Below are 72089 nucleotides of genomic sequence, written 5' to 3' on the forward strand. Positions count from 1 at the left end.
CAAATGTGCCCTGAACCTGTACCCGTCCATAACCTCATGTCTCACTGGAACGTCCCACTGCAGAACTACACACAAATTTGCCCTGAACCTGTACCCGTCCAAAACCTCCCTGTCTCACTGGAACGTACCAATGCAGAGCTCCACACAAATATACCCTGAACCTGTACCCCTCCATAACCTCCCTGTCTCACTGGAATGTACCAATGCAGAACTCCACACAAATGTGCCCTGAACCTGTACCCCTCCATAACCTCCCAGTCAGACTGGAACGTACCAACGCAGAACTCCACACAAATATACCCTGAACCTGTACCCCTCCATAACCTCCCTGTCTCACTGGAACGTACCAATGCAGAACTCCACACAAATATGCCCTGAACCTGTACCCTCCATAACCTCCCTGTCTCACTGGAATGTACCAATGCAGAACTCCACACAAATTTGCCCTGAACCTGTAGCCCTCCATAACCTCCCGGTCTCACTGGAAAGTGCCAATGCAGAACTACACTCAAATTTGCCCTGAACCTGTACCCTCCGTAACCTCCCTGTCTCACTGGAAGGTACCAATGCAGAACCCCACACAAATATGCCCTGAACCTGTACCCCTCCATAAACTCCCTGTCTCACAGGAACGTACCAATGCAGAAATCCACACAAATATGCCCTGAACCTGTACCCTCCATAACCTCCCTGTCTCACTGGAACGTACCAATGCAGAACTCCACACAAATGTGCCCTGAAACTGTACCCGTCCATAACCTCCCTGTCTCACTGGAACGTCCCACTGCAGAACTCCACACAAATATGCCCCGAACCTGTAGCCCTCCAAAACCTCCACGTCTCACTGGAACGTACCAATGCAGAATTCCACACAAATATGCCCTTAACCCGTACACGTCCATAAACTCCCAGTCTCACTGGAACGTCCCACTGTAGAATTCCACACAAATATGCCATGTACCGGTACCCTCCATAACCTCCCAGTCCCACTGGAAAGTACCAATGCAGAACGCCACACAAATATGCCCTAAACCTGTACACATCCATAACCTCCCTGTCTCACTGGAACGTACCAATGCAGAACTCCACACAAATATGCCCTGAACTTGTACCCTCCATAACCTCCCTGTTTCACTGGAACGTACCAATGCAAAACTGCACACAAATTTGCCCTGAACCTGTACCCCTCCATAACCTCCCTGTCTCACTGGAACGTACCAATGCAGAACTCCACACAAATATGCCCTGAACCTGTACCCCTCCATAACCTCCCGGTCTCACTGGAACGTACCAATGCAGAAGTCCACACAAATGTGCCCTGAACCTGTTCCCGTCCATAACCTCATGTATCACTGGAATGTCCCACTGCAGAACTCCAAACAAATATGCCCTGAACCGGTACCCCTCCATAACCTCCCAGTCACACTGGAACGTACCAATGCAGAACTCCACACAAATATACCCTGAACCTGTACCCCTCCATTACCTCCCTATCTCACTGGAACGTACCAATGCAGAACTCCACTCAAATATGCCCTGAACCTGTACCTTCCATAACCTCCCTGTCTCACTGGAACGTACCAATGCAGAATTCCACACAAATATGCCCTGAACCTGTACCCACCCATAACATCCCTGTCTCACTGGAAAGTACCACTGCAGAAGTCCACACAAATGTGCCCTGAACCTGTACCCGTCGATTACCTCATGTCTCACTGGAACGTCCCACTGCAGAACTACACACAAATTTGCCCTGAACCTGTACCCCTCCATAACCTCCCTGTCTCACTGGAACGTACCAATGCAGAGCTCCACACAAATATGCCCTGAACCTTTACCCCTCCATAACCTCCCTGTCTCACTGGAATGTACCAATGGAGAACTCCACACAAATGTGCCCTGTACCTGTACCTGTCCATAACCTCATGTCTCACTGGAACGTCCCACTGCAGAACTCCACACAAATATGCCCTGAACCTGTACCCTCCATAACTTCCCTGTCTCACTGGAACGTACTAATGCAGAACTCCAAACAAATATGCCCTGAACCTGTACCCCTCCATAACCTCCCTGTCTCACTGGAACGTACCAATGCAGAACTCCACACAAATATGCCTTGAACCTGTACACGTCCATAAACTCCCTGTCTCACTGGAACGTCCCACTGCAGAACTCCACACAAATATGCCCTGAACCTGTACCCTCCATAACTTCCCTGTCTCACTGGAACGTACCAATGCAGAAGTCCACACAAATATGCCCTGAACCTGTACCCCTCCATAAACTCCTAGTCAGACTGGAACGTACCAACGCAGAACTCCACACAAATATACCCTGAACCTGTACTCCTCCATAACCTCCCTGTCTCACTGGAACGTACCAATGCAGAACTCCACACAAATATGCCCTGAACCTGTACCCTCCGTAACCTCCCTGTCTCACTGGAACGTACCAATGCAGAACTCCACACAAATATGCCCTGAACCTGTACCCCTGCATGACCTCCCTGTCTCACAGGAACGTACCAATGCAGAACTCCACACAAATTTGCCCTGAACCTGTACCCCTCCATAACCTCCCTGTCTCACTGGAACGTACCAATGCGGAACTCCACACAAATGTGCCCTGAAACTGTACCCGTCCATAACCTCCCTGTCTCACTGGAACGTCCCACTGCAGAACTCCACACAAATATGCCCTGAACCTGTAGCCCTCCAAAACCTCCACGTCTCACTGGAACGTACCAATGCAGAATTCCACACAAATATGCCCTTTACCCGTACACGTCCATAAACTCCCAGTCTCACTGGAACGTCCCACTGTAGAATTCCACACAAATATGCCATGTACCGGTACCCTCCATAACATCCCAGTCCCACTGGAAAGTACCAATGCAGAACTCCACACAAATATGCCCTAAAGCTGTACACATCCATAACCTCCCTGTCTCACTGGAACGTACCAATGCAGAACTCCACACAAATATGCCCTGAACTTGTACCCTCCATAACCTCCCTGTTTCACTGGAACGTACCAATGCAGAACTCCACAGAAATTTGCCCTGAACCTGTACCCCTCCATAACCTCCCTGTCTCACTGGAACGTACCAATGCAGAACTCCACACAAATATGCCCTGAACCTGTACCCCTCCATAACCTCCCGGTCTCACTGGAACGTACCAATGCAGAAGTGCACACAAATGTGCCCTGAACCTGTACCCGTCCATAACCTCATGTATCACTGGAATGTCCCACTGCAGAACTCCAAACAAATATGCCCTGAACCTGTACCCCTCCATAACCTCCCAGTCACACTGGAACGTACCAACGCAGAACTCCACACAAATATACCCTGAACCTGTACCCCTCCATTACCTCCCTATCTCACTGGAACGTACCAATGCAGAACTCCACTCAAATATGCCCTGAACCTGTACCTTCCATAACCTCCCTGTCTCACTGGAACGTACCAATGCAGAATTCCACACAAATATGCCCTGAACCTGTACCCACCCATAACCTCCCTGTCTCACTGGAACGTACCAATGCAGAAGTCCACACAAATGTGCCCTGAACCTGTACCCGTCGATTACCTCATGTCTCACTGGAACGTCCCACTGCAGAACTACACACAAATTTGCCCTGAACCTGTACCCCTCCATAAGCTCCCTGTCTCACTGGAACGTACCAATGCAGAGCTCCACACAAATATGCCCTGAACCTTTACCCCTCCATAACCTCCCTGTCTCACTGGAATGTACCAATGGAGAACTCCACACAAATGTGCCCTGTACCTGTACCTGTCCATAACCTCATGTCTCACTGGAACGTCCCACTGCAGAACTCCACACAAATATGCCCTGAACCTGTACCCTCCATAACTTCCCTGTCTCACTGGAACGTACTAATGCAGAACTCCAAACAAATATGCCCTGAACCTGTACCCCTCCATAACCTCCCTGTCTCACTGGAACGTACCAATGCAGAACTCCACACAAATATGCCTTGAACCTGTACACGTCCATAACCTCCCAGTCAGACTGGAACGTACCAACGCAGAACTCCACACAAATATACCCTGAACCTGTACCCCTCCATAACCTCACTGTCTCACTGGAACGTACCAATGCAGAACTCCACACAAATATGCCCTGAACCTGTACCCTCCATAACCTCCCTGTCTCACTGGAATGTACCAATGCAGAACTCCACACAAATTTGCCCTGAACCTGTACCTCTCCATAACCTCCCTGTCTCACTGGAAAGTGCCAATGCAGAACTACACTCAAATTTGCCCTGAGCCTGTACCCTCCGTAACCTCCCTGTCTCACTGGAAGGTACCAATGCAGAACTCCACACAAATATGCCCTGAACCTGTACCCCTCCATAACCTCCCTGTCTCACTGGAACGTACCAATGCAGAACTCCACACAAATATGCCCTGAACCTGTACCCTCCGTAACCTCCCTGTCTCACTGGAACGTACCAATGCAGAACTCCACACAAATATGCCCTGAACCTGTACCCCTCCGTAACCTCCCTGTCTCACAGGAACGTACCAATGCAGAACTCCACACAAATTTGCCCTGAACCTGTACCCCTCCATAACCTCCCTGTCTCACTGGAACGTACCAATGCAGAACTCCACACAAATGTGCCCTGAACCTGTACCCGTCCATAACCTCCCTGTCTCACTGGAACGTCCCACTGCAGAACTCCACACAAATATGCCCTGAACCTGTAGCCCTCCAAAACCTCCACGTCTCACTGGAACGTACCAATGCAGAATTCCACACAAATATGCCCTTAACCCGTACACGTCCATAAACTCCCAGTCTCACTGGAACGTCCCACTGTAGAATTCCACACAAATATGCCATGTACCGGTACCCTCCATAACCTCCCAGTCCCACTGGAAAGTACCAATGCAGACCTCCACACAAATATGCCCTAAACCTGTACACATCCATAACCTCCCTGTCTCACTGGAACGTACCAATGCAGAACTCCACACAAATATGCCCTGAACCTGTACCCGTCCATAAACTCCCTGTCTCACTGGAACGTACCACTGCAGAACTCCACAGAAATAGACCCTGAACCTGTACCCTCCATAACCTCCCTGTCTCACTGGAACGTACCAATGCAGAACTACACACAAATTTGCCCTGATCCGGTACCCCTCCATAACCTCCCTGTCTCACTGGAACTTACCAATGCAGAACTCCACACAAATATGCCCTGAACCTTTACCCCTCCATAACCTACCGGTCTCACTGGAACGTACCAATGCAGAAGTCCACACAAATGTGCCCTGAACCTGTACCCGTCTATAACCTCATGTCTCACTGGAACGTCCCACTGCAGAACTACACACAAATTTGCCCTGAACCTGTACCCCTCCATAACCTCCCTGTCTCACTGGAACGTACCAATGCAGAGCTCCACACAAATATGCCCTGAACATGTACCCCTCCATAACCTCCCTGTCTCACTGGAACGTACCAATGCAGAACTCCACACAAATGTGCCCTGAAACTATACCCGTCCATAACCTCATGTCTCACTGGAACGTCATACTGCAGAACTCCACACAAATTTGCCCTGAACCTGTACCCCTCCATAACCTCCCTGTCCCACTGGAACGTACCAATGCAGAACTCCACACAAATGTGCCCTGAACCTGTACCCGTCCATAACCTAATGTCTCACTGGAACGTCCCACTGCAGATCTCCACACAAATATGCCCTGAACCTGTACCCTCCATAACTTCCCTGTCTCACTGGAACGTACCAATGCAGAACTCCAAACAAATATGCCCTGAACCTGTACCCCTCCATAACATCCCAGTCACACTGGAACGTACCAATGCAGAACTCCACACAAATGTTCCCTTAACCTGTACCCATCCATAACCTCCCTGTCTCACTGGAAGGTCCCACTGCAGAACTCCACACAAATATGCCCTGAACGTGTACCCCTCCATAACCTCCCAGTCACACAGGAACGTACCAACGCAGAACTCCAAACAAATATACCCTGAACCTGTACCCCTCCATAACCTCCCTGTCTCACTGGAACGTACCAATGCAGAACTCCACACAAATATGCCCTGAACCTGTACCCTCCATAACCTCCCTGTCTCACTGGAATGTACCAATGCAGAACTCCACACAAATTTGCCCTGAACCTGTACCCCTCCATAACCTCCCTGTCTCACTGGAAAGTGCCAATGCAGAACTACACTCAAATTTGCCCTGAACCTGTACCCTCCGTAACCTCCCTGTCTCACTGGAAGGTACCAATCAGAACTCCACAAAAATATGCCCTGAACCTGTACCCCTCCATAACCTCCCTGTCTCACAGGAACGTACCAATGCAGAACTCCACACAAATATGCCCTGAACCTGTACCCTCCGTAACCTCCCTGTCTCACTGGAACGTACCAATGCAGAACTCCACACAAATATGCCCTGAACCTGTACCCCTCCATAACCTCCCTGTCTCACAGGAACGTACCAATGCAGAACTCCACACAAATATGCCCTGAACCTGTACCCCTCCATAACCTCCCTGTCTCACTGGAACGTACCAATGCAGAACTCCACACAAATGTGCCCTGAACCTGTACCCGTCCATAACCTCCCTGTCTCACTGGAACGTCCCACTGCAGAAATCCACACAAATATGCCCTGAACCTGTAGCCCTCCAAAACCTCCACGTCTCACTGGAACGTACCAATGCAGAATTCCACACAAATATGCCCTTAACCCGTACACGTCCATAAACTCCCAGTGTCACTGGAACGTCCCACTGTAGAATTCCACACAAATATGCCATGTACCGGTACCCTCCATAACCTCCCAGTCCCACTGGAAAGTAGCAATGCAGAACTCCACACAAATATGCCCTAAACCTGTACACATCCATAAACTCCCTGTCTCACTGGAACGTACCACTGCAGAACTCCACAGAAATAGACCCTGAACCTGTACCCTCCATAACCTCCCTGTCTCACTTGAACGTACCAATGCAGAACTACACACAAATTTGCGCTGAACCTGTACCCCTCCATAACCTCCCTGTCTCACTGGAACGTACCAATGCAGAACTCCACACAAATATGCCCTGAACCTCTATCCCTCCATAACCTCCCGGTCTCACTGGAACGTACCAATGCAGATGTCCACACAAATGTGCCCTGAACCTGTACCCGTCCATAACCTCATGTCTCACTGGAACGTCCCACTGCAGAACTACACACAAATTTGCCCTGAACCTGTACCCGTCCAAAACCTCCCTGTCTCACTGGAACGTACCAATGCAGAGCTCCACACAAATATACCCTGAACCTGTACCCCTCCATAACCTCCCTGTCTCACTGGAATGTACCAATGCAGAACTCCACACAAATGTGCCCTGAACCTGTACCCCTCCATAACCTCCCAGTCAGACTGGAACGTACCAACGCAGAACTCCACACAAATATACCCTGAACCTGTACCCCTCCATAACCTCCCTGTCTCACTGGAACGTACCAATGCAGAACTCCACACAAATATGCCCTGAACCTGTACCCTCCATAACCTCCCTGTCTCACTGGAATGTACCAATGCAGAACTCCACACAAATTTGCCCTGAACCTGTAGCCCTCCATAACCTCCCGGTCTCACTGGAAAGTGCCAATGCAGAACTACACTCAAATTTGCCCTGAACCTGTACCCTCCGTAACCTCCCTGTCTCACTGGAAGGTACCAATGCAGAACCCCACACAAATATGCCCTGAACCTGTACCCCTCCATAAACTCCCTGTCTCACAGGAACGTACCAATGCAGAAATCCACACAAATATGCCCTGAACCTGTACCCTCCATAACCTCCCTGTCTCACTGGAACGTACCAATGCAGAACTCCACACAAATGTGCCCTGAAACTGTACCCGTCCATAACCTCCCTGTCTCACTGGAACGTCCCACTGCAGAACTCCACACAAATATGCCCCGAACCTGTAGCCCTCCAAAACCTCCACGTCTCACTGGAACGTACCAATGCAGAATTCCACACAAATATGCCCTTAACCCGTACACGTCCATAAACTCCCAGTCTCACTGGAACGTCCCACTGTAGAATTCCACACAAATATGCCATGTACCGGTACCCTCCATAACCTCCCAGTCCCACTGGAAAGTACCAATGCAGAACGCCACACAAATATGCCCTAAACCTGTACACATCCATAACCTCCCTGTCTCACTGGAACGTACCAATGCAGAACTCCACACAAATATGCCCTGAACTTGTACCCTCCATAACCTCCCTGTTTCACTGGAACGTACCAATGCAAAACTCCACACAAATTTGCCCTGAACCTGTACCCCTCCATAACCTCCCTGTCTCACTGGAACGTACCAATGCAGAACTCCACACAAATATGCCCTGAACCAGTACCCCTCCATAACCTCCCGGTCTCACTGGAACGTACCAATGCAGAACGCCACACAAATATGCCCTAAACCTGTACACATCCATAACCTCCCTGTCTCACTGGAACGTACCAATGCAGAACTCCACACAAATATGCCCTGAACTTGTACCCTCCATAACCTCCCTGTTTCACTGGAACGTACCAATGCAAAACTCCACACAAATTTGTCCTGAACCTGTACCCCTCCATAACCTCCCTGTCTCACTGGAACGTACCAATGCAGAACTCCACACAAATATGCCCTGAACCTGTACCCCTCCATAACCTCCCAGTCACACTGGAACGTACCAATGCAGAACTCCACACAAATATACCCTGAACCTGTACCCCTCCATTACCTCCCTATCTCACTGGAACGTACCAATGCAGAACTCCACTCAAATATGCCCTGAACCTGTACCTTCCATAACCTCCCTGTCTCACTGGAACGTACCAATGCAGAATTCCACACAAATATGCCCTGAACCTGTACCCACCCATAACATCCCTGTCTCACTGGAAAGTACCACTGCAGAAGTCCACACAAATGTGCCCTGAACCTGTACCCGTCGATTACCTCATGTCTCACTGGAACGTCCCACTGCAGAACTACACACAAATTTGCCCTGAACCTGTACCCCTCCATAACCTCCCTGTCTCACTGGAACGTACCAATGCAGAGCTCCACACAAATATGCCCTGAACCTTTACCCCTCCATAACCTCCCTGTCTCACTGGAATGTACCAATGGAGAACTCCACACAAATGTGCCCTGTACCTGTACCTGTCCATAACCTCATGTCTCACTGGAACGTCCCACTGCAGAACTCCACACAAATATGCCCTGAACCTGTACCCTCCATAACTTCCCTGTCTCACTGGAACGTACTAATGCAGAACTCCAAACAAATATGCCCTGAACCTGTACCCCTCCATAACCTCCCTGTCTCACTGGAACGTACCAATGCAGAACTCCACACAAATATGCCTTGAACCTGTACACGTCCATAAACTCCCTGTCTCACTGGAACGTCCCACTGCAGAACTCCACACAAATATGCCCTGAACCTGTACCCTCCATAACTTCCCTGTCTCACTGGAACGTACCAATGCAGAAGTCCACACAAATATGCCCTGAACCTGTACCCCTCCATAAACTCCTAGTCAGACTGGAACGTACCAACGCAGAACTCCACACAAATATACCCTGAACCTGTACTCCTCCATAACCTCCCTGTCTCACTGGAACGTACCAATGCAGAACTCCACACAAATATGCCCTGAACCTGTACCCTCCGTAAACTCCCTGTCTCACTGGAACGTACCAATGCAGAACTCCACACAAATATGCCCTGAACCTGTACCCCTGCATAACCTCCCTGTATCACAGGAACGTACCAATGCAGAACTCCACACAAATTTGCCCTGAACCTGTACCCCTCCATAACCTCCCTGTCTCACTGGAACGTACCAATGCGGAACTCCACACAAATGTGCCCTGAAACTGTACCCGTCCATAACCTCCCTGTCTCACTGGAACGTCCCACTGCAGAACTCCACACAAATATGCCCTGAACCTGTAGCCCTCCAAAACCTCCACGTCTCACTGGAACGTACCAATGCAGAATTCCACACAAATATGCCCTTTACCCGTACACGTCCATAAACTCCCAGTCTCACTGGAACGTCCCACTGTAGAATTCCACACAAATATGCCATGTACCGGTACCCTCCATAACATCCCAGTCCCACTGGAAAGTACCAATGCAGAACTCCACACAAATATGCCCTAAAGCTGTACACATCCATAACCTCCCTGTCTCACTGGAACGTACCAATGCAGAACTCCACACAAATATGCCCTGAACTTGTACCCTCCATAACCTCCCTGTTTCACTGGAACGTACCAATGCAGAACTCCACACAAATTTGCCCTGAACCTGTACCCCTCCATAACCTCCCTGTCTCACTGGAACGTACCAATGCAGAACTCCACACAAATATGCCCTGAACCTGTACCCCTCCATAACCTCCCGGTCTCACTGGAACGTACCAATGCAGAAGTGCACACAAATGTGCCCTGAACCTGTACCCGTCCATAACCTCATGTATCACTGGAATGTCCCACTGCAGAACTCCAAACAAATATGCCCTGAACCTGTACCCCTCCATAACCTCCCAGTCACACTGGAACGTACCAACGCAGAACTCCACACAAATATACCCTGAACCTGTACCCCTCCATTAACTCCCTATCTCACTGGAACGTACCAATGCAGAACTCCACTCAAATATGCCCTGAACCTGTACCTTCCATAACCTCCCTGTCTCACTGGAACGTACCAAAGCAGAATTCCACACAAATATGCCCTGAACCTGTACCCACCCATAACCTCCCTGTCTCACTGGAACGTACCACTGCAGAAGTCCACACAAATGTGCCCTGAACCTGTACCCGTCGATTACCTCATGTCTCACTGGAACGTCCCACTGCAGAACTACACACAAATTTGCCCTGAACCTGTACCCCTCCATAAGCTCCCTGTCTCACTGGAACGTACCAATGCAGAGCTCCACACAAATATGCCCTGAACCTTTACCCCTCCATAACCTCCCTGTCTCACTGGAATGTACCAATGGAGAACTCCACACAAATGTGCCCTGTACCTGTACCTGTCCATAACCTCATGTCTCACTGGAACGTCCCACTGCAGAACTCCAAACAAATATGCCCTGAACCTGTACCCCTCCATAACCTCCCTGTCTCACTGGAACGTACCAATGCAGAACTCCACACAAATATGCCTTGAACCTGTACACGTCCATAACCTCCCAGTCAGACTGGAACGTACCAACGCAGAACTCCACACAAATATACCCTGAATCTGTACCCCTCCATAACCTCCCTGTCTCACTGGAATGTACCAATGGAGAACTCCACACAAATGTGCCCTGTACCTGTACCTGTCCATAACCTCATGTCTCACTGGAACGTCCCACTGCAGAACTCCAAACAAATATGCCCTGAACCTGTACCCCTCCATAACCTCCCTGTCTCACTGGAACGTACCAATGCAGAACTCCACACAAATATGCCTTGAACCTTTACCCCTCCATAACCTCCCTGTCTCACTGGAATGTACCAATGGAGAACTCCACACAAATGTGCCCTGTACCTGTACCTGTCCATAACCTCATGTCTCACTGGAACGTCCCACTGCAGAACTCCACACAAATATGCCCTGAACCTGTACCCTCCATAACTTCCCTGTCTCACTGGAACGTACTAATGCAGAACTCCAAACAAATATGCCCTGAACCTGTACCCCTCCATAACCTCCCTGTCTCACTGGAACGTACCAATGCAGAACTCCACACAAATATGCCTTGAACCTGTACACGTCCATAACCTCCCAGTCAGACTGGAACGTACCAACGCAGAACTCCACACAAATATACCCTGAATCTGTACCCCTCCATAACCTCCCTGTCTCACTGGAACGTACCAATGCAGAACTCCACACAAATATGCCCTGAACCTGTACCCTCCATAACCTCCCTGTCTCACTGGAATGAACCAATGCAGAACTCCACACAAATTTGCCCTGAACCTGTACCTCTCCATAACATCCCTGTCTCACTGGAAAGTGCCAATGCAGAACTACACTCAAATTTGCCCTGAACCTCTACACTCCGTAACCTCCCTGTCTCACTGGAAGGTACCAATGCAGAACTCCACACAAATATGCCCTGAACCTGTACCCCTCCATAACCTCCCTGTCTCACTGGAACGTACCAATGCAGAACTCCACACAAATATGCCCTGAACCTGTACCCTCCGTAACCTCCCTGTCTCACTGGAACGTACCAATGCAGAACTCCACACAAATATGCCCTGAACCTGTACCCCTCCATAACCTCCCTGTCTCACAGGAACGTACCAATGCAGAACTCCACACAAATTTGCCCTGAACCTGTACCCCTCCATAACCTCCCTGTCTCACTGGAACATAACAATGCAGAACTCCACACAAATGTGCCCTGAACCTGTACCCGTCCATAACCTCCCTGTCTCACTGGAACGTCCCACTGCAGAACTCCACACAAATATGCCCTGAACCTGTAGCCCTCCAAAACCTCCACGTCTCACTGGAACGTACCAATGCAGAATTCCACACAAATATGCCATGTACCGGTACCCTCCATAACCTCCCAGTCCCACTGGAAAGTACCAATGCAGAACTCCACACAAATATGCCCTAAACCTGTACACATCCATAACCTCCCTGTCTCACTGGAACGTACCAATGCAGAACTCCACACAAATATGCCCTGAACCTGTACCCGTCCATAAACTCCCTGTCTCACTGGAACGTACCACTGCAGAACTCCACAGAAATAGACCCTGAACCTGTACCCTCCATAACCTCCCTGTCTCACTGGAACGTACCAATGCAGAACTACACACAAATTTGCCCTGATCCGGTACCCCTCCATAACCTCCCTGTCTCACTGGAACTTACCAATGCAGAACTCCACACAAATATGCCCTGAACCTTTACCCCTCCATAACCTACCGGTCTCACTGGAACGTACCAATGCAGAAGTCCACACAAATGTGCCCTGAACCTGTACCCGTCTATAACCTTATGTCTCACTGGAACGTCCCACTGCAGAACTACACACAAATTTGCCCTGAACCTGTACCCCTCCATAACCTCCCTGTCTCACTGGAACGTACCAATGCAGAGCTCCACACAAATATGGCCTGAACCTGTACCCCTCCATAACCTCCCTGTCTCACTGGAACGTACCAATGCAGAACTCCACACAAATGTGCCCTGAACCTGTTCCCGTCCATAACCTCATGTCTCACTGGAACGTCATACTGCAGAACTCCACACAAATTTGCCCTGAACCTGTACCCCTCCATAACCTCCCTGTCCCACTGGAACGTACCAATGCAGAACTCCACACAAATGTGCCCTGAACCTGTACCCGTCCATAACCTCATGTCTCACTGGAACGTCGCACTGCAGATCTCCACACAAATATGCCCTGAACCTGTACCCTCCATAACTTCCCTGTCTCACTGGAACGTACCAATGCAGAACTCCAAACAAATATGCCCTGAACCTGTACCCCTCCATAACATCCCAGTCACACTGGAACGTACCAATGCAGAACTCCACACCAATGTTCCCTTAACCTGTACCCATCCATAACCTCCCTGTCTCACTGGAACGTCCCACTGCAGAACTCCACACAAATATGCCCTGAACGTGTACCCCTCCATAACCTCCCAGTCACACAGGAACGTACCAACGCAGAACTCCAAACAAATATACCCTGAACCTGTACCCCTCCATAACCTCCCTGTCTCACTGGAACGTACCAATGCAGAACTCCACACAAATATGCCTTGAACCTGTACACGTCCATAACCTCCCTGTCTCACTGGAACGTCCCACTGCAGAACTCCACACAAATATGCCCTGAACCTGTACCCTCCATAACTTCCCTGTCTCACTGGAACGTAACAATGCAGAAGTCCACACAAATATGCCCTGAACCTGTACCCCTCCATAACCTCCCAGTCAGACTGGAACGTACCAACGCAGAACTCCACACAAATATACCCTGAACCTGTACCCCTCCATAACCTCCCTGTCTCACTGGAACGTACCAATGCAGAACTCCACACAAATATGCCCTGAACCTGTACCCTCCGTAACCTCCCTGTCTCACTGGAAGGTACCAATGCAGAACTCCACAAAAATATGCCCTGAACCTGTACCCCTCCATAACCTCCCTGTCTCACAGGAACGTACCAATGCAGAACTCCACACAAATATGCCCTGAACCTGTACCCTCCGTAACCTCCCTGTCTCACTGGAACGTACCAATGCAGAACTCCACAGAAATATGCCCTGAACCTGTACCCCTCCATAACCTCCCTGTCTCACAGGAACGTACCAATGCAGAACTCCACACAAATATGCCCTGAACCTGTACCCCTCCATAACCTCCCTGTCTCACTGGAACGTACCAATGCAGAACTCCACACAAATGTGCCCTGAACCTGTACCCGTCCATAACCTCCCTGTCTCACTGGAACGTCCCACTGCAGAAATCCACACAAATATGCCCTGAACCTGTAGCCCTCCAAAACCTCCACGTCTCACTGGAACGTACCAATGCAGAACTCCACAGAAATATGCCCTGAACCTGTACCCCTCCATAACCTCCCGGTCTCACTGGAACGTACCAATGCAGAAGTCCACACAAATGTGCCCTGAACCTGTACCCGTCCATACCCTCATGTCTCACTGGAACGTCCCACTGCAGAACTACACACAAATTTACGCTGAACCTGTACCCCTCCATAACCTCCCTGTCTCACTGGAACGTACCAATGCAGATCTCCACACAAATATGCCCTGAACCTGTACCCCTCCATAACCTCCCTGTCTCACTGGAACGAACCAATGCAGAACTACACACAAATTTGCCCTGAACCTGTACCCCTCCATAACCTCCCTGTCTCACTGGAACGTACCAATGCAGAACTCCACACAAATATGCCCTGAACCAGTACCCCTCCATAACCTCCCTGTCTCACTGGAACATACCAATGCAGAAGTCCACACAAATATGCCCTGAACCTGTACCCCTCCATAACCTCCCTGTCCCACTGGAACGTACCGATGCAGAACTCCACACAAATGTGCCCTGAACCTGTACCCGTCCATAACCTCTTGTCTCACTGGAACGTCCCACTGCAGATCTCCACACAAATATGCCCTGAACCTCTACCCTCCATAACTTCCCTGTCTCACTAGAACGTACCAATGCAGAACTCCAAACAAATAAGCCCTGAACCTGTACCCCTCCATAACATCCCAGTCACACTGGAAAGTGCCAATGCAGAACTACACTCAAATTTGCCCTGAACCTGTACCCTCCGTAACCTCCCTGTCTCACTTGAAGGTACCAATGCAGAACTCCACAAAAATATGCCCTGAACCTGTACCCCTCCATAACCTCCCTGTCTCACAGGAACGTACCAATGCAGAACTCCACACAAATATGCCCTGAACCTGTACCCTCCGTAACCTCCCTGTCTCACTGGAACGTACCAATGCAGAACTCCACACAAATATGCCCTGAACCTGTACCCCTCCATAACCTCCCTGTCTCACAGGAACGTACCAATGCAGAACTCCACACAAATATGCCCTGAACCTGTACCCCTCCATAACCTCCCTGTCTCACTGGAACGTACCAATGCAGAACTCCACACAAATGTGCCCTGAACCTGTACCCGTCCATATCCTCCCTGTCTCACTGGAACGTCCCACTGCAGAACTCCACACAAATATGCCCTGAACCTGTAGCCCTCCAAAACCTCCACGTCTCACTGGAACGTACCAATGCAGAATTCCACACAAATATGCCCTTAACACGTACACGTCCATAAACTCCCAGTCTCACTGGAACGTCCCACTGTTGAATTCCACACAAATATGCCATATATCGGTACCCTCCATAACCTCCGAGTCCCACTGGAAAGTAGCAATGCAGAACTCCACACAAATATGCCCTAAACCTGTACACATCCATAAACTCCCTGTCTCACTGGAACGTACCACTGCAGAACTCCACAGAAATAGACCCTGAACCTGTACCCTCCATAACCTCCCTGTCTCACTGGAACGTACCAATGCAGAACTACACACAAATTTGCCCTGAACCTGTACCCCTCCATAACCTCCCTGTCTCACTGGAACGTACCAATGCAGAATTCCACACAAATATGCCCTGAACCTGTATCCCTCCATATCCTCCCGGTCTCACTGGAACGTACCAATGCAGATGTCCACACAAATGTGCCCTGAACCTGTACCCTCCATAACCTCCCTGTCTCACTGGAATGTACCAATGCAGAACTCCACACAAATGTGCCCTGAACCTGTACCCGTCCATAACCTCATGTCTCACTGGAACGTCCCACTGCAGAACTCCACACAAATATGCCCTGAACCTGTACCCTCCATAACTTCCCTGTCTCACTGGAACGTACCAATGCAGAAGTCCAGACAAATATGCCCTGAACCTGTACCCCTCCATAACCTCCCAGTCAGACTGGAACGTACCAACGCAGAACTCCACACAAATATACCCTGAACCTGTACCCCTCCATAACCTCCCTGTCTCACTGGAACGTACCAATGCAGAACTCCACACAAATATGCCCTGAACCTGTACCCTCCATAACCTCCCTGTCTCACTGGAATGTACCAATGCAGAACTCCACACAAATTTGCCCTGAACCTGTACCCCTCCATAACCTCCCTGTCTCACTGGAAAGTGCCAATGCAGAACTACACTCAAATTTGCCCTGAACCTGTACCCTCCGTAACCTCCCTGTCTCACTGGAAGGTACCAATGCAGAACTCCACTCAAATATGCCCTGAACCTGTACCCCTCCATAACCTCCCTGTCTCACAGGAACGTACCAATGCTGAACTCCACACAAATATGCCCTGAACCTGTACCCTCCGTAACCTCCCTGTCTCACTGGAACGTACCAATGCAGAACTCCACACAAATATGCCCTGAACCTGTACCCCTGCATAACCTCCCTGTCTCACAGGAACGTACCAATGCAGAACTCCACACAAATATGCCCTGAACCTGTACCCCTCCATAACCTCCCTGTCTCACTGGAACGTCCCACTGCAGAACTCCACACAAATATGCCCTGAACCGGTAGCCCTCCAAAACCTCCACGTCTCACTGGAACGTACCAATGCAGAATTCCACACAAATATGCCATGTACCGGTACCCTCCATAACCTCCCAGTCCCACTGGAAAGTACCAATGCAGAACTCCACACAAATATGCCCTAAACCTGTACACATCCATAACCTCCCTGTCTCACTGGAACGTACCAATGCAGAACTCCACACAAATATGCCCTGAACTTGTACCCTCCATAACCTCCCTGTTTCACTGGAACGTACCAATGCAGAACTCCACACAAATTTGCCCTGAACCTGTACCCCTCCATAACCTCCCTGTCTCACTGGAACGTACCAATGCAGAACTCCACACAAATATGCCCTGAACCTGTACCCCTCCATAACCTCCCGGTCTCACTGGAACGTACCAATGCAGAAGTGCACACAAATGTGCCCTGAACCTGTACCCGTCCATAACCTCATGTATCACTGGAATGTCCCACTGCAGAACTCCAAACAAATATGCCCTGAACCTGTACCCCTCCATAACCTCCCAGTCACACTGGAACGTACCAACGCAGAACTCCACACAAATATACCCTGAACCTGTACCCCTCCATTACCTCCCTATCTCACTGGAACGTACCAATGCAGAACTCCACTCAAATATGCCCTGAACCTGTACCTTCCATAACCTCCCTGTCTCACTGGAACGTACCAATGCAGAATTCCACACAAATATGCCCTGAACCTGTACCCACCCATAACCTCCCTGTCTCACTGGAACGTACCAATGCAGAAGTCCACACAAATGTGCCCTGAACCTGTACCCGTCGATTACCTCATGTCTCACTGGAACGTCCCACTGCAGAACTACACACAAATTTGCCCTGAACCTGTACCCCTCCATAAGCTCCCTGTCTCACTGGAACGTACCAATGCAGAGCTCCACACAAATATGCCCTGAACCTTTACCCCTCCATAACCTCCCTGTCTCACTGGAATGTACCAATGGAGAACTCCACACAAATGTGCCCTGTACCTGTACCTGTCCATAACCTCATGTCTCACTGGAACGTCCCACTGCAGAACTCCACACAAATATGCCCTGAACCTGTACCCTCCATAACTTCCCTGTCTCACTGGAACGTACTAATGCAGAACTCCAAACAAAAATGCCCTGAACCTGTACACCTCCATAACCTCCCTGTCTCACTGGAACGTACCAATGCAGAACTCCACACAAATATGCCTTGAACCTGTACACGTCCATAACCTCCCAGTCAGACTGGAACGTACCAACGCAGAACTCCACACAAATATACCCTGAACCTGTACCCCTCCATAACCTCACTGTCTCACTGGAACGTACCAATGCAGAACTCCACACAAATATGCCCTGAACCTGTACCCTCCATAACCTCCCTGTCTCACTGGAATGTACCAATGCAGAACTCCACACAAATTTGCCCTGAACCTGTACCTCTCCATAACCTCCCTGTCTCACTGGAAAGTGCCAATGCAGAACTACACTCAAATTTGCCCTGAGCCTGTACCCTCCGTAACCTCCCTGTCTCACTGGAAGGTACCAAAGCAGAACTCCACACAAATATGCCCTGAACCTGTACCCCTCCATAACCTCCCTGTCTCACTGGAACGTACCAATGCAGAACTCCACACAAATATGCCCTGAACCTGTACCCTCCGTAACCTCCCTGTCTCACTGGAACGTACCAATGCAGAACTCCACACAAATATGCCCTGAACCTGTACCCCTCCGTAACCTCCCTGTCTCACAGGAACGTACCAATGCAGAACTCCACACAAATTTGCCCTGAACCTGTACCCCTCCATAACCTCCCTGTCTCACTGGAACGTACCAATGCAGAACTCCACACAAATGTGCCCTGAACCTGTACCCGTCCATAACCTCCCTGTCTCACTGGAACGTCCCACTGCAGAACTCCACACAAATATGCCCTGAACCTGTAGCCCTCCAAAACCTCCACGTCTCACTGGAACGTACCAATGCAGAATTCCACACAAATATGCCCTTAACCCGTACACGTCCATAAACTCCCAGTCTCACTGGAACGTCCCACTGTAGAATTCCACACAAATATGCCATGTACCGGTACCCTCCATAACCTCCCAGTCCCACTGGAAAGTACCAATGCAGACCTCCACACAAATATGCCCTAAACCTGTACACATCCATAACCTCCCTGTCTCACTGGAACGTACCAATGCAGAACTCCACACAAATATGCCCTGAACCTGTACCCGTCCATAAACTCCCTGTCTCACTGGAACGTACCACTGCAGAACTCCACAGAAATAGACCCTGAACCTGTACCCTCCATAACCTCCCTGTCTCACTGGAACGTACCAATGCAGAACTACACACAAATTTGCCCTGATCCGGTACCCCTCCATAACCTCCCTGTCTCACTGGAACTTACCAATGCAGAACTCCACACAAATATGCCCTGAACCTTTACCCCTCCATAACCTACCGGTCTCACTGGAACGTACCAATGCAGAAGTCCACACAAATGTGCCCTGAACCTGTACCCGTCTATAACCTCATGTCTCACTGGAACGTCCCACTGCAGAACTACACACAAATTTGCCCTGAACCTGTACCCTCCATAACCTCCCTGTCTCACTGGAACGTACCAATGCAGAGCTCCACTCAAATATGCCCTGAACCTGTACCCCTCCATAACCTCCCTGTCTCACTGGAACGTACCAATGCAGAACTCCACACAAATGTGCCCTGAACCTATACCCGTCCATAACCTCATGTCTCACTGGAACGTCATACTGCAGAACTCCACACAAATTTGCCCTGAACCTGTACCCCTCCATAACCTCCCTATCCCACTGGAACGTACCAATGCAGAACTCCACACAAATGTGCCCTGAACCTGTACCCGTCCATAACCTAATGTCTCACTGGAACGTCCCACTGCAGATCTCCACACAAATATGCCCTGAACCTGTACCCTCCATAACTTCCCTGTCTCACTGGAACGTACCAATGCAGAACTCCAAACAAATATGCCCTGAACCTGTACCCCTCCATAACATCCCAGTCACACTGGAACGTACCAATGCAGAACTCCACACAAATGTTCCCTTAACCTGTACCCATCCATAACCTCCCTGTCTCACTGGAACGTCCCACTGCAGAACTCCACACAAATATGCCCTGAACGTGTACCCCTCCATAACCTCCCAGTCACACAGGAACGTACCAACGCAGAACTCCAAACAAATATACCCTGAACCTGTACCCCTCCATAACCTCCCTGTCTCACTGGAACGTACCAATGCAGAACTCCACACAAATATGCCCTGAACCTGTACCCTCCATAACCTCCCTGTCTCACTGGAATGTACCAATGCAGAACTCCACACAAATTTGCCCTGAACCTGTACCCCTCCATAACCTCCCTGTCTCACTGGAAAGTGCCAATGCAGAACTACACTCAAATTTGCCCTGAACCTGTACCCTCCGTAACCTCCCTGTCTCACTGGAAGGTACCAATCAGAACTCCACAAAAATATGCCCTGAACCTGTACCCCTCCATAACCTCCCTGTCTCACAGGAACGTACCAATGCAGAACTCCACACAAATATGCCCTGAACCTGTACCCTCCGTAACCTCCCTGTCTCACTGGAACGTACCAATGCAGAACTCCACACAAATATGCCCTGAACCTGTACCCCTCCATAACCTCCCTGTCTCACAGGAACGTACCAATGCAGAACTCCACACAAATATGCCCTGAACCTGTACCCCTCCATAACCTCCCTGTCTCACTGGAACGTACCAATGCAGAACTCCACACAAATGTGCCCTGAACCTGTACCCGTCCATAACCTCCCTGTCTCACTGGAACGTCCCACTGCAGAAATCCACACAAATATGCCCTGAACCTGTAGCCCTCCAAAACCTCCACGTCTCACTGGAACGCACCAATGCAGAATTCCACACAAATATGCCCTTAACCCGTACACGTCCATAAACTCCCAGTCTCACTGGAACGTCCCACTGTAGAATTCCACACAAATATGCCATGTACCGGTACCCTCCATAACCTCCCAGTCCCACTGGAAAGTAGCAATGCAGAACTCCACACAAATATGCCCTAAACCTGTACACATCCATAAACTCCCTGTCTCACTGGAACGTACCACTGCAGAACTCCACAGAAATAGACCCTGAACATGTACCCTCCATAACCTCCCTGTCTCACTTGAACGTACCAATGCAGAACTACACACAAATTTGCGCTGAACCTGTACCCCTCCATAACCTCCCTGTCTCACTGGAACGTACCAATGCAGAACTCCACACAAATATGCCCTGAACCTGTATCCCTCCATAACCTCCCGGTCTCACTGGAACGTACCAATGCAGATGTCCACACAAATGTGCCCTGAACCTGTACCCGTCCATAACCTCATGTCTCACTGGAAAGTCCCACTGCAGAACTACACACAAATTTGCCCTGAACCTGTACCCGTCCAAAACCTCCCTGTCTCACTGTAACGTACCAATGCAGAGCTCCACACAAATATACCCTGAACCTGTACCCCTCCATAACCTCCCTGTCTCACTGGAATGTACCAATGCAGAACTCCACACAAATGTGCCCTGAACCTGTACCCCTCCATAACCTCCCAGTCAGACTGGAACGTACCAACGCAGAACTCCACACAAATATACCCTGAACCTGTACCCCTCCATAACCTCCCTGTCTCACTGGAACGTACCAATGCAGAACTCCACACAAATATGCCCTGAACCTGTACCCTCCATAACCTCCCTGTCTCACTGGAATGTACCAATGCAGAACTCCACACAAATTTGCCCTGAACCTGTACCCCTCCATAACCTCCCTGTCCCACTGGAACGTACCAATGCAGAACTCCACACAAATGTGCCCTGAACCTGTACCCGTCCATAACCTAATGTCTCACTGGAACGTCCCACTGCAGATCTCCACACAAATATGCCCTGAACCTGTACCCTCCATAACTTCCCTGTCTCACTGGAACGTACCAATGCAGAACTCCAAACAAATATGCCCTGAACCTGTACCCCTCCATAACATCCCAGTCACACTGGAACGTACCAATGCAGAACTCCACACAAATGTTCCCTTAACCTGTACCCATCCATAACCTCCCTGTCTCACTGGAACGTCCCACTGCAGAACTCCACACAAATATGCCCTGAACGTGTACCCCTCAATAACCTCCCAGTCACACAGGAACGTACCAACGCAGAACTCCAAACAAATATACCCTGAACCTGTACCCCTCCATAACCTCCCTGTCTCACTGGAACGTACCAATGCAGAACTCCACACAAATATGCCCTGAACCTGTACCCTCCATAACCTCCCTGTCTCACTGGAATGTACCAATGCAGAACTCCACACAAATTTGCCCTGAACCTGTACCCCTCCATAACCTCCCTGTCTCACTGGAAAGTGCCAATGCAGAACTACACTCAAATTTGCCCTGAACCTGTACCCTCCGTAACCTCCCTGTCTCACTGGAAGGTACCAATCAGAACTCCACAAAAATATGCCCTGAACCTGTACCCCTCCATAACCTCCCTGTCTCACTGGAACGTACCACTGCAGAACTCCACAGAAATAGACCCTGAACATGTACCCTCCATAACCTCCCTGTCTCACTTGAACGTACCAATGCAGAACTACACACAAATTTGCGCTGAACCTGTACCCCTCCATAACCTCCCTGTCTCACTGGAACGTACCAATGCAGAACTCCACACAAATATGCCCTGAACCTGTATCCCTCCATAACCTCCCGGTCTCACTGGAACGTACCAATGCAGATGTCCACACAAATGTGCCCTGAACCTGTACCCGTCCATAACCTCATGTCTCACTGGAACGTCCCACTGCAGAACTACACACAAATTTGCCCTGAACCTGTACCCGTCCAAAACCTCCCTGTCTCACTGTAACGTACCAATGCAGAGCTCCACACAAATATACCCTGAACCTGTACCCCTCCATAACCTCCCTGTCTCACTGGAATGTACCAATGCAGAACTCCACACAAATGTGCCCTGAACCTGTACCCCTCCATAACCTCCCAGTCAGACTGGAACGTACCAACGCAGAACTCCACACAAATATACCCTGAACCTGTACCCCTCCATAACCTCCCTGTCTCACTGGAACGTACCAATGCAGAACTCCACACAAATATGCCCTGAACCTGTACCCTCCATAACCTCCCTGTCTCACTGGAATGTACCAATGCAGAACTCCACACAAATTTGCCCTGAACCTGTACCCCTCCATAACCTCCCTGTCCCACTGGAACGTACCAATGCAGAACTCCACACAAATGTGCCCTGAACCTGTACCCGTCCATAACCTAATGTCTCACTGGAACGTCCCACTGCAGATCTCCACACAAATATGCCCTGAACCTGTACCCTCCATAACTTCCCTGTCTCACTGGAACGTACCAATGCAGAACTCCAAACAAATATGCCCTGAACCTGTACCCCTCCATAACATCCCAGTCACACTGGAACGTACCAATGCAGAACTCCACACAAATGTTCCCTTAACCTGTACCCATCCATAACCTCCCTGTCTCACTGGAACGTCCCACTGCAGAACTCCACACAAATATGCCCTGAACGTGTACCCCTCCATAACCTCCCAGTCACACAGGAACGTACCAACGCAGAACTCCAAACAAATATACCCTGAACCTGTACCCCTCCATAACCTCCCTGTCTCACTGGAACGTACCAATGCAGAACTCCACACAAATATGCCCTGAACCTGTACCCTCCATAACCTCCCTGTCTCACTGGAATGTACCAATGCAGAACTCCACACAAATTTGCCCTGAACCTGTACCCCTCCATAACCTCCCTGTCTCACTGGAAAGTGCCAATGCAGAACTACACTCAAATTTGCCCTGAACCTGTACCCTCCGTAACCTCCCTGTCTCACTGGAAGGTACCAATCAGAACTCCACAAAAATATGCCCTGAACCTGTACCCCTCCATAACCTCCCTGTCTCACAGGAACGTACCAATGCAGAACTCCACACAAATATGCCCTGAACCTGTACCCTCCGTAACCTCCCTGTCTCACTGGAACGTACCAATGCAGAACTCCACACAAATATGCCCTGAACCTGTACCCCTCCATAACCTCCCTGTCTCACAGGAACGTACCAATGCAGAACTCCACACAAATATGCCCTGAACCTGTACCCCTCCATAACCTCCCTGTCTCACTGGAACGTACCAATGCAGAACTCCACACAAATGTGCCCTGAACCTGTACCCGTCCATAACCTCCCTGTCTCACTGGAACGTCCCACTGCAGAAATCCACACAAATATGCCCTGAACCTGTAGCCCTCCAAAACCTCCACGTCTCACTGGAACGTACCAATGCAGAATTCCACACAAATATGCCCTTAACCCGTACACGTCCATAAACTCCCAGTGTCACTGGAACGTCCCACTGTAGAATTCCACACAAATATGCCATGTACCGGTACCCTCCATAACCTCCCAGTCCCACTGGAAAGTAGCAATGCAGAACTCCACACAAATATGCCCTAAACCTGTACACATCCATAAACTCCCTGTCTCACTGGAACGTACCACTGCAGAACTCCACAGAAATAGACCCTGAACATGTACCCTCCATAACCTCCCTGTCTCACTTGAACGTACCAATGCAGAACTACACACAAATTTGCGCTGAACCTGTACCCCTCCATAACCTCCCTGTCTCACTGGAACGTACCAATGCAGAACTCCACACAAATATGCCCTGAACCTGTATCCCTCCATAACCTCCCGGTCTCACTGGAACGTACCAATGCAGATGTCCACACAAATGTGCCCTGAACCTGTACCCGTCCATAACCTCATGTCTCACTGGAACGTCCCACTGCAGAACTACACACAAATTTGCCCTGAACCTGTACCCGTCCAAAACCTCCCTGTCTCACTGGAACGTACCAATGCAGAGCTCCACACAAATATACCCTGAACCTGTACCCCTCCATAACCTCCCTGTCTCACTGGAATGTACCAATGCAGAACTCCACACAAATGTGCCCTGAACCTGTACCCCTCCATAACCTCCCAGTCAGACTGGAACGTACCAACGCAGAACTCCACACAAATATACCCTGAACCTGTACCCCTCCATAACCTCCCTGTCTCACTGGAACGTACCAATGCAGAACTCCACACAAATATGCCCTGAACCTGTACCCTCCATAACCTCCCTGTCTCACTGGAATGTACCAATGCAGAACTCCACACAAATTTGCCCTGAACCTGTAGCCCTCCATAACCTCCCGGTCTCACTGGAAAGTGCCAATGCAGAACTACACTCAAATTTGCCCTGAACCTGTACCCTCCGTAACCTCCCTGTCTCACTGGAAGGTACCAATGCAGAACCCCACACAAATATGCCCTGAACCTGTACCCCTCCATAAACTCCCTGTCTCACAGGAACGTACCAATGCAGAAATCCACACAAATATGCCCTGAACCTGTACCCTCCATAACCTCCCTGTCTCACTGGAACGTACCAATGCAGAACTCCACACAAATGTGCCCTGAAACTGTACCCGTCCATAACCTCCACGTCTCACTGGAACGTACCAATGCAGAATTCCACACAAATATGCCCTTAACCCGTACACGTCCATAAACTCTCAGTCTCACTGGAACGTCCCACTGTAGAATTCCACACAAATATGCCATGTACCGGTACCCTCCATAACCTCCCAGTCCCACTGGAAAGTACCAATGCAGAACGCCACACAAATATGCCCTAAACCTGTACACATCCATAACCTCCCTGTCTCACTGGAACGTACCAATGCAGAACTCCACACAAATATGCCCTGAACTTGTACCCTCCATAACCTCCCTGTTTCACTGGAACGTACCAATGCAAAACTCCACACAAATTTGCCCTGAACCTGTACCCTCCATAACCTCCCTGTCTCACTGGAATGTACCAATGCAGAACACCACACAAATTTGCCCTGAACCTGTAGCCCTCCATAACCTCCCGGTCTCACTGGAAATTGCCAATGCAGAACTACACTCAAATTTGCCCTGAACCTGTACCCTCCGTAACCTCCCTGTCTCACTGGAAGGTACCAATGCAGAACCCCACACAAATATGCCCTGAACCTGTACCCCTCCATAAACTCCCTGTCTCACAGGAACGTACCAATGCAGAAATCCACACAAATATGCCCTGAACCTGTACCCTCCATAACCTCCCTGTCTCACTGGAACGTACCAATGCAGAACTCCACACAAATGTGCCCTGAAACTGTACCCGTCCATAACCTCCACGTCTCACTGGAACGTACCAATGCAGAATTCCACACAAATATGCCCTTAACCCGTACACGTCCATAAACTCCCAGTCTCACTGGAACGTCCCACTGTAGAATTCCACACAAATATGCCATGTACCGGTACCCTCCATAACCTCCCAGTCCCACTGGAAAGTACCAATGCAGAACGCCACACAAATATGCCCTAAACCTGTACACATCCATAACCTCCCTGTCTCACTGGAACGTACCAATGCAGAACTCCACACAAATATGCCCTGAACTTGTACCCTCCATAACCTCCCTGTTTCACTGGAACGTACCAATGCAAAACTCCACACAAATTTGCCCTGAACCTGTACCCCTCCATAACCTCCCTGTCTCACTGGAACGTACCAATGCAGAACTCCACACAAATATGCCCTGAACCTGTACCCCTCCATAACCTCCCGGTCTCACTGGAACGTACCAATGCAGAAGTCCACACAAATGTTCCCTGAACCTGTTCCCGTCCATAACCTCATGTATCACTGGAATGTCCCACTGCAGAACTCCAAACAAATATGCCCTGAACCGGTACCCCTCCATAACCTCCCAGTCACACTGGAACGTACCAATGCAGAACTCCACACAAATATACCCTGAACCTGTACCCCTCCATTACCTCCCTATCTCACTGGAACGTACCAATGCAGAACTCCACTCAAATATGCCCTGAACCTGTACCTTCCATAACCTCCCTGTCTCACTGGAACGTACCAATGCAGAATTCCAAACAAATATGCCCTGAACCTGTACCCACCCATAACATCCCTGTCTCACTGGAAAGTACCACTGCAGAAGTCCACACAAATGTGCCCTGAACCTGTACCCGTCGATTACCTCATGTCTCACTGGAACGTCCCACTGCAGAACTACACACAAATTTGCCCTGAACCTGTACCCCTCCATAACCTGCCTGTCTCACTGGAACGTACCAATGCAGAGCTCCACACAAATATGCCCTGAACCTTTACCCCTCCATAACCTCCCTGTCTCACTGGAATGTACCAATGGAGAACTCCACACAAATGTGCCCTGTACCTGTACCTGTCCATAACCTCATGTCTCACTGGAACGTCCCACTGCAGAACTCCACACAAATATGCCCTGAACCTGTACCCTCCATAACTTCCCTGTCTCACTGGAACGTACTAATGCAGAACTCCAAACAAATATGCCCTGAACCTGTACCCCTCCATAACCTCCCTGTCTCACTGGAACGTACCAATGCAGAACTCCACACAAATATGCCTTGAACCTGTACACGTCCATAAACTCCCTGTCTCACTGGAACGTCCCACTGCAGAACTCCACACAAATATGCCCTGAACCTGTACCCTCCATAACTTCCCTGTCTCACTGGAACGTAACAATGCAGAAGTCCACACAAATATGCCCTGAACCTGTACCCCTCCATAAACTCCTAGTCAGACTGGAACGTACCAACGCAGAACTCCACACAAATATACCCTGAACCTGTACTCCTCCATAACCTCCCTGTCTCACTGGAACGTACCAATGCAGAACTCCACACAAATATGCCCTGAACCTGTACCCTCCGTAACCTCCCTGTCTCACTGGAACGTACCAATGCAGAACTCCACACAAATATGCCCTGAACCTGTACCCCTGCATAACCTCCCTGTCTCACAGGAACGTACCAATGCAGAACTCCACACAAATTTGCCCTGAACCTGTTCCCCTCCATAACCTCCCTGTCTCACTGGAACGTACCAATGCGGAACTCCACACAAATGTGCCCTGAAACTGTACCCGTCCATAACCTCCCTGTCTCACTGGAACGTCCCACTGCAGAACTCCACACAAATATGCCCTGAACCTGTAGCCCTCCAAAACCTCCACGTCTCACTGGAACGTACCAATGCAGAATTCCACACAAATATGCCCTTTACCCGTACACGTCCATAAACTCCCAGTCTCACTGGAACGTCCCACTGTAGAATTCCACACAAATATGCCATGTACCGGTACCCTCCATAACATCCCAGTCCCACTGGAAAGTACCAATGCAGAACTCCACACAAATATGCCCTAAAGCTGTACACATCCATAACCTCCCTGTCTCACTGGAACGTACCAATGCAGAACTCCACACAAATATGCCCTGAACTTGTACCCTCCATAACCTCCCTGTTTCACTGGAACGTACCAATGCAGAACTCCACACAAATTTGCCCTGAACCTGTACCCCTCCATAACCTCCCTGTCTCACTGGAACGTACCAATGCAGAACTCCACACAAATATGCCCTGAACCTGTACCCCTCCATAACCTCCCGGTCTCACTGGAACGTACCAATGCAGAAGTGCACACAAATGTGCCCTGAACCTGTACCCGTCCATAACCTCATGTATCACTGGAATGTCCCACTGCAGAACTCCAAACAAATATGCCCTGAACCTGTACCCCTCCATAACCTCCCAGTCACACTGGAACGTACCAACGCAGAACTCCACACAAATATACCCTGAACCTGTACCCCTCCATTACCTCCCTATCTCACTGGAACGTACCAATGCAGAACTCCACTCAAATATGCCCTGAACCTGTACCTTCCATAACCTCCCTGTCTCACTGGAACGTACCAAAGCAGAATTCCACACAAATATGCCCTGAACCTGTACCCACCCATAACCTCCCTGTCTCACTGGAACGTACCACTGCAGAAGTCCACACAAATGTGCCCTGAACCTGTACCCGTCGATTACCTCATGTCTCACTGGAACGTCCCACTGCAGAACTACACACAAATTTGCCCTGAACCTGTACCCCTCCATAAGCTCCCTGTCTCACTGGAACGTACCAATGCAGAGCTCCACACAAATATGCCCTGAACCTTTACCCCTCCATAACCTCCCTGTCTCACTGGAATGTACCAATGGAGAACTCCACACAAATGTGCCCTGTACCTGTACCTGTCCATAACCTCATGTCTCACTGGAACGTCCCACTGCAGAACTCCAAACAAATATGCCCTGAACCTGTACCCCTCCATAACCTCCCTGTCTCACTGGAACGTACCAATGCAGAACTCCACACAAATATGCCTTGAACCTGTACACGTCCATAACCTCCCAGTCAGACTGGAACGTACCAACGCAGAACTCCACACAAATATACCCTGAATCTGTACCCCTCCATAACCTCCCTGTCTCACTGGAATGTACCAATGGAGAACTCCACACAAATGTGCCCTGTACCTGTACCTGTCCATAACCTCATGTCTCACTGGAACGTCCCACTGCAGAACTCCAAACAAATATGCCCTGAACCTGTACCCCTCCATAACCTCCCTGTCTCACTGGAACGTACCAATGCAGAACTCCACACAAATATGCCTTGAACCTTTACCCCTCCATAACCTCCCTGTCTCACTGGAATGTACCAATGGAGAACTCCACACAAATGTGCCCTGTACCTGTACCTGTCCATAACCTCATGTCTCACTGGAACGTCCCACTGCAGAACTCCACACAAATATGCCCTGAACCTGTACCCTCCATAACTTCCCTGTCTCACTGGAACGTACTAATGCAGAACTCCAAACAAATATGCCCTGAACCTGTACCCCTCCATAACCTCCCTGTCTCACTGGAACGTACCAATGCAGAACTCCACACAAATATGCCTTGAACCTGTACACGTCCATAACCTCCCAGTCAGACTGGAACGTACCAACGCAGAACTCCACACAAATATACCCTGAACCTGTACCCCTCCATAACCTCACTGTCTCACTGGAACGTACCAATGCAGAACTCCACACAAATATGCCCTGAACCTGTACCCTCCATAACCTCCCTGTCTCACTGGAATGTACCAATGCAGAACTCCACACAAATTTGCCCTGAACCTGTACCTCTCCATAACCTCCCTGTCTCACTGGAAAGTGCCAATGCAGAACTACACTCAAATTTGCCCTGAGCCTGTACCCTCCGTAACCTCCCTGTCTCACTGGAAGGTACCAATGCAGAACTCCACACAAATATGCCCTGAACCTGTACCCCTCCATAACCTCCCTGTCTCACTGGAACGTACCAATGCAGAACTCCACACAAATATGCCCTGAACCTGTACCCTCCGTAACCTCCCTGTCTCACTGGAACGTACCAATGCAGAACTCCACACAAATATGCCCTGAACCTGTACCCCTCCGTAACCTCCCTGTCTCACTGGAACGTACCAATGCAGAACTCCACACAAATGTGCCCTGAACCTGTACCCGTCCATAACCTCCCTGTCTCACTGGAACGTCCCACTGCAGAACTCCACACAAATATGCCCTGAACCTGTAGCCCTCCAAAACCTCCACGTCTCACTGGAACGTACCAATGCAGAATTCCACACAAATATGCCCTTAACCCGTACACGTCCATAAACTCCCAGTCTCACTGGAACGTCCCACTGTAGAATTCCACACAAATATGCCATGTACCGGTACCCTCCATAACCTCCCAGTCCCACTGGAAAGTACCAATGCAGACCTCCACACAAATATGCCCTAAACCTGTACACATCCATAACCTCCCTGTCTCACTGGAACGTACCAATGCAGAACTCCACACAAATATGCCCTGAACCTGTACCCGTCCATAAACTCCCTGTCTCACTGGAACGTACCACTGCAGAACTCCACAGAAATAGACCCTGAACCTGTACCCTCCATAACCTCCCTGTCTCACTGGAACGTACCAATGCAGAACTACACACAAATTTGCCCTGATCCGGTACCCCTCCATAACCTCCCTGTCTCACTGGAACTTACCAATGCAGAACTCCACACAAATATGCCCTGAACCTTTACCCCTCCATAACCTACCGGTCTCACTGGAACGTACCAATGCAGAAGTCCACACAAATGTGCCCTGAACCTGTACCCGTCTATAACCTCATGTCTCACTGGAACGTCCCACTGCAGAACTACACACAAATTTGCCCTGAACCTGTACCCCTCCATAACCTCCCTGTCTCACTGGAACGTACCAATGCAGAGCTCCACACAAATATGCCCTGAACCTGTACCCCTCCATAACCTCCCTGTCTCACTGGAACGTACCAATGCAGAACTCCACACAAATGTGCCCTGAACCTATACCCGTCCATAACCTCATGTCTCACTGGAACGTCATACTGCAGAACTCCACACAAATTTGCCCTGAACCTGTACCCCTCCATAACCTCCCTGTCCCACTGGAACGTACCAATGCAGAACTCCACACAAATGTGCCCTGAACCTGTACCCGTCCATAACCTAATGTCTCACTGGAACGTCCCACTGCAGATCTCCACACAAATATGCCCTGAACCTGTACCCTCCATAACTTCCCTGTCTCACTGGAACGTACCAATGCAGAACTCCAAACAAATATGCCCTGAACCTGTACCCCTCCATAACATCCCAGTCACACTGGAACGTACCAATGCAGAACTCCACACAAATGTTCCCTTAACCTGTACCCATCCATAACCTCCCTGTCTCACTGGAACGTCCCACTGCAGAACTCCACACAAATATGCCCTGAACGTGTACCCCTCCATAACCTCCCAGTCACACAGGAAAGTACCAACGCAGAACTCCAAACAAATATACCCTGAACCTGTACCCCTCCATAACCTCCCTGTCTCACTGGAACGTACCAATGCAGAACTCCACACAAATATGCCCTGAACCTGTACCCTCCATAACCTCCCTGTCTCACTGGAATGTACCAATGCAGAACTCCACACAAATTTGCCCTGAACCTGTACCCCTCCATAACCTCCCTGTCTCACTGGAAAGTGCCAATGCAGAACTACACTCAAATTTGCCCTGAACCTGTACCCTCCGTAACCTCCCTGTCTCACTGGAAGGTACCAATCAGAACTCCACAAAAATATGCCCTGAACCTGTACCCCTCCATAACCTCCCTGTCTCACAGGAACGTACCAATGCAGAACTCCACACAAATATGCCCTGAACCTGTACCCTCCGTAACCTCCCTGTCTCACTGGAACGTACCAATGCAGAACTCCACACAAATATGCCCTGAACCTGTACCCCTCCATAACCTCCCTGTCTCACAGGAACGTACCAATGCAGAACTCCACACAAATATGCCCTGAACCTGTACCCCTCCATAACCTCCCTGTCTCACTGGAACGTACCAATGCAGAACTCCACACAAATGTGCCCTGAACCTGTACCCGTCCATAACCTCCCTGTCTCACTGGAACGTCCCACTGCAGAAATCCACACAAATATGCCCTGAACCTGTAGCCCTCCAAAACCTCCACGTCTCACTGGAACGTACCAATGCAGAATTCCACACAAATATGCCCTTAACCCGTACACGTCCATAAACTCCCAGTGTCACTGGAACGTCCCACTGTAGAATTCCACACAAATATGCCATGTACCGGTACCCTCCATAACCTCCCAGTCCCACTGGAAAGTAGCAATGCAGAACTCCACACAAATATGCCCTAAACCTGTACACATCCATAAACTCCCTGTCTCACTGGAACGTACCACTGCAGAACTCCACAGAAATAGACCCTGAACATGTACCCTCCATAACCTCCCTGTCTCACTTGAACGTACCAATGCAGAACTACACACAAATTTGCGCTGAACCTGTACCCCTCCATAACCTCCCTGTCTCACTGGAACGTACCAATGCAGAACTCCACACAAATATGCCCTGAACCTGTATCCCTCCATAACCTCCCGGTCTCACTGGAACGTACCAATGCAGATGTCCACACAAATGTGCCCTGAACCTGTACCCGTCCATAACCTCATGTCTCACTGGAACGTCCCACTGCAGAACTACACACAAATTTGCCCTGAACCTGTACCCGTCCAAAACCTCCCTGTCTCACTGGAACGTACCAATGCAGAGCTCCACACAAATATACCCTGAACCTGTACCCCTCCATAACCTCCCTGTCTCACTGGAATGTACCAATGCAGAACTCCACACAAATGTGCCCTGAACCTGTACCCCTCCATAACCTCCCAGTCAGACTGGAACGTACCAACGCAGAACTCCACACAAATATACCCTGAACCTGTACCCCTCCATAACCTCCCTGTCTCACTGGAACGTACCAATGCAGAACTCCACACAAATATGCCCTGAACCTGTACCCTCCATAACCTCCCTGTCTCACTGGAATGTACCAATGCAGAACTCCACACAAATTTGCCCTGAACCTGTAGCCCTCCATAACCTCCCGGTCTCACTGGAAAGTGCCAATGCAGAACTACACTCAAATTTGCCCTGAACCTGTACCCTCCGTAACCTCCCTGTCCCACTGGAAGGTACCAATGCAGAACCCCACACAAATATGCCCTGAACCTGTACCCCTCCATAAACTCCCTGTCTCACAGGAACGTACCAATGCAGAAATCCACACAAATATGCCCTGAACCTGTACCCTCCATAACCTCCCTGTCTCACTGGAACGTACCAATGCAGAACTCCACACAAATGTGCCCTGAAACTGTACCCGTCCATAACCTCCCTGTCTCACTGGAACGTCCCACTGCAGAACTCCACACAAATATGCCCCGAACCTGTAGCCCTCCAAAACCTCCACGTCTCACTGGAACGTACCAATGCAGAATTCCACACAAATATGCCCTTAACCCGTACACGTCCATAAACTCCCAGTCTCACTGGAACGTCCCACTGTAGAATTCCACACAAATATGCCATGTACCGGTACCCTCCATAACCTCCCAGTCCCACTGGAAAGTACCAATGCAGAACGCCACACAAATATGCCCTAAACCTGTACACATCCATAACCTCCCTGTCTCACTGGAACGTACCAATGCAGAACTCCACACAAATATGCCCTGAACTTGTACCCTCCATAACCTCCCTGTTTCACTGGAACGTACCAATGCAAAACTCCACACAAATTTGCCCTGAACCTGTACCCCTCCATAACCTCCCTGTCTCACTGGAACGTACCAATGCAGAACTCCACACAAATATGCCCTGAACCTGTACCCCTCCATAACCTCCCGGTCTCACTGGAACGTACCAATGCAGAAGTCCACACAAATGTGCCCTGAACCTGTTCCCGTCCATAACCTCATGTATCACTGGAATGTCGCACTGCAGAACTCCAAACAAATATGCCCTGAACCGGTACCCCTCCATAACCTCCCAGTCACACTGGAACGTACCAATGCAGAACTCCACACAAATATACCCTGAACCTGTACCCCTCCATTACCTCCCTATCTCACTGGAACGTACCAATGCAGAACTCCACTCAAATATGCCCTGAACCTGTACCTTCCATAACCTCCCTGTCTCACTGGAACGTACCAATGCAGAATTCCACACAAATATGCCCTGAACCTGTACCCACCCATAACATCCCTGTCTCACTGGAAAGTACCACTGCAGAAGTCCACACAAATGTGCCCTGAACCTGTACCCGTCGATTACCTCATGTCTCACTGGAACGTCCCACTGCAGAACTACACACAAATTTGCCCTGAACCTGTACCCCTCCATAACCTGCCTGTCTCACTGGAACGTACCAATGCAGAGCTCCACACAAATATGCCCTGAACCTTTACCCCTCCATAACCTCCCTGTCTCACTGGAATGTACCAATGGAGAACTCCACACAAATGTGCCCTGTACCTGTACCTGTCCATAACCTCATGTCTCACTGGAACGTCCCACTGCAGAACTCCACACAAATATGCCCTGAACCTGTACCCTCCATAACTTCCCTGTCTCACTGGAACGTACTAATGCAGAACTCCAAACAAATATGCCCTGAACCTGTACCCCTCCATAACCTCCCTGTCTCACTGGAACGTACCAATGCAGAACTCCACACAAATATGCCTTGAACCTGTACACGTCCATAAACTCCCTGTCTCACTGGAACGTCCCACTGCAGAACTCCACACAAATATGCCCTGAACCTGTACCCTCCATAACTTCCCTGTCTCACTGGAACGTACCAATGCAGAAGTCCACACAAATATGCCCTGAACCTGTACCCCTCCATAAACTCCTAGTCAGACTGGAACGTACCAACGCAGAACTCCACACAAATATACCCTGAACCTGTACTCCTCCATAACCTCCCTGTCTCACTGGAACGTACCAATGCAGAACTCCACACAAATATGCCCTGAACCTGTACCCTCCGTAACCTCCCTGTCTCACTGGAACGTACCAATGCAGAACTCCACACAAATATGCCCTGAACCTGTACCCCTGCATAACCTCCCTGTCTCACAGGAACGTACCAATGCAGAACTCCACACAAATTTGCCCTGAACCTGTACCCCTCCATAACCTCCCTGTCTCACTGGAACGTACCAATGCGGAACTCCACACAAATGTGCCCTGAAACTGTACCCGTCCATAACCTCCCTGTCTCACTGGAACGTCCCACTGCAGAACTCCACACAAATATGCCCTGAACCTGTAGCCCTCCAAAACCTCCACGTCTCACTGGAACGTACCAATGCAGAATTCCACACAAATATGCCCTTTACCCGTACACGTCCATAAACTCCCAGTCTCACTGGAACGTCCCACTGTAGAATTCCACACAAATATGCCATGTACCGGTACCCTCCATAACATCCCAGTCCCACTGGAAAGTACCAATGCAGAACTCCACACAAATATGCCCTAAAGCTGTACACATCCATAACCTCCCTGTCTCACTGGAACGTACCAATGCAGAACTCCACACAAATATGCCCTGAACTTGTACCCTCCATAACCTCCCTGTTTCACTGGAACGTACCAATGCAGAACTCCACACAAATTTGCCCTGAACCTGTACCCCTCCATAACCTCCCTGTCTCACTGGAACGTACCAATGCAGAACTCCACACAAATATGCCCTGAACCTGTACCCCTCCATAACCTCCCGGTCTCACTGGAACGTACCAATGCAGAAGTGCACACAAATGTGCCCTGAACCTGTACCCGTCCATAACCTCATGTATCACTGGAATGTCCCACTGCAGAACTCCAAACAAATATGCCCTGAACCTGTACCCCTCCATAACCTCCCAGTCACACTGGAACGTACCAACGCAGAACTCCACACAAATATACCCTGAACCTGTACCCCTCCATTACCTCCCTATCTCACTGGAACGTACCAATGCAGAACTCCACTCAAATATGCCCTGAACCTGTACCTTCCATAACCTCCCTGTCTCACTGGAACGTACCAAAGCAGAATTCCACACAAATATGCCCTGAACCTGTACCCACCCATAACCTCCCTGTCTCACTGGAACGTACCACTGCAGAAGTCCACACAAATGTGCCCTGAACCTGTACCCGTCGATTACCTCATGTCTCACTGGAACGTCCCACTGCAGAACTACACACAAATTTGCCCTGAACCTGTACCCCTCCATAAGCTCCCTGTCTCACTGGAACGTACCAATGCAGAGCTCCACACAAATATGCCCTGAACCTTTACCCCTCCATAACCTCCCTGTCTCACTGGAATGTACCAATGGAGAACTCCACACAAATGTGCCCTGTACCTGTACCTGTCCATAACCTCATATCTCACTGGAACGTCCCACTGCAGAACTCCAAACAAATATGCCCTGAACCTGTACCCCTCCATAACCTCCCTGTCTCACTGGAACGTACCAATGCAGAACTCCACACAAATATGCCTTGAACCTGTACACGTCCATAACCTCCCAGTCAGACTGGAACGTACCAACGCAGAACTCCACACAAATATACCCTGAATCTGTACCCCTCCATAACCTCCCTGTCTCACTGGAATGTACCAATGGAGAACTCCACACAAATGTGCCCTGTACCTGTACCTGTCCATAACCTCATGTCTCACTGGAACGTCCCACTGCAGAACTCCAAACAAATATGCCCTGAACCTGTACCCCTCCATAACCTCCCTGTCTCACTGGAACGTACCAATGCAGAACTCCACACAAATATGCCTTGAACCTTTACCCCTCCATAACCTCCCTGTCTCACTGGAATGTACCAATGGAGAACTCCACACAAATGTGCCCTGTACCTGTACCTGTCCATAACCTCATGTCTCACTGGAACGTCCCACTGCAGAACTCCACACAAATATGCCCTGAACCTGTACCCTCCATAACTTCCCTGTCTCACTGGAACGTACTAATGCAGAACTCCAAACAAATATGCTCTGAACCTGTACCCCTCCATAACCGCCCTGTCTCACTGGAACGTACCAATGCAGAACTCCACACAAATATGCCTTGAACCTGTACACGTCCATAACCTCCCAGTCAGACTGGAACGTACCAACGCAGAACTCCACACAAATATACCCTGAATCTGTACCCCTCCATAACCTCCCTGTCTCACTGGAACGTACCAATGCAGAACTCCACACAAATATGCCCTGAACCTGTACCCTCCATAACCTCCCTGTCTCACTGGAATGAACCAATGCAGAACTCCACACAAATTTGCCCTGAACCTGTACCTCTCCATAACATCCCTGTCTCACTGGAAAGTGCCAATGCAGAACTACACTCAAATTTGCCCTGAACCTGTACCCTCCGTAACCTCCCTGTCTCACTGGAAGGTACCAATGCAGAACTCCACACAAATATGCCCTGAACCTGTACCCCTCCATAACCTCCCTGTCTCACTGGAACGTACCAATGCAGAACTCCACACAAATATGCCCTGAACCTGTACCCTCCGTAACCTCCCTGTCTCACTGGAACGTACCAATGCAGAACTCCACACAAATATGCCCTGAACCTGTACCCCTCCATAACCTCCCTGTCTCACAGGAACGTACCAATGCAGAACTCCACACAAATTTGCCCTGAACCTGTACCCCTCCATAACCTCCCTGTCTCACTGGAACGTACCAATGCAGAACTCCACACAAATGTGCCCTGAACCTGTACCCGTCCATAACCTCCCTGTCTCACTGGAACGTCCCACTGCAGAACTCCACACAAATATGCCCTGAACCTGTAGCCCTCCAAAACCTCCACGTCTCACTGGAACGTACCAATGCAGAATTCCACACAAATATGCCCTTAACCCGTACACGTCCATAAACTCCCAGTCTCACTGGAACGTCCCACTGTAGAATTCCACACAAATATGCCATGTACCGGTACCCTCCATAACCTCCCAGTCCCACTGGAAAGTACCAATGCAGAACTCCACACAAATATGCCCTAAACCTGTACACATCCATAACCTCCCTGTCTCACTGGAACGTACCAATGCAGAACTCCACACAAATATGCCCTGAACCTGTACCCGTCCATAAACTCCCTGTCTCACTGGAACGTACCACTGCAGAACTCCACAGAAATAGACCCTGAACCTGTACCCTCCATAACCTCCCTGTCTCACTGGAACGTACCAATGCAGAACTACACACAAATTTGCCCTGATCCGGTACCCCTCCATAACCTCCCTGTCTCACTGGAACTTACCAATGCAGAACTCCACACAAATATGCCCTGAACCTTTACCCCTCCATAACCTACCGGTCTCACTGGAACGTACCAATGCAGAAGTCCACACAAATGTGCCCTGAACCTGTACCCGTCTATAACCTCATGTCTCACTGGAACGTCCCACTGCAGAACTACACACAAATTTGCCCTGAACCTGTACCGCTCCATAACCTCCCTGTCTCACTGGAACGTACCAATGCAGAGCTCCACACAAATATGCCCTGAACCTGTACCCCTCCATAACCTCCCTGTCTCACTGGAACGTACCAATGCAGAACTCCACACAAATGTGCCCTGAACCTGTTCCCGTCCATAACCTCATGTCTCACTGGAACGTCATACTGCAGAACTCCACACAAATTTGCCCTGAACCTGTACCCCTCTATAACCTCCCTGTCCCACTGGAATGTACCAATGCAGAACTCCACACAAATGTGCCCTGAACCTGTACCCGTCCATAACCTCATGTCTCACTGGAACGTCCCACTGCAGATCTCCACACAAATATGCCCTGAACCTGTACCCTCCATAACTTCCCTGTCTCACTGGAACGTACCAATGCAGAACTCCAAACAAATATGCCCTGAACCTGTACCCCTCCTTAACATCCCAGTCACACTGGAACGTACCAATGCAGAACTCCACACCAATGTTCCCTTAACCTGTACCCATCCATAACCTCCCTGTCTCACTGGAACGTCCCACTGCAGAACTCCACACAAATATGCCCTGAACGTGTACCCCTCCATAACCTCCCAGTCACACAGGAACGTACCAACGCAGTACTCCAAACAAATATACCCTGAACCTGTACCCCTCCATAACCTCCCTGTCTCACTGGAACGTACCAATGCAGAACTCCACACAAATATGCCTTGAACCTGTACACGTCCATAACCTCCCTGTCTCACTGGAACGTCCCACTGCAGAACTCCACACAAATATGCCCTGAACCTGTACCCTCCATAACTTCCCTGTCTCACTGGAACGTAACAATGCAGAAGTCCACACAAATTAGCCCTGAACCTGTACCCCTCCATAACCTCCCAGTCAGACTGGAACGTACCAACGCAGAACTCCACACAAATATACCCTGAACCTGTACCCCTCCATAACCTCCCTGTCTCACTGGAACGTACCAATGCAGAACTCCACACAAATATGCCCTGAACCTGTACCCTCCGTAACCTCCCTGTCTCACTGGAAGGTACCAATGCAGAACTCCACAAAAATATGCCCTGAACCTGTACCCCTCCATAACCTCCCTGTCTCACAGGAACGTACCAATGCAGAACTCCACACAAATATGCCCTGAACCTGTACCCTCCGTAACCTCCCTGTCTCACTGGAACGTACCAATGCAGAACTCCACAGAAATATGCCCTGAACCTGTACCCCTCCATAACCTCCCTGTCTCACAGGAACGTACCAATGCAGAACTCCACACAAATATGCCCTGAACCTGTACCTCTCCATAACCTCCCTGTCTCACTGGAACGTACCAATGCAGAACTCCACACAAATGTGCCCTGAACCTGTACCCGTCCATAACCTCCCTGTCTCACTGGAACGTCCCACTGCAGAAATCCACACAAATATGCCCTGAACCTGTAGCCCTCCAAAACCTCCACGTCTCACTGGAACGTACCAATGCAGAATTCCACACAAATATGCCCTTAACCCGTACACGTCCATAAACTCCCAGTCTCACTGGAACGTCCCACTGTAGAATTCCACACAAATATGCCATGTACCGGTACCCTCCATAACCTCCCAGTCCCACTGGAAAGTACCAATGCAGAACTCCACACAAATATGCCCTGAACCTGTACCCCTCCATAACCTCCCTGTCTCACAGGAACGTACCAATGCAGAACTCCACACAAATTTGCCCTGAACCTGTACCCCTCCATAACCTCCCTGTCTCACTGGAACGTACCAATGCAGAACTCCACACAAATGTGCCCTGAACCTGTACCCGTCCATAACCTCCCTGTCTCACTGGAACGTCCCACTGCAGAACTCCACACAAATATGCCCTGAACCTGTAGCCCTCCAAAACCTCCACGTCTCACTGGAACGTACCAATGCAGAATTCCACACAAATATGCCCTTAACCCGTACACGTCCATAAACTCCCAGTCTCACTGGAACGTCCCACTGTAGAATTCCACACAAATATGCCATGTACCGGTACCCTCCATAACCTCCCAGTCCCACTGGAAAGTACCAATGCAGAACTCCACACAAATATGCCCTAAACCTGTACACATCCATAACCTCCCTGTCTCACTGGAACGTACCAATGCAGAACTCCACACAAATATGCCCTGAACCTGTACCCGTCCATAAACTCCCTGTCTCACTGGAACGTACCACTGCAGAACTCCACAGAAATAGACCCTGAACCTGTACCCTCCATAACCTCCCTGTCTCACTGGAACGTACCAATGCAGAACTACACACAAATTTGCCCTGATCCGGTACCCCTCCATAACCTCCCTGTCTCACTGGAACTTACCAATGCAGAACTCCACACATATATGCCCTGAACCTTTACCCCTCCATAACCTACCGGTCTCACTGGAACGTACCAATGCAGAAGTCCACACAAATGTGCCCTGAACCTGTACCCGTCTATAACCTCATGTCTCACTGGAACGTCCCACTGCAGAACTACACACAAATTTGCCCTGAACCTGTACCGCTCCATAACCTCCCTGTCTCACTGGAACGTACCAATGCAGAGCTCCACACAAATATGCCCTGAACCTGTACCCCTCCATAACCTCCCTGTCTCACTGGAACGTACCAATGCAGAACTCCACACAAATGTGCCCTGAACCTGTTCCCGTCCATAACCTCATGTCTCACTGGAACGTCATACTGCAGAACTCCACACAAATTTGCCCTGAACCTGTACCCCTCCATAACCTCCCTGTCCCACTGGAATGTACCAATGCAGAACTCCACACAAATGTGCCCTGAACCTGTACCCGTCCATAACCTCATGTCTCACTGGAACGTCCCACTGCAGATCTCCACACAAATATGCCCTGAACCTGTACCCTCCATAACTTCCCTGTCTCACTGGAACGTACCAATGCAGAACTCCAAACAAATATGCCCTGAACCTGTACCCCTCCATAACATCCCAGTCACACTGGAACGTACCAATGCAGAACTCCACACCAATGTTCCCTTAACCTGTACCCATCCATAACCTCCCTGTCTCACTGGAACGTCCCACTGCAGAACTCCACACAAATATGCCCTGAACGTGTACCCCTCCATAACCTCCCAGTCACACAGGAACGTACCAACGCAGAACTCCAAACAAATATACCCTGAACCTGTACCCCTCCATAACCTCCCTGTCTCACTGGAACGTACCAATGCAGAACTCCACACAAATATGCCTTGAACCTGTACACGCCCATAACCTCCCTGTCTCACTGGAACGTCCCACTGCAGAACTCCACACAAATATGCCCTGAACCTGTACCCTCCATAACTTCCCTGTCTCACTGGAACGTAACAATGCAGAAGTCCACACAAATATGCCCTGAACCTGTACCCCTCCATAACCTCCCAGTCAGACTGGAACGTACCAACGCAGAACTCCACACAAATATACCCTGAACCTGTACCCCTCCATAACCTCCCTGTCTCACTGGAACGTACCAATGCAGAACTCCACACAAATATGCCCTGAACCTGTACCCTCCGTAACCTCCCTGTCTCACTGGAAGGTACCAATGCAGAACTCCACAAAAATATGCCCTGAACCTGTACCCCTCCATAACCTCCCTGTCTCACAGGAACGTACCAATGCAGAACTCCACACAAATATGCCCTGAACCTGTACCCTCCGTAACCTCCCTGTCTCACTGGAACGTACCAATGCAGAACTCCACAGAAATATGCCCTGAACCTGTACCCCTCCATAACCTCCCTGTCTCACAGGAACGTACCAATGCAGAACTCCACACAAATATGCCCTGAACCTGTACCTCTCCATAACCTCCCTGTCTCACTGGAACGTACCAATGCAGAACTCCACACAAATGTGCCCTGAACCTGTACCCGTCCATAACCTCCCTGTCTCACTGGAACGTCCCACTGCAGAAATCCACACAAATATGCCCTGAACCTGTAGCCCTCCAAAACCTCCACGTCTCACTGGAACGTACCAATGCAGAATTCCACACAAATATGCCCTTAACCCGTACACGTCCATAAACTCCCAGTCTCACTGGAACGTCCCACTGTAGAATTCCACACAAATATGCCATGTACCGGTACCCTCCATAACCTCCCAGTCCCACTGGAAAGTACCAATGCAGAACTCCACACAAATATGCCCTAAACCTGTACACATCCATAACCTCCCTGTCTCACTGGAACGTACCAATGCAGAACTCCACACAAATATGCCCTGAACCTGTACCCGTCCATAAACTCCCTGTCTCACTGGAACGTACCACTGCAGAACTCCACAGAAATAGACCCTGAACCTGTACCCTCCATAACCTCCCTGTCTCACTGGAACGTACCAATGCAGAACTACACACAAATTTGCCCTGATCCGGTACCCCTCCATAACCTCCCTGTCTCACTGGAACTTACCAATGCAGAACACCACACAAATATGCCCTGAACCTTTACCCCTCCATAACCTACCGGTCTCACTGGAACTTACCAATGCAGAAGTCCACACAAATGTGCCCTGAACCTGTACCCGTCTATAACCTCATGTCTCACTGGAACGTCCCACTGCAGAACTACACACAAATTTGCCCTGAACCTGTACCCCTCCATAACCTCCCTGTCTCACTGGAACGTACCAATGCAGAGCTCCACACAAATATGCCCTGAACCTGTAACCCTCCATAACCTCCCTGTCTCACTGGAACGTACCAATGCAGAACTCCACACAAATGTGCCCTGAACCTGTACCCGTCCATAACCTCATGTCTCACTGGAACGTCATACTGCAGAACTCCACACAAATTTGCCCTGAACCTGTACCCCTCCATAACCTCCCTGTCCCACTGGAACGTACCAATGCAGAACTCCACACAAATGTGCCCTGAACCTGTACCCGTCCATAACCTCATGTCTCACTGGAACGTCCCACTGCAGATCTCCACACAAATATGCCCTGAACCTGTACCCTCCATAACTTCCCTGTCTCACTGGAACGTACCAATGCAGAACTCCAAACAAATATGCCCTGAACCTGTACCCCTCCATAACATCCCAGTCACACTGGAACGTACCAATGCAGAACTCCACACCAATGTTCCCTTAACCTGTACCCATCCATAACCTCCCTGTCTCACTGGAACGTCCCACTGCAGAACTCCACACAAATATGCCCTGAACGTGTACCCCTCCATAACCTCCCAGTCACACAGGAACGTACCAACGCAGAACTCCAAACAAATATACCCTGAACCTGTACCCCTCCATAACCTCCCTGTCTCACTGGAACGTACCAATGCAGAACTCCACACAAATATGCCTTGAACCTGTACACGTCCATAACCTCCCTGTCTCACTGGAACGTCCCACTGCAGAACTCCACACAAATATGCCCTGAACCTGTACCCTCCATAACTTCCCTGTCTCACTGGAACGTACCAATGCAGAAGTCCACACAAATATGCCCTAAACCTGTACCCCTCCATAACCTCCCAGTCAGACTGGAACGTACCAACGCAGAACTCCACACAAATATACCCTGAACCTGTACCCCTCCATAAACTCCCTGTCTCACTGGAACGTACCAATGCAGAACTCCACACAAATATGCCCTGAACCTGTACCCTCCGTAACCTCCCTGTCTCACTGGAAGGTACCAATGCAGAACTCCACAAATATATGCCCTGAACCTGTACCCCTCCATAACCTCCCTGTCTCACAGGAACGTACCAATGCAGAACCCAACAGAAATATGCCCTGAACCTGTACCCTCCGTAACCTCCCTGTCTCACTGGAACGTACCAATGCAGAACTCCACAGAAATATGCCCTGAACCTGTACCCCTCCATAACCTCCCTGTCTCACAGGAACGTACCAATGCAGAACTCCACACAAATATGCCCTGAACCTGTACCCCTCCATAACCTCCCTGTCTCACTGGAACGTACCAATGCAGAACTCCACACAAATATGCCCTGAACCTGTAGCCCTCCAAAACCTCCACGTCTCACTGGAACGTACCAATGCAGAATTCCACACAAATATGCCCTTAACCCGTACACGTCCATAAACTCCCAGTCTCACTGGAACGTCCCACTGTAGAATTCCACACAAATATGCCATGTACCGGTACCCTCCATAACCTCCCAGTCCCACTGGAAAGTAGCAATGCAGAACTCCACACAAATATGCCCTAAACCTGTACACATCCATAAACTCCCTGTCTCACTGGAACGTACCACTGCAGAACGCCACAGAAATAGACCCTGAACCTGTACCCTCCATAACCTCCCAGTCACACAGGAACGTACCAACGCAGAACTCCAAACAAATATACCCTGAACCTGTACCCCTCCATAACCTCCCTGTCTCACTGGAACGTACCAATGCAGAACTCCACACAAATATGCCTTGAACATGTACACGTCCATAACCTCCCTGTCTCACTGGAACGTCCCACTGCAGAACTCCACACAAATATGCCCTGAACCTGTACCCTCCATAACTTCCCTGTCTCACTGGAACGTACCAATGCAGAAGTCCACACAAATATGCCCTGAACCTGTACCCCTCCATAACCTCCCAGTCAGACTGGAACGTACCAACGCAGAACTCCACACAAATATACCCTGAACCTGTACCCCTCCATAACCTCCCTGTCTCACTGGAACGTACCAATGCAGAACTCCACACAAATATGCCCTGAACCTGTACCCTCCGTAACCTCCCTGTCTCACTGGAAGGTACCAATGCAGAACTCCACAAAAATATGCCCTGAACCTGTACCCCTCCATAACCTCCCTGTCTCACAGGAACGTACCAATGCAGAACCCAACAGAAATATGCCCTGAACCTGTACCCTCCGTAACCTCCCTGTCTCACTGGAACGTACCAATGCAGAACTCCACAGAAATATGCCCTGAACCTGTACCCCTCCATAACCTCCCTGTCTCACAGGAACCTACCAATGCAGAACTCCACACAAATATGCCCTGAACCTGTACCCCTCCATAACCTCCCTGTCTCACTGGAACGTACCAATGCAGAACTCCAAACAAATATGCCCTGAACCTGTAGCCCTCCAAAACCTCCACGTCTCACTGGAACGTACCAATGCAGAATTCCACACAAATATGCCCTTAACCCGTACACGTCCATAAACTCCCAGTCTCACTGGAACGTCCCACTGTAGAATTCCACACAAATATGCCATGTACCGGTACCCTCCATAACCTCCCAGTCCCACTGGAAAGTAGCAATGCAGAACTCCACACAAATATGCCCTAAACCTGTACACATCCATAAACTCCCTGTCTCACTGGAACGTACCACTGCAGAACTCCACAGAAATAGACCCTGAACCTGTACCCTCCATAACCTCCCAGTCACACAGGAACGTACCAACGCAGAACTCCAAACAAATATACCCTGAACCTGTACCCCTCCATAACCTCCCTGTCTCACTGGAACGTACCAATGCAGAACTCCACACAAATATGCCTTGAACCTGTACACGTCCATAACCTCCCTGTCTCACTGGAACGTCCCACTGCAGAACTCCACACAAATATGCCCTGAACCTGTACCCTCCATAACTTCCCTGTCTCACTGGAACGTACCAATGCAGAAGTCCACACAAATATGCCCTGAACCTGTACCCCTCCATAACCTCCCAGTCAGACTGGAACGTACCAACGCAGAACTCCACACAAATATACCCTGAACCTGTACCCCTCCATAACCTCCCTGTCTCACTGGAACGTACCAATGCAGAACTCCACACAAATATGCCCTGAACCTGTACCCTCCATAACCTCCCTGTCTCACTGGAATGTACCAATGCAGAACTCCACACAAATTTGCCCTGAACCTGTACCCCTCCATAACCTCCCTGTCTCACTGGAATGTGCCAATGCAGAACTACACTCAAATTTGCCCTGAACCTGTACCCTCCGTAACCTCCCTGTCTCACTGGAAGGTACCAATGCAGAACTCCACAAAAATATGCCCTGAACCTGTACCCCTCCATAACCTCCCTGTCTCACAGGAACGTACCAATGCAGAACTCCACACAAATATGCCCTGAACCTGTACCCTCCGTAACCTCCCTGTCTCACTGGAACGTACCAATGCAGAACTCCACAGAAATATGCCCTGAACCTGTACCCCTCCATAACCTCCCTGTCTCACAGGAACGTACCAATGCAGAACTCCACACAAATATGCCCTGAACCTGTACCCCTCCATAACCTCCCTGTCTCACTGGAACGTACCAATGCAGAACTACACACAAATTTGCCCTGATCCGGTACCCCTCCATAACCTCCCTGTCTCACTGGAACTTACCAATGCAGAACTCCACACAAATATGCCCTGAACCTTTACCCCTCCATAACCTACCGGTCTCACTGGAACTTACCAATGCAGAAGTCCACACAAATGTGCCCTGAACCTGTACCCGTCTATAACCTCATGTCTCACTGGAACGTCCCACTGCAGAACTACACACAAATTTGCCCTGAACCTGTACCCCTCCATAACCTCCCTGTCTCACTGGAACGTACCAATGCAGAGCTCCACACAAATATGCCCTGAACCTGTACCCCTCCATAACCTCCCTGTCTCACTGGAACGTACCAATGCAGAACTCCACACAAATGTGCCCTGAACCTGTACCCGTCCATAACCTCATGTCTCACTGGAACGTCATACTGCAGAACTCCACACAAATTTGCCCTGAACCTGTACCCCTCCATAACCTCCCTGTCCCACTGGAACGTACCAATGCAGAACTCCACACAAATGTGCCCTGAACCTGTACCCGTCCATAACCTCATGTCTCACTGGAACGTCCCACTGCAGATCTCCACACAAATATGCCCTGAAACTGTACCCTCCATAACTTCCCTGTCTCACTGGAACGTACCAATGCAGAACTCCAAACAAATATGCCCTGAACCTGTACCCCTCCATAACATCCCAGTCACACTGGAACGTACCAATGCAGAACTCCACACCAATGTTCCCTTAACCTGTACCCATCCATAACCTCCCTGTCTCACTGGAACGTCCCACTGCAGAACTCCACACAAATATGCCCTGAACGTGTACCCCTCCATAACCTCCCAGTCACACAGGAACGTACCAACGCAGAACTCCAAACAAATATACCCTGAACCTGTACCCCTCCATAACCTCCCTGTCTCACTGGAACGTACCAATGCAGAACTCCACACAAATATGCCTTGAACCTGTACACGTCCATAACCTCCCTGTCTCACTGGAACGTCCCACTGCAGAACTCCACACAAATATGCCCTGAACCTGTACCCTCCATAACTTCCCTGTCTCACTGGAACGTACCAATGCAGAAGTCCACACAAATATGCCCTGAACCTGTACCCCTCCATAACCTCCCAGTCAGACTGGAACGTACCAACGCAGAACTCCACACAAATATACCCTGAACCTGTACCCCTCCATAACCTCCCTGTCTCACTGGAACGTACCAATGCAGAACTCCACACAAATATGCCCTGAACCTGTACCCTCCGTAACCTCCCTGTCTCACTGGAAGGTACCAATGCAGAACTCCACAAAAATATGCCCTGAACCTGTACCCCTCCATAACCTCCCTGTCTCACAGGAACGTACCAATGCAGAACTCCACACAAATATGCCCTGAACCTGTACCCTCCGTAACCTCCCTGTCTCACTGGAACGTACCAATGCAGAACTCCACAGAAATATGCCCTGAACCTGTACCCCTCCATAACCTCCCTGTCTCACAGGAACGTACCAATGCAGAACTCCACACAAATATGCCCTGAACCTGTACCCCTCCATAACCTCCCTGTCTCACTGGAACGTACCAATGCAGAACTCCACACAAATGTGCCCTGAACCTGTACCCGTCCATAACCTCCCTGTCTCACTGGAACGTCCCACTGCAGAAATCCACACAAATATGCCCTGAACCTGTAGCCCTCCAAAACCTCCACGTCTCACTGGAACGTACCAATGCAGAATTCCACACAAATATGCCCTTAACCCGTACACGTCCATAAACTCCCAGTCTCACTGGAACGTCCCACTGTAGAATTCCACACAAATATGCCATGTACCGGTACCCTCCATAACCTCCCAGTCCCACTGGAAAGTAGCAATGCAGAACTCCACACAAATATGCCCTAAACCTGTACACATCCATAAACTCCCTGTCTCACTGGAACGTACCACTGCAGAACTCCACAGAAATAGACCCTGAACCTGTACCCTCCATAACCTCCCAGTCACACAGGAACGTACCAACGCAGAACTCCAAACAAATATACCCTGAACCTGTACCCCTCCATAACCTCCCTGTCTCACTGGAACGTACCAATGCAGAACTCCACACAAATATGCCTTGAACCTGTACACGTCCATAACCTCCCTGTCTCACTGGAACGTCCCACTGCAGAACTCCACACAAATATGCCCTGAACCTGTACCCTCCATAACTTCCCTGTCTCACTGGAACGTACCAATGCAGAAGTCCACACAAATATGCCCTGAACCTGTACCCCTCCATAACCTCCCAGTCAGACTGGAACGTACCAACGCAGAACTCCACACAAATATACCCTGAACCTGTACCCCTCCATAACCTCCCTGTCTCACTGGAACGTACCAATGCAGAACTCCACACAAATATGCCCTGAACCTGTACCCTCCATAACCTCCCTGTCTCACTGGAATGTACCAATGCAGAACTCCACACAAATTTGCCCTGAACCTGTACCCCTCCATAACCTCCCTGTCTCACTGGAATGTGCCAATGCAGAACTACACTCAAATTTGCCCTGAACCTGTACCCTCCGTAACCTCCCTGTCCCACTGGAAGGTACCAATGCAGCACTCCACAAAAATATGCCCTGAACCTGTACCCCTCCATAACCTCCCTGTCTCACAGGAACGTACCAATGCAGAACTCCACACAAATATGCCCTGAACCTGTACCCCTCCATAACCTCCCTGTCTCACTGGAACGTACCAATGCAGAACTCCACACAAATGTGCCCTGAAGCTGTACCCGTCCATAACCTCCATGTCTCACTGGAACGTCCCACTGCAGAAATCCACACAAATATGCCCTGAACCTGTAGCCCTCCAAAACCTCCACGTCTCACTGGAACGTACCAATGCAGAATTCCACACAAATATGCCCTTAACCCGTACACGTCCATAAACTCCCAGTCTCACTGGAACGTCCCACTGTAGAATTCCACACAAATATGCCATGTACCGGTACCCTCCATAACCTCCCAGTCCCACTGGAAAGTAGCAATGCAGAACTCCACACAAATATGCCCTAAACCTGTACACATCCATAAACTCCCTGTCTCACTGGAACGTACCACTGCAGAACTCCACAGAAATAGACACTGAACCTGTAACCTCCATAACCTCCCTGTCTCACTGGAACGTACCAATGCAGAACTACACACAAATTTGCCCTGAACCTGTACACCTCCATAACCTCCCTGTCTCACTGGAACGTACCAATGCAGAACTCCACACAAATATGCCCTGAACCTGTATCCCTCCATAACCTCCCGGTCTCACTGGAACGTACCAATGCAGATGTCCACACAAATGTGCCCTGAACCTGTACCCGTCCATAACCTCATGTCTCACTGGAACGTCCCACTGCAGAACTACACACAAATTTGCCCTGAACCTGTACCCCTCCAAAACCTCCCTGTCTCACTGGAACGTACCAATGCAGAGCTCCACACAAATATACCCTGAACCTGTACCCCTCCATAACCTCCCTGTCTCACTGGAATGTACCAATGCAGAACTCCACACAAATGTGCCCTGAACCTGTACCCGTCCATAACCTCATGTCTCACTGGAACGTCCCACTGCAGAACTCCACACAAATAAGCCCTGAACCTGTACCCTCCATAACTTCCCTGTCTCACTGGAACGTACCAATGCAGAAGTCCACACAAATATGCCCTGAACCTGTACCCCTCCATAACCTCCCAGTCAGACTGGAACGTACCAACGCAGAACTCCACACAAATATACCCTGAACCTGTACCCCTCCATAACCTCCCTGTCTCACTGGAACGTACCAATGCAGAACTCCACACAAATATGCCCTGAACCTGTACCCTCCATAACCTCCCTGTCTCACTGGAATGTACCAATGCAGAACTCCACACAAATTTGCCCTGAACCTGTAGCCCTCCATAACCTCCCTGTCTCACTGGAAAGTGCCAATGCAGAACTACACTCAAATTTGCCCTGAACCTGTACCCTCCGTAACCTCCCTGTCTCACTGGAAGGTACCAATGCAGAACCCCACACAAATATGCCCTGAACCTGTACCCCTCCATAAACTCCCTGTCTCTCAGGATCGTACCAATGCAGAACTCCACACAAATATGCCCTGAACCTGTACCCTCCATAACCTCCCTGTCTCACTGGAACGTACCAATGCAGAACTCCACACAAATGTGCCTTGAACCTGTACTCGTCCATAACCTCCCTGTCTCACTGGAACGTCCCACTGCAGAACTCCACACAAATATGCCCTGAACCTGTACCCTCCATAACTTCCCTGTCTCACTGGAACGTACCAATGCAGAAGTCCACACAAATATGCCCTGAACCTGTACCCCTCCATAACCTCCCAGTCAGACTGGAACGTACCAACGCAGAACTCCACACAAATATACCCTGAACCTGTACCCCTCCATAACCTCCCTGTCTCACTGGAACGTACCAATGCAGAACTCCACACAAATGTGCCCTGAACCTGTACCCGTCCATAACCTCATGTCTCACTGGAACGTCATACTGCAGAACTCCACACAAATTTGCCCTGAACCTGTACCCCTCCATAACCTCCCTGTCCCACTGGAACGTACCAATGCAGAACTCCACACAAATGTGCCCTGAACCTGTACCCGTCCATAACCTCATGTCTCACTGGAACGTCCCACTGCAGATCTCCACACAAATATGCCCTGAAACTGTACCCTCCATAACTTCCCTGTCTCACTGGAACGTACCAATGCAGAACTCCAAACAAATATGCCCTGAACCTGTACCCCTCCATAACATCCCAGTCACACTGGAACGTACCAATGCAGAACTCCACACCAATGTTCCCTTAACCTGTACCCATCCATAACCTCCCTGTCTCACTGGAACGTCCCACTGCAGAACTCCACACAAATATGCCCTGAACGTGTACCCCTCCATAACCTCCCAGTCACACAGGAACGTACCAACGCAGAACTCCAAACAAATATACCCTGAACCTGTACCCCTCCATAACCTCCCTGTCTCACTGGAACGTACCAATGCAGAACTCCACACAAATATGCCTTGAACCTGTACACGTCCATAACCTCCCTGTCTCACTGGAACGTCCCACTGCAGAACTCCACACAAATATGCCCTGAACCTGTACCCTCCATAACTTCCCTGTCTCACTGGAACGTACCAATGCAGAAGTCCACACAAATATGCCCTGAACCTGTACCCCTCCATAACCTCCCAGTCAGACTGGAACGTACCAACGCAGAACTCCACACAAATATACCCTGAACCTGTACCCCTCCATAACCTCCCTGTCTCACTGGAACGTACCAATGCAGAACTCCACACAAATATGCCCTGAACCTGTACCCTCCGTAACCTCCCTGTCTCACTGGAAGGTACCAATGCAGAACTCCACAAAAATATGCCCTGAACCTGTACCCCTCCATAACCTCCCTGTCTCACAGGAACGTACCAATGCAGAACTCCACACAAATATGCCCTGAACCTGTACCCTCCGTAACCTCCCTGTCTCACTGGAACGTACCAATGCAGAACTCCACAGAAATATGCCCTGAACCTGTACCCCTCCATAACCTCCCTGTCTCACAGGAACGTACCAATGCAGAACTCCACACAAATATGCCCTGAACCTGTACCCCTCCATAACCTCCCTGTCTCACTGGAACGTACCAATGCAGAACTCCACACAAATGTGCCCTGAACCTGTACCCGTCCATAACCTCCCTGTCTCACTGGAACGTCCCACTGCAGAAATCCACACAAATATGCCCTGAACCTGTAGCCCTCCAAAACCTCCACGTCTCACTGGAACGTACCAATGCAGAATTCCACACAAATATGCCCTTAACCCGTACACGTCCATAAACTCCCAGTCTCACTGGAACGTCCCACTGTAGAATTCCACACAAATATGCCATGTACCGGTACCCTCCATAACCTCCCAGTCCCACTGGAAAGTAGCAATGCAGAACTCCACACAAATATGCCCTAAACCTGTACACATCCATAAACTCCCTGTCTCACTGGAACGTACCACTGCAGAACTCCACAGAAATAGACCCTGAACCTGTACCCTCCATAACCTCCCAGTCACACAGGAACGTACCAACGCAGAACTCCAAACAAATATACCCTGAACCTGTACCCCTCCATAACCTCCCTGTCTCACTGGAACGTACCAATGCAGAACTCCACACAAATATGCCTTGAACCTGTACACGTCCATAACCTCCCTGTCTCACTGGAACGTCCCACTGCAGAACTCCACACAAATATGCCCTGAACCTGTACCCTCCATAACTTCCCTGTCTCACTGGAACGTACCAATGCAGAAGTCCACACAAATATGCCCTGAACCTGTACCCCTCCATAACCTCCCAGTCAGACTGGAACGTACCAACGCAGAACTCCACACAAATATACCCTGAACCTGTACCCCTCCATAACCTCCCTGTCTCACTGGAACGTACCAATGCAGAACTCCACACAAATATGCCCTGAACCTGTACCCTCCATAACCTCCCTGTCTCACTGGAATGTACCAATGCAGAACTCCACACAAATTTGCCCTGAACCTGTACCCCTCCATAACCTCCCTGTCTCACTGGAATGTGCCAATGCAGAACTACACTCAAATTTGCCCTGAACCTGTACCCTCCGTAACCTCCCTGTCCCACTGGAAGGTACCAATGCAGCACTCCACAAAAATATGCCCTGAACCTGTACCCCTCCATAACCTCCCTGTCTCACAGGAACGTACCAATGCAGAACTCCACACAAATATGCCCTGAACCTGTACCCCTCCATAACCTCCCTGTCTCACTGGAACGTACCAATGCAGAACTCCACACAAATGTGCCCTGAAGCTGTACCCGTCCATAACCTCCATGTCTCACTGGAACGTCCCACTGCAGAAATCCACACAAATATGCCCTGAACCTGTAGCCCTCCAAAACCTCCACGTCTCACTGGAACGTACCAATGCAGAATTCCACACAAATATGCCCTTAACCCGTACACGTCCATAAACTCCCAGTCTCACTGGAACGTCCCACTGTAGAATTCCACACAAATATGCCATGTACCGGTACCCTCCATAACCTCCCAGTCCCACTGGAAAGTAGCAATGCAGAACTCCACACAAATATGCCCTAAACCTGTACACATCCATAAACTCCCTGTCTCACTGGAACGTACCACTGCAGAACTCCACAGAAATAGACACTGAACCTGTAACCTCCATAACCTCCCTGTCTCACTGGAACGTACCAATGCAGAACTACACACAAATTTGCCCTGAACCTGTACACCTCCATAACCTCCCTGTCTCACTGGAACGTACCAATGCAGAACTCCACACAAATATGCCCTGAACCTGTATCCCTCCATAACCTCCCGGTCTCACTGGAACGTACCAATGCAGATGTCCACACAAATGTGCCCTGAACCTGTACCCGTCCATAACCTCATGTCTCACTGGAACGTCCCACTGCAGAACTACACACAAATTTGCCCTGAACCTGTACCCCTCCAAAACCTCCCTGTCTCACTGGAACGTACCAATGCAGAGCTCCACACAAATATACCCTGAACCTGTACCCCTCCATAACCTCCCTGTCTCACTGGAATGTACCAATGCAGAACTCCACACAAATGTGCCCTGAACCTGTACCCGTCCATAACCTCATGTCTCACTGGAACGTCCCACTGCAGAACTCCACACAAATAAGCCCTGAACCTGTACCCTCCATAACTTCCCTGTCTCACTGGAACGTACCAATGCAGAAGTCCACACAAATATGCCCTGAACCTGTACCCCTCCATAACCTCCCAGTCAGACTGGAACGTACCAACGCAGAACTCCACACAAATATACCCTGAACCTGTACCCCTCCATAACCTCCCTGTCTCACTGGAACGTACCAATGCAGAACTCCACACAAATATGCCCTGAACCTGTACCCTCCATAACCTCCCTGTCTCACTGGAATGTACCAATGCAGAACTCCACACAAATTTGCCCTGAACCTGTAGCCCTCCATAACCTCCCTGTCTCACTGGAAAGTGCCAATGCAGAACTACACTCAAATTTGCCCTGAACCTGTACCCTCCGTAACCTCCCTGTCTCACTGGAAGGTACCAATGCAGAACCCCACACAAATATGCCCTGAACCTGTACCCCTCCATAAACTCCCTGTCTCTCAGGATCGTACCAATGCAGAACTCCACACAAATATGCCCTGAACCTGTACCCTCCATAACCTCCCTGTCACACTGGAACGTACCAATGCAGAACTCCACACAAATGTGCCTTGAACCTGTACTCGTCCATAACCTCCCTGTCTCACTGGAACGTCCCACTGCAGAACTCCACACAAATATGCCCTGAACCTGTACCCTCCATAACTTCCCTGTCTCACTGGAACGTACCAATGCAGAAGTCCACACAAATATGCCCTGAACCTGTACCCCTCCATAACCTCCCAGTCAGACTGGAACGTACCAACGCAGAACTCCACACAAATATACCCTGAACCTGTACCCCTCCATTACCTCCCTGTCTCACTGGAACGTACCAATGCAGAACTCCACACAAATATGCCCTGAACCTGTACCCTCCATAACCTCCCTGTCTCACTGGAATGTACCAATGCAGAACTCCACACAAATTTGCCCTGAACCTGTACCCCTCCATAACCTCCCTGTCTCACTGGAAAGTGCCAATGCAGAAATACACTCAAATTTGCCCTGAACCTGTACCCTCCGTAACCTCCCTGTCTCACTGGAAGGTACCAATGCAGAACTCCACAAAAATATGCCCTGAACCTGTACCCCTCCATAACCTCCCTGTCTCACAGGAACGTACCAATGCAGAACTCCACACAAATATGCCCTGAACCTGTACCCCTCCATAACCTCCCTGTCCCACTGGAACGTACCAATGCAGAACTCCACACAAATGTGCCCTGAACCTGTACCCGTCCATAACCTCATGTCTCACTGGAACGTCCCACTGCAGATAACCACACAAATATGCCCTGAAACTGTACCCTCCATAACTTCCCTGTCTCACTGGAACGTACCAATGCAGAACTCCAAACAAATATGCCCTGAACCTGTACCCCTCCATAACATTCCAGTCACACTGGAACGTACCAATGCAGAACTCCACACCAATGTTCCCTTAACCTGTACCCATCCATAACCTCCCTGTCTCACTGGAACGTCCCACTGCAGAACTCCACACAAATATGCCCTGAACGTGTACCCCTCCATAACCTCCCAGTCACACAGGAACGTACCAACGCAGAACTCCAAACAAATATACCCTGAACCTGTACCCCTCCATAACCTCCCTGTCTCACTGGAACGTACCAATGCAGAACTCCACACAAATATGCCTTGAACCTGTACACGTCCATAACCTCCCTGTCTCACTGGAACGTCCCACTGCAGAACTCCACACAAATATGCCCTGAACCTGTACCCTCCATAACTTCCCTGTCTCACTGGAACGTACCAATGCAGAAGTCCACACAAATATGCCCTGAACCTGTACCCCTCCATAACCTCCCAGTCAGACTGGAACGTACCAACGCAGAACTCCACACAAATATACCCTGAACCTGTACCCCTCCATAACCTCCCTGTCTCACTGGAACGTACCAATGCAGAACTCCACACAAATATGCCCTGAACCTGTACCCTCCGTAACCTCCCTGTCTCACTGGAAGGTACCAATGCAGAACTCCACAAAAATATGCCCTGAACCTGTACCCCTCCATAACCTCCCTGTCTCACAGGAACGTACCAATGCAGAACTCCACACAAATATGCCCTGAACCTGTACCCTCCGTAACCTCCCTGTCTCACTGGAACGTACCAATGCAGAACTCCACAGAAATATGCCCTGAACCTGTACCCCTCCATAACCTCCCTGTCTCACAGGAACGTACCAATGCAGAACTCCACACAAATATGCCCTGAACCTGTACCCCTCCATAACCTCCCTGTCTCACTGGAACGTACCAATGCAGAACTCCACACAAATGTGCCCTGAACCTGTACCCGTCCATAACCTCCCTGTCTCACTGGAACGTCCCACTGCAGAAATCCACACAAATATGCCCTGAACCTGTAGCCCTCCAAAACCTCCACGTCTCACTGGAACGTACCAATGCAGAATTCCACACAAATATGCCCTTAACCCGTACACGTCCATAAACTCCCAGTCTCACTGGAACGTCCCACTGTAGAATTCCACACAAATATGCCATGTACCGGTACCCTCCATAACCTCCCAGTCCCACTGGAAAGTAGCAATGCAGAACTCCACACAAATATGCCCTAAACCTGTACACATCCATAAACTCCCTGTCTCACTGGAACGTACCACTGCAGAACCCCACAGAAATAGACCCTGAACCTGTACCCTCCATAACCTCCCAGTCACACAGGAACGTACCAACGCAGAACTCCAAACAAATATACCCTGAACCTGTACCCCTCCATAACCTCCCTGTCTCACTGGAACGTACCAATGCAGAACTCCACACAAATATGCCTTGAACCTGTACACGTCCATAACCTCCCTGTCTCACTGGAACGTCCCACTGCAGAACTCCACACAAATATGCCCTGAACCTGTACCCTCCATAACTTCCCTGTCTCACTGGAACGTACCAATGCAGAAGTCCACACAAATATGCCCTGAACCTGTACCCCTCCATAACCTCCCAGTCAGACTGGAACGTACCAACGCAGAACTCCACACAAATATACCCTGAACCTGTACCCCTCCATAACCTCCCTGTCTCACTGGAACGTACCAATGCAGAACTCCACACAAATATGCCCTGAACCTGTACCCTCCATAACCTCCCTGTCTCACTGGAATGTACCAATGCAGAACTCCACACAAATTTGCCCTGAACCTGTACCCCTCCATAACCTCCCTGTCTCACTGGAATGTGCCAATGCAGAACTACACTCAAATTTGCCCTGAACCTGTACCCTCCGTAACCTCCCTGTCCCACTGGAAGGTACCAATGCAGCACTCCACAAAAATATGCCCTGAACCTGTACCCCTCCATAACCTCCCTGTCTCACAGGAACGTACCAATGCAGAACTCCACACAAATATGCCCTGAACCTGTACCCCTCCATAACCTCCCTGTCTCACTGGAACGTACCAATGCAGAACTCCACACAAATGTGCCCTGAAGCTGTACCCGTCCATAACCTCCATGTCTCACTGGAACGTCCCACTGCAGAAATCCACACAAATATGCCCTGAACCTGTAGCCCTCCAAAACCTCCACGTCTCACTGGAACGTACCAATGCAGAATTCCACACAAATATGCCCTTAACCCTTACACGTCCATAAACTCCCAGTCTTACTGGAACGTCCCACTGTAGAATTCCACACAAATATGCCATGTACCGGTACCCTCCATAACCTCCCAGTCCCACTGCAAAGTAGCAATGCAGAACTCCACACAAATATGCCCTAAACCTGTACACATCCATAAACTCCCTGTCTCACTGGAACGTACCACTGCAGAACTCCACAGAAATAGACACTGAACCTGTAACCTCCATAACCTCCCTGTCTCACTGGAACGTACCAATGCAGAACTACACACAAATTTGCCCTGAACCTGTACACCTCCATAACCTCCCTGTCTCACTGGAACGTACCAATGCAGAACTCCACACAAATATGCCCTGAACCTGTATCCCTCCATAACCTCCCGGTCTCACTGGAACGTACCAATGCAGATGTCCACACAAATGTGCCCTGAACCTGTACCCGTCCATAACCTCATGTCTCACTGGAACGTCCCACTGCAGAACTACACACAAATTTGCCCTGAACCTGTACCCCTCCAAAACCTCCCTGTCTCACTGGAACGTACCAATGCAGAGCTCCACACAAATATACCCTGAACCTGTACCCCTCCATAACCTCCCTGTCTCACTGGAATGTACCAATGCAGAACTCCACACAAATGTGCCCTGAACCTGTACCCGTCCATAACCTCATGTCTCACTGGAACGTCCCACTGCAGAACTCCACACAAATATGCCCTGAACCTGTACCCTCCATAACTTCCCTGTCTCACTGGAACGTACCAATGCAGAAGTCCACACAAATATGCCCTGAACCTGTACCCCTCCATAACCTCCCAGTCAGACTGGAACGTACCAACGCAGAACTCCACACAAATATACCCTGAACCTGTACCCCTCCATAACCTCCCTGTCTCACTGGAACGTACCAATGCAGAACTCCACACAAATATGCCCTGAACCTGTACCCTCCATAACCTCCCTGTCTCACTGGAATGTACCAATGCAGAACTCCACACAAATTTGCCCTGAACCTGTAGCCCTCCATAACCTCCCTGTCTCACTGGAAAGTGCCAATGCAGAACTACACTCAAATTTGCCCTGAACCTGTACCCTCCGTAACCTCCCTGTCTCACTGGAAGGTACCAATGCAGAACCCCACACAAATATGCCCTGAACCTGTACCCCTCCATAAACTCCCTGTCTCACAGGATCGTACCAATGCAGAACTCCACACAAATATGCCCTGAACCTGTACCCTCCATAACCTCCCTGTCTCACTGGAACGTACCAATGCAGAACTCCACACAAATGTGCCTTGAACCTGTACTCGTCCATAACCTCCCTGTCTCACTGGAACGTCCCACTGCAGAACTCCACACAAATATGCCCTGAACCTGTACCCTCCATAACTTCCCTGTCTCACTGGAACGTACCAATGCAGAAGTCCACACAAATATGCCCTGAACCTGTACCCCTCCATAACCTCCCAGTCAGACTGGAACGTACCAACGCAGAACTCCACACAAATATACCCTGAACCTGTACCCCTCCATAACCTCCCTGTCTCACTGGAACGTACCAATGCAGAACTCCACACAAATATGCCCTGAACCTGTACCCTCCATAACCTCCCTGTCTCACTGGAATGTACCAATGCAGAACTCCACACAAATTTGCCCTGAACCTGTACCCCTCCATAACCTCCCTGTCTCACTGGAAAGTGCCAATGCAGAAATACACTCAAATTTGCCCTGAACCTGTACCCTCCGTAACCTCCCTGTCTCACTGGAAGGTACCAATGCAGAACTCCACAAAAATATGCCCTGAACCTGTACCCCTCCATAACCTCCCTGTCTCACAGGAACGTACCAATGCAGAACTCCACACAAATATGCCCTGAACCTGTACCCTCCGTAACCTCCCTGTCTCACTGGAACGTACCAATGCAGAACTCCACACAAATATGCCCTGAACCTGTACCCCTCCATAACCTCCCTGTCTCACAGGAACGTACCAATGCAGAACTCCACACAAATATGCCCTGAACCTGTACCCCTCCATAACCTCCCTGTCTCACTGGAACGTACCAATGCAGAACTCCACACAAATGTGCCCTGAACCTGTACCCGTCCATAACCTCCCTGTCTCACTGGAACGTCCCACTGCAGAAATCCACACAAATATGCCCTGAACCTGTAGCCCTCCAAAACCTCCACGTCTCACTGGAACGTACCAATGCAGAATTCCACACAAATATGCCCTTAACCCGTACACGTCCATAAACTCCCAGTCTCACTGGAACGTCCCACTGTAGAATTCCACACAAATATGCCATGTACCGGTACCCTCCATAACCTCCCAGTCCCACTGGAAAGTAGCAATGCAGAACTGCACACAAATATGCCCTAAACCTGTACACATCCATAAACTCCCTGTCTCACTGGAACGTACCACTGCAGAACTCTACAAAAATAGACCCTGAACCTGTACCCTCCATAACCTCCCTGTCTCACTGGAACGTACCAATGCAGAACTACACACAAATTTGCCCTGAACCTGTACCCCTCCATAACCTCCCTGTCTCACTGGAACGTACCAATGCAGAACTCCACACAAATATGCCCTGAACCTGTATCCCTCCATAACCTCCCGGTCTCACTGGAACGTACCAATGCAGATGTCCACACAAATGTGCCCTGAACCTGTACCCGTCCATAACCTCATGTCTCACTGGAACGTCCCACTGCAGAACTACACACAAATTTGCCCTGAACCTGTACCCCTCCAAAACCTCCCTGTCTCACTGGAACGTACCAATGCAGAGCTCCACACAAATATACCCTGAACCTGTACCCCTCCATAACCTCCCTGTCTCACTGGAATGCACCAATGCAGAACTCCACACAAATGTGCCCTGAACCTGTACCCGTCCATAACCTCATGTCTCACTGGAACGTCCCACTGCAGAACTCCACACAAATATGCCCTGAACCTGTACCCTCCATAACTTCCCTGTCTCACTGGAACGTACCAATGCAGAAGTCCACACAAATATGCCCTGAACCTGTACCCCTCCATAACCTCCCAGTCAGACTGGAACGTACCAACGCAGAACACCACACAAATATACCCTGAACCTGTACCCCTCCATAACCTCCCTGTCTCACTGGAACGTACCAATGCAGAACTCCACACAAATATGCCCTGAACCTGTACCCTCCATAACCTCCCTGTCTCACTGGAATGTACCAATGCAGAACTCCACACAAATTTGCCCTGAACCTGTAGCCCTCCATAACCTCCCTGTCTCACTGGAAAGTGCCAATGCAGAACTACACTCAAATTTGCCCTGAACCTGTACCCTCCGTAACCTCCCTGTCTCACTGGAAGGTACCAATGCAGAACCCCACACAAATATGCCCTGAACCTGTACCCCTCCATAACCTCCATGTCTCACAGGATCGTACCAATGCAGAACTCCACACAAATATGCCCTGAACCTGTACCCTCCATAACCTCCCTGTCTCACTGGAACGTACCAATGCAGAACTCCACACAAATGTGCCCTGAAACTGTACCCGTCCATAACCTCCCTGTCTCACTGGAACGTCCCACTGCAGAACTCCACACAAATATGCCCCGAACCTGTAGCCCTCCAAAACCTCCACGTCTCACTGGAACGTACCAATGCAGAATTCCACACAAATATGCCCTTAACCCGTACACGTCCATAAACTCCCAGTCTCACTGGAACGTCCCACTGTAGAATTCCACACAAATATGCCATGTACCGGTACCCTCCATAACCTCCCACTCCCACTGGAAAGTACCAATGCAGAACGCCATACAAATATGCCCTAAACCTGTACACATCCATAACCTCCCTGTCTCACTGGAACGTACCAATGCAGAACTCCACACAAATATGCCCTGAACTTGTACCCTCCATAACCTCCCTGTTTCACTGGAACGTACCAATGCAGAAGTCCACACAAATGTGCCCTGAACCTGTTCCCGTCCATAACCTCATGTATCACTGGAATGTCCCACTGCAGAACTCCAAACAAATATGCCCTGAACCGGTACCCCTCCATAACCTCCCAGTCACACTGGAACGTACCAATGCAGAACTCCACACAAATATACCCTGAACCTGTACCCCTCCATTACCTCCCTATCTCACTGGAACGTACCAATGCAGAACTCCACTCAAATATGCCCTGAACCTGTACCTTCCATAACCTCCCTGTCTCACTGGAACGTACCAATGCAGAATTCCACACAAATATGCCCTGAACCTGTACCCACCCATAACATCCCTGTCTCACTGGAACGTACCACTGCAGAAGTCCACACAAATGTGCCCTGAACCTGTACCCGTCGATTACCTCATGTCTCACTGGAACGTCCCACTGCAGAACTACACACAAATTTGCCCTGAACCTGTACCCCTCCATAACCTCCCTGTCTCACTGGAACGTACCAATGCAGAGCTCCACACAAATATGCCCTGAACCTTTAGCCCTCCATAACCTCCCTGTCTCACTGGAATGTACCAATGGAGAACTCCACACAAATGTGCCCTGTACCTGTACCTGTCCATAACCTCATGTCTCACTGGAACGTCCCACTGCAGAACTCCACACAAATATGCCCTGAACCTGTACCCTCCATAACTTCCCTGTCTCACTGGAACGTACTAATGCAGAAATCCAAACAAATATGCCCTGAACCTGTACCCCTCCATAACCTCCCTGTCTCACTGGAACGTACCAATGCAGAACTCCACACAAATATGCCTTGAACCTGTACACGTCCATAACCTCCCTGTCTCACTGGAACGTCCCACTGCAGAACTCCACACAAATATGCCCTGAACCTGTACCCTCCATAACTTCCCTGTCTCACTGGAACGTACCAATGCAGAAGTCCACACAAATATGCCCTGAACCTGTACCCCTCCATAAACTCCTAGTCAGACTGGAACGTACCAACGCAGAACTCCACACAAATATACCCTGAACCTGTACTCCTCCATAACCTCCCTGTCTCACTGGAACGTACCAATGCAGAACTCCACACAAATATGCCCTGAACCTGTACCCTCCGTAACCTCCCTGTCTCACTGGAACGTACCAATGCAGAACTCCACACAAATATGCCCCGAACCTGTACCCCTGCATAACCTCCCTGTCTCACAGGAACGTACCAATGCAGAACTCCACACAAATATGCCCTGAACCTGTACCCCTCCATAACCTCCCTGTCTGACTGGAACGTACCAATGCAGAACTCCACACAAATGTGCCCTGAAACTGTACCCATCCATAACCTCCCTGTCTCACTGGAACGTCCCACTGCAGAACTCCACACAAATATGCCCTGAACCTGTAGCCCTCCAAAACCTCCACGTCTCACTGGAACGTACCAATGCAGAACTCCACACAAATGTGCCCTTAACCCGTACACGTCCATAAACCCCCAGTCTCACTGGAACGTCCCACTGTAGAATTCCACACAAATATGCCATGTACCGGTACCCTCCATAACCTCCCAGTCCCACTGGAAAGTACCAATGCAGAACTCCACACAAATATGCCCTAAACCTGTACACATCCATAACCTCCCTGTCTCACTGGAACGTACCAATGCAGAACTCCACACAAATATGCCCTGAACTTGTACCCTCCATAACCTCCCTGTTTCACTGGAACGTACCAATGCAGAACTCCACACAAATTTGCCCTGAACCTGTACCCCTCCATAACCTCCCTGTCTCACTGGAACGTACCAATGCAGAACTCCACACAAATATGCCCTGAACCTGTACCCCTCCATAACCTCCCGGTCTCACTGGAACGTACCAATGCAGAAGTGCACACAAATGTGCCCTGAACCTGTACCCGTCCATAACCTCATTATCACTGGAATGTCCCACTGCAGAACTCCAAACAAATATGCCCTGAACCTGTACCCCTCCATAACCTCCCAGTCACACTGGAACGTACCTACGCAGAACTCCACACAAATATACCCTGAACCTGTACCCCTCCATTACCTCCCTATCTCACTGGAACGTACCAATGCAGAACTCCACTCAAATATGCCCTGAACCTGAACCTTCCATAACCTCCCTGTCTCACTGCAACGTACCAATGCAGAATTCCACACAAATATGCCCTGAACCTGTACCCACCCATAACCTCCCTGTCTCACTGGAACGTACCACTGCAGAAGTCCACACAAATGTGCCCTGAACCTGTACCCGTCGATTACCTCATGTCTCACTGGAACGTCCCACTGCAGAACTACACACAAATTTGCCCTGAACCTGTACCCCTCCATAAGCTCCCTGTCTCACTGGAACGTACCAATGCAGAGCTCCACACAAATATGCCCTGAACCTTTACCCCTCCATAACCTCCCTGTCTCACTGGAATGTACCAATGGAGAACTCCACACAAATGTGCCCTGTACCTGTACCTGTCCATAACCTCATGTCTCACTGGAACGTCCCACTGCAGAACTCCACACAAATATGCCCTGAACCTGTACCCTCCATAACTTCCCTGTCTCACTGGAACGTACTAATGCAGAACTCCAAACAAATATGCCCTGAACCTGTACCCCTCCATAACCTCCCTGTCTCACTGGAACGTACCAATGCAGAACTCCACACAAATATGCCTTGAACCTGTACACGTCCATAACCTCCCAGTCAGACTGGAACGTACCAACGCAGAACTCCACACAAATATACCCTGAACCTGTACCCCTCCATAACCTCCCTGTCTCACTGGAACGTCCCACTGTAGAATTCCACACAAATATGCCATGTACCGGTACCCTCCATAACCTCCCACTCCCACTGGAAAGTACCAATGCAGAACGCCATACAAATATGCCCTAAACCTGTACACATCCATAACCTCCCTGTCTCACTGGAACGTACCAATGCAGAACTCCACACAAATATGCCCTGAACTTGTACCCTCCATAACCTCCCTGTTTCACTGGAACGTACCAATGCAGAAGTCCACACAAATGTGCCCTGAACCTGTTCCCGTCCATAACCTCATGTATCACTGGAATGTCCCACTGCAGAACTCCAAACAAATATGCCCTGAACCGGTACCCCTCCATAACCTCCCAGTCACACTGGAACGTACCAATGCAGAACTCCACACAAATATACCCTGAACCTGTACCCCTCCATTACCTCCCTATCTCACTGGAACGTACCAATGCAGAACTCCACTCAAATATGCCCTGAACCTGTACCTTCCATAACCTCCCTGTCTCACTGGAACGTACCAATGCAGAATTCCACACAAATATGCCCTGAACCTGTACCCACCCATAACATCCCTGTCTCACTGGAACGTACCACTGCAGAAGTCCACACAAATGTGCCCTGAACCTGTACCCGTCGATTACCTCATGTCTCACTGGAACGTCCCACTGCAGAACTACACACAAATTTGCCCTGAACCTGTACCCCTCCATAACCTCCCTGTCTCACTGGAACGTACCAATGCAGAGCTCCACACAAATATGCCCTGAACCTTTAGCCCTCCATAACCTCCCTGTCTCACTGGAATGTACCAATGGAGAACTCCACACAAATGTGCCCTGTACCTGTACCTGTCCATAACCTCATGTCTCACTGGAACGTCCCACTGCAGAACTCCACACAAATATGCCCTGAACCTGTACCCTCCATAACTTCCCTGTCTCACTGGAACGTACTAATGCAGAAATCCAAACAAATATGCCCTGAACCTGTACCCCTCCATAACCTCCCTGTCTCACTGGAACGTACCAATGCAGAACTCCACACAAATATGCCTTGAACCTGTACACGTCCATAACCTCCCTGTCTCACTGGAACGTCCCACTGCAGAACTCCACACAAATATGCCCTGAACCTGTACCCTCCATAACTTCCCTGTCTCACTGGAACGTACCAATGCAGAAGTCCACACAAATATGCCCTGAACCTGTACCCCTCCATAAACTCCTAGTCAGACTGGAACGTACCAACGCAGAACTCCACACAAATATACCCTGAACCTGTACTCCTCCATAACCTCCCTGTCTCACTGGAACGTACCAATGCAGAACTCCACACAAATATGCCCTGAACCTGTACCCTCCGTAACCTCCCTGTCTCACTGGAACGTACCAATGCAGAACTCCACACAAATATGCCCTGAACCTGTACCCCTGCATAACCTCCCTGTCTCACAGGAACGTACCAATGCAGAACTCCACACAAATATGCCCTGAACCTGTACCCCTCCATAACCTCCCTGTCTGACTGGAACGTACCAATGCAGAACTCCACACAAATGTGCCCTGAAACTGTACCCATCCATAACCTCCCTGTCTCACTGGAACGTCCCACTGCAGAACTCCACACAAATATGCCCTGAACCTGTAGCCCTCCAAAACCTCCACGTCTCACTGGAACGTACCAATGCAGAACTCCACACAAATGTGCCCTTAACCCGTACACGTCCATAAACCCCCAGTCTCACTGGAACGTCCCACTGTAGAATTCCACACAAATATGCCATGTACCGGTACCCTCCATAACCTCCCAGTCCCACTGGAAAGTACCAATGCAGAAATCCACACAAATATGCCCTAAACCTGTACACATCCATAACCTCCCTGTCTCACTGGAACGTACCAATGCAGAACTCCACACAAATATGCCCTGAACTTGTACCCTCCATAACCTCCCTGTTTCACTGGAACGTACCAATGCAGAACTCCACACAAATTTGCCCTGAACCTGTACCCCTCCATAACCTCCCTGTCTCACTGGAACGTACCAATGCAGAACTCCACACAAATATGCCCTGAACCTGTACCCCTCCATAACCTCCCGGTCTCACTGGAACGTACCAATGCAGAAGTGCACACAAATGTGCCCTGAACCTGTACCCGTCCATAACCTCATTATCACTGGAATGTCCCACTGCAGAACTCCAAACAAATATGCCCTGAACCTGTACCCCTCCATAACCTCCCAGTCACACTGGAACGTACCTACGCAGAACTCCACACAAATATACCCTGAACCTGTACCCCTCCATTACCTCCCTATCTCACTGGAACGTACCAATGCAGAACTCCACTCAAATATGCCCTGAACCTGAACCTTCCATAACCTCCCTGTCTCACTGCAACGTACCAATGCAGAATTCCACACAAATATGCCCTGAACCTGTACCCACCCATAACCTCCCTGTCTCACTGGAACGTACCACTGCAGAAGTCCACACAAATGTGCCCTGAACCTGTACCCGTCGATTACCTCATGTCTCACTGGAACGTCCCACTGCAGAACTACACACAAATTTGCCCTGAACCTGTACCCCTCCATAAGCTCCCTGTCTCACTGGAACGTACCAATGCAGAGCTCCACACAAATATGCCCTGAACCTTTACCCCTCCATAACCTCCCTGTCTCACTGGAATGTACCAATGGAGAACTCCACACAAATGTGCCCTGTACCTGTACCTGTCCATAACCTCATGTCTCACTGGAACGTCCCACTGCAGAACTCCACACAAATATGCCCTGAACCTGTACCCTCCATAACTTCCCTGTCTCACTGGAACGTACTAATGCAGAACTCCAAACAAATATGCCCTGAACCTGTACCCCTCCATAACCTCCCTGTCTCACTGGAACGTACCAATGCAGAACTCCACACAAATATGCCTTGAACCTGTACACGTCCATAACCTCCCAGTCAGACTGGAACGTACCAACGCAGAACTCCACACAAATATACCCTGAACCTGTACCCCTCCATAACCTCCCTGTCTCACTGGAACGTACCAATGCAGAACTCCACACAAATATGCCCTGAACCTGTACCCTCCATAACCTCCCTGTCTCACTGGAATGTACCAATGCAGAACTCCACACAAATTTGCCCTGAACCTGTACCTCTCCATAACCTCCCTGTCTCACTGGAAAGTGCCAATGCAGAACTACACTCAAATTTGCCCTGAACCTGTACTCTCCGTAACCTCCCTGTCTCACTGGAAGGTACCAATGCAGAACTCCACACAAATATGCCCTGAACCTGTACCCCTCCATAACCTCCCTGTCTCACTGGAACGTACCAATGCAGAACTCCACACAAATATGCCCTGAACCTGTACCCTCCGTAACCTCCCTGTCTCACTGGAACGTACCAATGCAGAACTCCACACAAATATGCCCTGAACCTGTACCCCTCCATAACCTCCCTGTCTCACAGGAACGTACCAATGCAGAACTCCACACAAATTTGCCCTGAACCTGTACCCCTCCATAACCTCCCTGTCTCACTGGAACGTACCAATGCAGAACTCCACACAAATGTGCCCTGAACCTGTACCCGTCCATAACCTCCCTGTCTCACTGGAACGTCCCACTGCAGAACTCCACACAAATATGCCCTGAACCTGTAGCCCTCCAAAACCTCCACGTCTCACTGGAACGTACCAATGCAGAATTCCACACAAATATGCCCTTACCCGTACACGTCCATAAACTCCCAGTCTCACTGGAACGTCCCACTGTAGAATTCCACACAAATATGCCATGTACCGGTACCCTCCATAACCTCCCAGTCCAACTGGAAAGTACCAATGCAGAACTCCACACAAATATGCCCTAAACCTGTACACATCCATAACCTCCCTGTCTCACTGGAACGTACCAATGCAGAACTCCACACAAATATGCCCTGAACCTGTACCCGTCCATAAACTCCCTGTCTCACTGGAACGTACCACTGCAGAACTCCACAGAAATAGACCCTGAACCTGTACCCTCCATAACCTCCCTGTCTCACTGGAACGTACCAATGCAGAACTACACACAAATTTGCCCTGATGCGGTACCCCTCCATAACCTCCCTGTCTCACTGGAACTTACCAATGCAGAACTCCACACAAATATGCCCTGAACCTTTACCCCTCCATAACCTACCGGTCTCACTGGAACGTACCAATGCAGAAGTCCACACAAATGTGCCCTGAACCTGTACCCGTCTATAACCTCATGTCTCACTGGAACGTCCCACTGCAGAACTACACACAAATTTGCCCTGAACCTGTACCCCTCCATAACCTCCCTGTCTCACTGGAACGTACCAATGCAGAGCTCCACACAAATATGCCCTGAACCTGTACCCCTTCATAACCTCCCTGTCTCACTGGAACGTACCAATGCAGAACTCCACACAAATGTGCCCTGAACCTGTACCCGTCGATTACCTCATGTCTCACTGGAACGTCCCACTGCAGAACTACACACAAATTTGCCCTGAACCTGTACCCCTCCATAAGCTCCCTGTCTCACTGGAACGTACCAATGCAGAGCTCCACACAAATATGCCCTGAACCTTTACCCCTCCATAACCTCCCTGTCTCACTGGAATGTACCAATGGAGAACTCCACACAAATGTGCCATGTACCTGTACCTGTTCATAACCTCATGTCTCACTGGAACGTCCCACTGCAGAACTCCACACAAATATGCCCTGAACCTGTACCCTCCATAACTTCCCTGTCTCACTGGAACGTACTAATGCAGAACTCCAAACAAATATGCCCTGAACCTGTACCCCTCCATAACCTCCCTGTCTCACTGGAACGTACCAATGCAGAACTCCACACAAATATGCCTTGAACCTGTACACGTCCATAACCTCCCAGTCAGACTGGAACGTACCAACGCAGAACTCCACACAAATATACCCTGAACCTGTACCCCTCCATAACCTCCCTGTCTCACTGGAACGTACCAATGCAGAACTCCACACAAATATGCCCTGAACCTGTACCCTCCATAACCTCCCTGTCTCACTGGAATGTACCAATGCAGAACTCCACACAAATTTGCCCTGAACCTGTACCTCTCCATAACCTCCCTGTCTGACTGGAAAGTGCCAATGCAGAACTACACTCAAATTTGCCCTGAACCTGTACTCTCCGTAACCTCCCTGTCTCACTGGAAGGTACCAATGCAGAACTCCACACAAATATGCCCTGAACCTGTACCCCTCCATAACCTCCCTGTCTCACTGGAACGTACCAATGCAGAACTCCACACAAATATGCCCTGAACCTGTACCCTCCGTAACCTCCCTGTCTCACTGGAACGTACCAATGCAGAACTCCACACAAATATGCCCTGAACCTGTACCCCTCCATAACCTCCCTGTCTCACAGGAACGTACCAATGCAGAACTCCACACAAATTTGCCCTGAACCTGTACCCCTCCATAACCTCCCTGTCTCACTGGAACGTACCAATGCAGAACTCCACACAAATGTGCCCTGAACCTGTACCCGTCCATAACCTCCCTGTCTCACTGGAACGTCCCACTGCAGAACTCCACACAAATATGCCCTGAACCTGTAGCCCTCCAAAACCTCCACGTCTCACTGGAACGTACCAATGCAGAATTCCACACAAATATGCCCTTAACCCGTACACGTCCATAAACTCCCAGTCTCACTGGAACGTCCCACTGTAGAATTCCACACAAATATGCCATGTACCGGTACCCTCCATAACCTCCCAGTCCAACTGGAAAGTACCAATGCAGAACTCCACACAAATATGCCCTAAACCTGTACACATCCATAACCTCCCTGTCTCACTGGAACGTACCAATGCAGAACTCCACACAAATATGCCCTGAACCTGTACCCGTCCATAAACTCCCTGTCTCACTGGAACGTACCACTGCAGAACTCCACAGAAATAGACCCTGAACCTGTACCCTCCATAACCTCCCTGTCTCACTGGAACGTACCAATGCAGAACTACACACAAATTTGCCCTGATGCGGTACCCCTCCATAACCTCCCTGTCTCACTGGAACTTACCAATGCAGAACTCCACACAAATATGCCCTGAACCTTTACCCCTCCATAACCTACCGGTCTCACTGGAACGTACCAATGCAGAAGTCCACACAAATGTGCCCTGAACCTGTACCC

Source organism: Hemitrygon akajei, unplaced genomic scaffold (assembly GCF_048418815.1).
Source record: "Hemitrygon akajei unplaced genomic scaffold, sHemAka1.3 Scf000137, whole genome shotgun sequence".
NCBI classification, from domain to species: domain Eukaryota; kingdom Metazoa; phylum Chordata; class Chondrichthyes; order Myliobatiformes; family Dasyatidae; genus Hemitrygon; species Hemitrygon akajei.